The sequence below is a fragment of the Pipistrellus kuhlii genome, unplaced genomic scaffold (genome assembly GCF_014108245.1).
Source record: "Pipistrellus kuhlii isolate mPipKuh1 unplaced genomic scaffold, mPipKuh1.p scaffold_m20_p_2, whole genome shotgun sequence".
In the NCBI taxonomy this organism is placed as follows: domain Eukaryota; kingdom Metazoa; phylum Chordata; class Mammalia; order Chiroptera; family Vespertilionidae; genus Pipistrellus; species Pipistrellus kuhlii.
In genome coordinates, this window is record NW_023425515.1 from 78,685,666 (window position 1) to 78,757,754 (window position 72,089).

General features: G+C 37.1%; 2 protein-coding genes across 3 annotated transcripts in view; one reads left to right on the forward strand and one right to left on the reverse strand.

Moving 5' to 3' along the window:
• Nucleotides 1-10,446, forward strand: part of POU1F1 (POU class 1 homeobox 1) — a 15,667-nt gene extending 5,221 nt beyond the window's left edge. For both annotated transcript variants that reach the window (XM_036444954.1, XM_036444955.2), the window contains exons 3-6: nt 5,308-5,532; nt 7,957-8,121; nt 8,894-8,954; nt 9,959-10,446. In XM_036444954.1, the coding sequence (XP_036300847.1) occupies nt 5,308-5,532; nt 7,957-8,121; nt 8,894-8,954; nt 9,959-10,169 (662 nt within the window). In that variant the 3' untranslated portion in view covers nt 10,170-10,446. The remainder of the gene's footprint in view (nt 1-5,307; nt 5,533-7,956; nt 8,122-8,893; nt 8,955-9,958) is intronic.
• Nucleotides 10,447-16,882: 6,436 nt separating this feature from the next.
• CHMP2B (charged multivesicular body protein 2B) lies at nt 16,883-46,711 on the reverse strand. The gene is made up of 6 exons (XM_036444956.2): nt 46,377-46,711; nt 31,542-31,633; nt 25,280-25,474; nt 22,210-22,312; nt 17,700-17,806; nt 16,883-17,500 (listed from the first exon to the last, which is right to left on the reverse strand). The coding sequence occupies exons 1-6, from the start codon at nt 46,408-46,410 to the stop codon at nt 17,390-17,392; spliced, it is 642 nt and encodes a 213-aa protein (XP_036300849.1). The 5' UTR covers nt 46,411-46,711; the 3' UTR covers nt 16,883-17,389.
• Nucleotides 46,712-72,089: the final 25,378 nt, after the last annotated feature.

Sequence of the window (72,089 nt, forward strand, 5' to 3'; positions counted from 1 at the left end):
ATGCTATATTTCAAAGGATGTGATATTGCTTTATTTTAATGTGGTTATTTTATTACCTATACTCTGATGCTTACATTTAGTTTGAGCATTTCATTAAATGAGCAACCCACTGAAAAGGAAAAGCTATAGTCAATATTTTGTTCAAGTTGGTAGGGAGGACATTAATTATCAGATTAATTAATTGTGCATCCTGGTGCATAGACAGACTAATTGGGAACAATGAGTTAGATAAACTAATTTTGAGCCTTGTTCAAGCCATTCACATCTTTAACTTTCAGTCTCTTCATATTTCAGTTGTACGGATATCACAACTCTATTAGAGATGAGTTGGGGCTAATTTTTACCAACTCAACCTGTCTTTCTCTTGATCTTCTCTTCAGATACACTTGCAGCTGAATTCCTTCTTCTGTCTCTTTACTTCTGAGAATTTAGATAAATTCAACAGCCTTCAGTATTGAAAACAGCAACCAAAGAATTATAAATGCTATTCAAAATCTCTCCTAAATAATAATAATAATAATAATAATAATAATAATAATAATAACAACAACAGCAAACACTCTCAAAACTTTGAATCGTGGGTCTCTGGAATTGTTTCGCCTCTCTAGTTTCCTAAATTAAGTGACAGTTAGGAAACAGGCTCAGTGGACTGTCCACCCGGCCTGCCCGCCCACACCCACCTGCTTGTGAAACTGGTGCCAATCAGCTCCATGTACTGCATGTTAACCCAGCAGGGTTATGACATAATGTCCAACCAAGATCTGGTAAGAGAGTTCTTGTTTAAAAACTAATTTTAAGAGGGAAGCAAAATAGCTGAGGTTTGGGAATCAACCAAGAACACAAATGCCCATTTTGCTTTAATGAGTAGATAATGAAGAAAAGATGACTATGGCTGAAAGTGCCCACTTTAGTTGACAGAGATGCAGTGGTCGGCAAACTCATTGGTCAACAGAACCAAATATCAACAATACAATGATTGCAATTTCTTTTGAGAGCCAAAATTTTTAAACTTAAACTATATAGGTAGGTACATTGTTATTAACTTCATTAGGGTACGTGGTATTTTGTGGAAGAGCCACACTCAAGGGGCCAAAGAGCCGCATGTGGCTCATGAGCCATGGTTTGCTGACTACTGACATAGAGAAATAGCCTACTTTGGAGCTCATCTCTTCATTCTCAAATTTTCTTTCCTTCCCCCACCACCCTGCCCCCCAACTTGTTCTGGTTGTGTTGACTCTGAGGGAAGGAGTAATTCTGAGGATCTTTTGCCTCTGAATCATGAAGGGCCTCTCAGTGGCTCTAAGCTGACGTATTTTCCCTGTTTTTTAGTCTCTGTGGCAGCTACTCAACTGGTGATGGCAGCAGAAAAGCAGCTTTAGGCAATATGTAAACAAATGGGCGTGGCTGTGTTCCAAGTAAACTTAATTTAGGAAGCCTGGCGGAGGACTCCTGCTATACATGGATAGGATTTATCAGTTCCCAAAAGATCAAAGGTCACATTCAAACTTAGGATTTTCTTCAAATCATTGTAATGGGGGCGGGGGGAGAGAAAATAGAAATATTCAAATGCACATTTTTGTGTGTCTACAACCAGGCAGAGTATTCTGCTTTGTTTCCCTATTCCCTGTGTTGGTTCCTTTAAGGCTTCAAGCCCGTAACCTCAGAGACATTGTCAGCATCTGTCAGAGCCACATGCTGCAGGAGAGCAATTTGCGCGGGTACCACGGTACATTGAACCAGCGCCCTGCAAGGCGAGCCCTCCTCATCCCCACTGCCTGCCTTAGAGATTCACCTCTGTCCCCCACACAGAGACACATATGGAGCAATTCAGCAAGGCTGTAGTAGACTCATTTGCAATGTGAAAATAGAGCTGGGCTGTGGAGAATAGGCAGGCACTTCCAAGCTATTTAGATGAGTGCTTGTCTAGGCTTACAGACAACTTCATTTTATTAATGTCTGGGAAGTTGAATATGAGACTCACCACTGTACGGAGTCACAGCATCTTTTACCTTGCCTTTTAAATGATTTATTGATTTTAGCCGAAACCGGTTTGGCTCAGCGGTAGAGCGTCGGTCTGCGGACTGAAAGGTCCCAGGTTCGATTCTGGACAAGGGCATGTACATTGGTTGCGGGCACATCCCCGGTAGGGGGTGTGCAGGAGGCAGCTGGTCGATGTTTCTCTCTCATTGACGTTTCTAGCTCTCTATCTCTCTCTCTTCCTCTCTGTAAAAAGTTAATAAAATATATTTAAAAAATGATTTATTGATTTTAGAGAGGAAGGGAGAGAAAGAGAGAGATAGAAACATCAGTGATGAAAGAGAATCATTGATCGACTGCCTCCTGCACAACCTACACTGAGTATCGAGTCCCCAACCTGAGCCTGTGCCCTGACCAATAATCGAACTGTGACCTCTTGGTTCGTAGGTGGATTCTCAACCACTGAGCTCTGCCAACGGAAGCAAAGCTTTAGAAATATTTTTAAAATATCTTGCCACATATACAATACCGATCACCCCCTTCTCTCCTCCAAATACAGGATCAGATAATAGGAAATGTACTGTGTTTGGCTGTGCTTATTACTCATAAATTTCTGTTTAGGGTTAGCTCCAGAAAAACTGTCCCTGTGGATAATTGCGGATACTTTCACTTAATGAAAAGTAAAGATATATCACACGTTTCCCTTTTTGCTCTGGATGCCAAGCCTTTGAACATGGCATTTCCTGTGCACTTTCAGATTCACGATCAAATTACTTTTTAAATGTTTGTTTTCCAGATAATTTATAATGTATAAAAGTACCTTTAACATTTTCTGGAAATAGAGATGGCTGACTTCTAATATTTTAATAAATAATTATACCATTTTTGTCTGAAAGTATTTGTTTTAATGTAGACATATGTGTTTAAACTGCAGAAGTCTTTCAAAGAAAGAATTTGATCTACCTGAGTAAAGATTTTGATGGGGTTTATTGCAATGTTCATTGGACTTTAGTTCTAGTTTCAACTGGATAGTTAATTTATTATGGCATCCAGGAAAAGTTATTTAATTTACTTTTACTTAAGTTTCATATATTTTAAATTTTGGGTAAAAAAAGTTATAAATTCTTCCTACCTCATTTGCTTATATAAGAATAAGAAAATGAGAAAAGTGTAATGAACCCAGCACGCGGTCTCCCAGAGAGCTTGTAGCAGTGTGTGACTATGAATAGCAACAAAAATGGAATGGTCAAGATTGCTAACCAAGTCAGACCTTAGGGCATCTTCTGTAAAATATATGCGAAGATTACTTATGTAAAATCAACATAATTTGACATGAGTTAAATGAGTTATCTAAAGTACCTTAAAATACATTAAATGTGCAAAATCAAACAACAGTTTGATTTTCTTGTCTCTGCTTTTATTGTTTCTCAGAGTATTTCATCCTTAAGTGTGTTAAGTTTCATTTGATATTTATGAGTGTTGAAAAAAGTATAATTCTTTCACATATAAGAACCAACTCTGAAAGCATAAGCGACAGAAAAGTCTTGAGATAAATACTAAGTAGATGCTAAAATAAATGTGATGAGTTTTCTTCTTATATGTATGAATCTTTCTTTTACTTCAACTAACAAAAAATCCAAAATGAATAGAAAGCTAAAAATGAATCCTAAAATTAATAAACATTTCCAAAAATAAACTATATAATAAATTAAACATTGATACAATTGCTCTGAACATTTTTATCTTGTTTGATAAGTTTCATATCCACTAAAGCATTAATTGGATGATTAAATGACTTTTTAAAAAGTAAAACTGAATAATTTGGGTTTGTAAAGTACCATGAAAAACTTTAGATAGGAATTCTTTCTTTCAAATATTTTTCATACCTGTGAAACAGCTAAATTTATTTTATGCCTTTTTGTTTAATCTCTCACTTATATGTCTACTTTGCTTCAGAAAATTAATATAGTCTATTGGATAGGGGTCCACTTTGTAATTACATATTTTCATATAAATAATAGCTGACAATTTGCTGACTTACACTATTCTTTTACTCATTACATATTGATATACTAATGTAAGATCTTAATATTCTGGCAAAATATATTGTTACTCATATTTTTGATTTGTGAATTTATTTATGAAGAAATTATAAGTACTAAACATTCAATGTATATTTTCAGTGTTTCTAAGAATTATTATTGTATATAGTCAGTTGTAATTTATTTTTAGTTTAAATATTTATTAATACTCAGAAACATGATTCATTACTAAATATTTTATTTATATCAAAGCATCTTGGTTATACATGTGTTATTGAATATAAAATTGAAGGGAAATACCTACAATTAAAACATAATGGGTTGTTGAAGAAAACCAAAATAAAAAATCTGGGAATTTGGCTTATATTTTCTCACCCAAGCTCCCCAACTGAGGCAGACTCTTCTCTACTAATGAAGAATGAAATCTGGAATCAATTTAAAAATGTTCACATATTTTAGTCTTTGTGATTTATTATTTAACCTACTAATCAATACAATGCTTTATTATTCAGAGGTGATTTCCTGTCATATCTAGAATTGCATTCTTCCTTGTCACTTATTCTTGCTTCTTAAAAATTATCAAGAATAATTCCACTATACTGAATTTTTTTCAAAATAATTTTGTTGCTGAATTTTTAATAAAACTTTTAAAATTACCTTTTATTAATGTCTATTCACTCCTCAAATATATTTAAACATATTAATGTAGTTTATGTTCTCATAATTCTCTTTTTATCTGCTCTTGTTACATTTTTAAAAGACATAATTATTACTCTGTGATGTTAAACATTTATTGATAAAACTGTCTGGCTTCTCACTATTCTAAAATCAATTTTCTGATTCTAAAAAAACTTTTCAGCATAGCACTTAACCATGTCACTTGATTATAACAACCATCACAGATTATTTGTTCAATGGATTAAGAAAATAGAGATCAAAATACACATTCTGCTGAAGTTGAACCTCAAATTCCCAGGAATGGGTGTCTTGTTAAGAAAAGAAAATGGTGAAAAACTTACACTTCTGAAAGTATTTGCTTATTTCTCTTTTAAATATTTGCAATTCCAGGCTTATTGTCTTTGGCATTATCTTTGCTTTTGTTGCTCTGGGGAAGATGGGAAATAAATCTAGTTTATTCTAAGCTACTCTGACTTCAGCCCACTGAAAGACAGTTACGGTTTTTAGAATCCAGCCTCGCTGTAGCAAAATAATGGGCAAAACCTTTGCTTGTATAGAAATGGTGTGTAGCTACAAATGGCCTTTACTTTCTTTCTTTGTTTCCTTACAGGCAGCTTAGCCCCTTGTCTCTATAAGTTTCCTGACCACACCTTGAGTCATGGCTTTCCGCCCATGCACCAGCCTCTCCTGGCAGAGGACCCCGTGGGCCCTGATTTCAAGCAGGAACTCAGGCGGAAAAGTAAACTGGTGGAAGAGCCAATAGACATGGATTCCCCGGAAATTCGAGAACTTGAAAAGTTTGCCAATGAATTTAAAGTTAGAAGAATTAAGTTAGGTATGCACTTGGCCTGCAGATCTTTATTGTATTACTGTTCCATCGCTTCTATTCTGCTCAAAAGTCCAAGACAGTTATTCTACATCTCTACTGTGGATTTAATTAGTTCAAGTGTGAAAATCCTATAAAAATCTGTATTTCTTTGTAAATTTTTGATAGCCAAAATACATAAATTTTTAAATTAATGGCACTTATTTTCAACTTAACCACCTCAGATTATTTTAAAAGTGCTCAGTTTTCTCTACACAGTGTTTTATTTGAACTTCTGAATAGATGATGCATTCATATTATTCAAAGTCTTATAAGAATATAAATAAAGCATATCCCTTTTGCTTAACTTTCCTGTTTTTCAATGTTGCTAGTTTCTTGTGTATCCTCTTAAAGGTATTTATGCATATATAAGACAATAGATATTTTTATTTCTTCTTATGTATTTTTTATTTAACTATTTTGGGAAGATATTTATTTATTTATTTATTTGTTTATTTATTCATTTATTTTCTTGCCCAGGGATATTTTTTCCCCATTGATTTCTAGAGGGCAGGAGGGAGAAAGAGAGAAACATCAGTGTGAGAGAGACACATCACTGGTCGCCTCCTACACTCACCCCTGCCAGAGCTGCAGAACCGAGGTATGTGCCCTGGACAGGGAATTTAAGTAGAGAACCTTTGGTCTGAGGGCCAACATTCATCACTGACAACCAGCCAGGGCTTTATTGATTTTTCCCCCCTTTTTTAAGCAAGAGGGAAGGAGAGAGAGAGAGGAAAAAAAAAACACTGATGTGACAGCGAAACATTGATTAATCAGTTGTCTCCTGCACACCTCTTACCAGGGAGGGAGCCTGAGCCGGGGCCTGTGCCCTAAGCAGGAATCAAACTTGCAGCCTTCTGGTGCACGGGATGGCACCCAACCAACTAAGCCACCCCAGCCAGCTTTCTTTTAAAAAATGAATGTGTCATATTCCATTTTACAGTTTATTTAACCAGTCCTGTACTGATGGCAAATTTATGTTGTCTCTGATATTATTCTGTTAAAAACAATACTACAGTCATTAACGTCATAAATGTTATTTTGCACCTATACAAATATATGTGCAGGAAAAGTGTTAAAAACAAAATTGCTTGATCCAAGAGTACTTGTAATCTTGGTAGATGTAGTCAAACCTGTCAAACCTGTCTGTGTAGGCATTGAACCAAATTTTACTGCCATCATAGTGTCTCTTGTAAGGGTCCCTCAGGTCTCCATGAAGGCAGGGTGCTTTGTTGTTGGTTTGCTTTTGTTTTCTCCTTAATGACACATCCTCAGTACTTACAACAGTGACTGACACATAGGATAATTATAGTGGTTGAAGGAAAAAATGCAGTTAATCTTTTAGATCTTTGCAAATCAAATAGCTCAGTCTACCTCATGGAAATCTCTGTCATGTATTTGACAGTCGTTTGCAATTTTGTTTCTGTGAATTGTTTACTTTCTATTGAAAAGTGTTCTTAACAAAATAGCTGAAACAACTAAATTAACCTTGATTTAAATTCATGAAGTAGTGAATTTTTTAAAAAATGGATGGAAAATGATAGTTCAAACCTCTATAATTGTGGAATGAACAACAGGTTATTTTGTAATAATATTTATCAGTGGGTGTCATATGTAACCACTTTATGCATACAGGTATATAGCCGTAGGCCCTGAATTAATATGCAGTTACAATATGCAATAAGCACGGCAGTAGGCAATTTATAACATTCATTTGCAGTTTGATATATCTATTGCTGTAAATGGTTCAAATTCAATATTGATGGTTTATAGCAACTTGTACTCTAAAAATGTTCCAGACAGTTAATGAGAATCTTTTGCCAGGTGATAGAAGCATTACCAAATGATGTAGTAAATGTGTTTGGAGGTTTTTATAAAATGTTGGATAATTAAAGTCTCATAATAGACATGATTTTAGGGAAAGTAAGCATAATTTTAATTTTACTTGATACCCTTCAACATATAGCTGATTTTTTTTGTCGTAATGATTGAGATAAAAATACTTATGATAAAACACCATTTATTTTATGCACTATATTCAACATACAATAGACTTTTGAGCATATTCATCAGATATTTAATAACAATAACAAAGAATGCAAGAATTTTTAAGTATCTGATGACATATTTATCCAATGTGGCTAAAAATTATGAATGGAGGATATTCCTATCTGAATGATTTTGACTTCTAGAAAAAATAATTAACTAGAAATAAGAATTTTGAAGTACTGGGCAATTTTACATTGCTCCTTACAAAACAATTATAACTTGCCAGAAAGTATATGCTTAGAAGTGGTATGGAACAATTGACAAAGATTCACAGATGTATACAATCTTGTACCAAAAGGAATGATTCCTGAAAGCTGAAGCTAATGCTTCATTTTCCTTTCGTAGGGTACACCCAAACAAATGTTGGGGAAGCCCTGGCAGCTGTTCATGGCTCGGAATTCAGTCAAACAACTATCTGCCGATTTGAAAACCTGCAGCTGAGCTTCAAAAATGCATGCAAACTTAAAGCAATATTGTCCAAATGGCTGGAGGAGGCTGAGCAAGTGGGAGGTACTAAAGCTGCATCTCTGAAGGCTCTGGGACATTTAACCTAAAAACAGTGGCATCGATTGGTAGGAATAATGCTGAAGTGAGAGGTTTGAGCTTTATTTTTGTGTAGGTTTTTTTTTGTTTGTTTGTTTTGTTTTGTTTTAAATGAAGAATAACTGTCTTGATTCATCATACTAAAAGAAAGGAAGACTAATGCAAGTGTAGCAATAAGTTTACTGCTACGGTAAATAGTGTGAGGATAAGCTGCATGAGGATGGCTATCTAGACTTTGTGGCATAGATGAGAAGTGGTGAAATGAAAATTTTTAAATGCATTCAGACTTTTTTCTTACCTTCATGCTAAATGGGGGTGATTCTATGTGCAATCATTTTTATAAATGAATACTAGTGTAACCAGAGCATTTGCAAACATGAGTATTCCAAATGAATAGCACAAGCAATTGTCAGAAGAGTGATTTAATGTGAGAAAATGATCTACTTATACTAATATGTCAGGACTGGCTAAAGAGCCAAGTTTGAGAGCAAGAGTTCCAACAAAAGCAAATAGAGGTATGATTTATAGACAGTTGTCTTTTGCAAAGTTAATATTTGTTTCTGTATTGACATAGTTATCTAGGGCTTGCAATACAAAATGTCATAGGTTGCAAAAAATTAAAAATTGTATGGTGATTTTATTTTGCATAGCTTTATAATGAACATTTGAAATCCAAATCCGAGTTGTTGTTTTAAACCCTACTTGGTTTCTGTTATTATCCCTCTTTTCCCCATTACAGCTTTATACAATGAAAAAGTGGGAGTGAATGAAAGAAAAAGGAAACGAAGAACAACTATAAGGTATGCTTTTGAGATATTAAATGTCTCTAGAGGGAGGAAAGGATATTTACAAATGGAATAAGCTTTTAGCATATATATATATATATATATATATATATATATATATATATATATGTGTGTGTGTGTGTGTGTGTGTGTGTGCGCCCATGCGCAACATAACATATAAATTTAAGGTGGATATAGCCAGTTGAAAAATACAAACTACATTTTAAAAAGCAGATTTTAATAACTTAATAGTAAGAAGTGGAGAGCTATTAATTTTAAACATCTGTTGGAATACTATGTATTGTTTGATTCATAGCATTTTTGCTCTAAAAATTTTGAATAAAAGAGAAACTGAGCAATCATTTCTAAAAATAGTGACTATTTCAGCTTTCCTGTTATATATAAATCTTGCTCTGGCGATATAGCATTTGTATTATTAAAAATAATAAAACTAGAAATCAGTATTTTAGAATCTTAAAGTCCAAGATGACTTCTTACAATTTAAACCAAAAAGATTGTTGGTTTTGTTTTTTTTTAGTGTGTGTGTGTGTGTGTGTGTGTGTTTTGTAATCTCTATGAGGCTCACGGAGGAAATGCTAAAATGTAGGTTTTGTTTGGGTTGGTTAGTTGTTCACTGAACATTTCATCTATTGTAAATGACAAATGATTTCTGGGGGACATTTAAATAGAAATGCCTACAGAAGTGTTCCTTTCCTTCTCAGGAAGTCAGTGCCCTCTTGTGGTGCAAAGCGGGATAAACATAGAAAGTCTGTTCCTCTACTTATTTCTTCCTGTGACTGGTAATGAATGGTACCCTGCATAAGACAAGTATCTAAAAATACGACAAAACATACACCTATCTTTGTTGAAAGTTTTAAAATGTTTTAAGAGTCCTTAAGTTTTCTTTTCATGTTAATATTTAAAAATTCAACCCAATTTAATTTTGATCTGCCAAAAACATAATCTTACCCTGTCTTTCCACCCCTGCCGTCTGCTCCCCCACCTGGTCGGTCTCCCAGTATCGCTGCAAAAGGTGCCCTGGAGAGACACTTTGGAGAACAGAATAAACCCTCCTCTCAAGAGATCATGAGGATGGCTGAAGAACTGAATCTTGAAAAAGAAGTAGTAAGAGTATGGTTTTGCAACCGAAGGCAGAGAGAAAAACGGGTGAAAACAAGTCTGAATCAGAGTTTATTTGCTATTTCCAAGGAAAATCTTGAGTGCAGATAAGATTTCCTATTGTGTAACTGCAAATTTTTCTGTTTTTCATTCTTTTCTGTTCTCCAACACAAATAGAATGTAGTTATTTGGTTGGCTTTAAAAATCATTCTATATCTATATCAATAACTTTGCAGAAGCTTTTCTTTTTTAAATTCTAAAACTTTAATTTAAATTATTTTGACTAATTATTTTCTTTAAAATAATTATCCTCAGGGGCCATATTGTATATTTCAAGCAAAAGGTACAAGCAGAAGTAAAATGATTCCTTCTCTCCCAGTCTCTCCCTATTTATCATCTATCTGAACACACACACACACACACACACACACACACACACCATGCACACACACACACATACATACACATGCACACACACACAAGTGTACACAGAGGTCTTTTAAATGTTCTTTTTCCAAAGGCTGTATGTTAGCTTTTTAATGTTTCAGAGTAATGTCACATAGTTAAAAAATATCACCAGAGAAAATCCAATTACATGATTTCTTAGCCAATGTCCTGCTTATCATCAGCTTTAATGGTTGGCTTCAATTCAAGTTTTGCACTTAAGAGCCAGAGGTGCCTTAGAATTTTATTATTGCATTTATGAATAAATCTTAATCAAAAGTGACACCTCTGAAACTAACACGTTATGGCACAGTACCCAAAAAAGTGTTTCAATAGAGATTTGTTGAAACATTAATTTATGACCTTTATTATTTATGACCTTTGCATTATTCCTAGACACTGTTTTGATGTTTAGCTAAAGAAAATAAGTTTATTGATTCCTGATCCACAAACTGCTATTCTGTAAGCTGCATGGGGGCAGGGAAATGTCTGCTTGTTTGCTGTTATTCCTCCAGCACATGGGAAAGCATTTGCTTATAGCGGGCATGCATTCTTTAATTTCATTGATTAATGATTTGTTCATCATTAAATGAAGGAAGGGGTGTTTAAATTTGAAAGGTGATTAAATTTGATAATGTGATTTATTTTTTAAATCTTATAACCCAAAAGTCATCTGTGTCTTCATCAAAAAAGACTATCATTTTTTTGTTTAACTAATTAGAATATAATTTATTATTAATAGTTTGATATATTGAGGTTTTGAATTCAGAGAACTGTAGCTCAAGAAACATTTAATCTATAAGAATGCATGGCTTTGAAACTTTCAAGTAGAAGCAAACTGTAATCTGATATCATTATCAAATAGTGACATTTTGCATTTTGAGTGTAAATCTGTTGGCAATGTTTATCTAATTTATTGTATATAGCAAAAATTGGGACAATTAAAGCAAATTTTATTATTTAGAATGCTTACAGAATTATACTGGCTGGTCTCTTATTTTTGTGTGACATTAATAAAGACCAAGTATTATACAGGTAGTCTATTTAGGTGATATATGTTTGTGTACACATAATCACTGTCAATTGGATGATAAAATCTTTGATATATTAACAAAAAAAGTTTTCAGGGGCTTGATAACTTATGCTTAAGTACACATCTAGCACCCAGAAGGTGTTCAATACTATACATATGTGTGTGTATAGGAATATGCAAATTTGCCCAGGATGCCATCACATCACTATCCCTCAGGGTGGGACTCCAGGTCTAGTGTGACTTCATCCCACCCAGACAGACTCCTCCACGAACCCCACCCAAATCCCAATGCCGACCTGGGGTTTACTAAATTTTACTGGAGCTGCTCCCCACCCTACCCCTGCCCCAGACCACACTGCCCACAGCAGGGGCCCCAGTAATGTCCTGACAGGCGGGTGGCTGGGGAGAGCCAAGTGGGGCGGAGGCTGCAGAGAGCCACGGAGGGGCGGGGCCACGGGAGCCAGTCTCCTGGGGATCTGAGGAGAAAGCTGGAATGACAGGATCCCAGGCGGCAAAGAAGGAAGAGGAAGCTTCAGCGAAGCAGCTGGCCAGGAGCCTTGGCTCGGGGTCCGCAGGTGCGTGGACAGGCCTCTGTCTAAGGGTCAGCTCCCCGGAGAGTGCCGCAGCTTCGGGGAAGGGGCTGGCCAGGAGATTGGTGGCCGAAGGGGCGCAGAGCGGTGCAGAGGCAGGGGGTACTTATCTTTCTCTGACTGGCTTATTTCACTTAGCATAATACTCTTTACTTAGCTAGTCAAAAATTAGTTTAGTAAATGCACTGTTATTTACTATCAACTCATTTGTATTACTTTTAGAGTTATATTTTCTAACTATATTGATATATTTTAAAAAATATGATTATTAGTTATTTAGAATTCTAAACTGTAATTAAATAACAATGTAAATTATTGTGTAGTATCTTTGTGTTCCTTCTCTCAGGAGTCAACACCAAGAGCCTACTTTAGCCATACAGCCTCTCGATCCGATGTTCTTGTGAGCTCTTCCATGGAGATATTCAGGATTTAGTAGTGTAATCCAATAAAATGGAAAAATCTATTTGTCACTTGTACTGATTGGTACATTCAACTTTATGGGGTAGAAGTGGCTGAAAAACTCATTCACAAAATTGACCTTTTCATCACTAAGAGGTGGGAAGATTTAGTTAAAGAAATATGTTCAGTTGAAACCACTTTGGCTCAGTGGATAGAGCGTCAGCCTGAGGACTGAAATGCCCCAGGTTTGATTCCGGTCAAGGGCATGTACCTTGGTTGCGGGCACATTCCCAGTAGGGGATGTGCAGGAGGTAGCGGATCCATGTTTTTCTCTCATCGATGTTTCTAATCTCTCTCCCTTCCTCTCATAAAAAAATATATATATGTGTGGAGATATATATATATATATATATATATATATATATATATATATATAATTAAAAAAAAAAGAAATATGTTCAGTGTTTGGGGATGGGAGTGTGTGTTTTCAAGTTCTTGGGAGGATGGTGGAGGCTGGGGAGGAGTGTGTATCTGAAATCGGACTTCACAATCCTCAGGCTTCCTCTAAGGCAAATTTAATCCAATTGACTCTTGAAGGAATTAAGGTGAGTCCGTTGTGGGACTCCACTTCTACAGGGAGGAAATTAGAAAGCAGACTTGTTGTTTTATGGCTGCAAACAGCTATTCATGCAGAGTAATACCAGCAAAGGAGAAAGACATTATAGGTCTCTTCTTAGACGTGGACACACACCATTTTAGTTTGGGAGTGTCTGAAAAGAAACACATATTTAAATTAGGCCCAGGCGATCAGGCTAGAAGTGTGGCTTCTGGGCTAGAAAGGAATGTGCATGTGGCCAAGGTGAGAGTGCAGGCTTCCCCTAAAGGTGTTCAGGTGCAAATAATGAAATACATGTCACTGTGCATGTCACATACTAGACAGCCCATTGGCTGCCAGATTCCCCCTCCAATCTATAGGGTCAAAATACTAAGCCCCTTTCCACCAGGCCATGTCATAGCCAGGCACTCCCCTCAGGATTCTCTGATAGACAGTCATCTTAGGTTTCAAAGAGTAGGTGCTATTTTTAGTATTGACACCCTTCTACCACATTCAACTTCTGTGATACTCTGACATCGCCATCCACAAACATGACACCACACAATGTGATCCTGGGATGCATCCTCTTTAGTAATAGAAAGTGGTATGCTCTTGTGCTCTTTCCATTGGTAACCGCTTGTTTGAAAAAGTTGTTAAAGAAACACTAATGCCAAAAATGGAAGCTAGGGAAAGTTTTAAAAGAAGTAAATATAATATTTTCATCAAACTCAATGTATAAGATTCCTTTGAAAGGTAAATGTAGGGTGCACAGGCAGGCGAAACAGCCATCTCAGATGTTGGATAAAGAAAAGTTGAATTTAAGGAAAGGGGGTGGGGGACGGGATATCCAAAGGGAAGGACTGCACAGTACTGAGCCCAGGGATTGCTGGGTCGATAATGGCAGCAAAAATGTACTGAAGTCAGTGAAACAAGGAAGGGCATAGAAGAAGCAATAGGAGAGCCTAGGCTGGGCTGCTTTGATTCAGAGAAGTCAGAGAAAAGGGGGCTTTGGAAACAGGTTCAGGGGTTTAGCCCAGGATGAGCTGCCACTACCCATTGATCCCCTGGTTTCATGTCTCACGGGGTCCCTTAGAGATTGGGGATATGTGCCTGTGGGGGAATGGCACAGTGTGCTCCTTGTAGAGTGTGTGCCATGGGTCCTTTTCCTGACCATATTTCTCTCTCTCTTACAGGTGGTAATCTTAAGGGAGGTCTCACAGGAGGGAGGGTCTTAATAGAATATCCATCAGCTTTCCAGGGTCCAGGACTCCACTGATTGGTTGGTGTCAAGGCAGTGGGGGTCATTAGACAATGTGGCAGGTCCAGAGGCAGCCAGGGTGCCATTGGTCTGGTTTTGCTGCTTTTCTGGGCCAGGAGCTGAAATACAACTGAGGCCTAGATGTTATCTGTAGGGAGGAAAAGGTCAGGGGTCATAATCACCTGACCATAGATATGAAAGATTAGGGGTCCAAATTGCATGGCCAGTGATATGCTAGGGGAAAACAGGTTACCCTGGGGGCGAGATTCTTGTTTTCCAAGTTTGGCCCTTGCTAGGCATCCAGGGGTTTCTGTCCTGATGAGTTTCTGCACCTCCTCCATGCTCTGTTCATATCTAATGTTTTTGTTTCCTAATCTTTTTTTTAATTGATTTTTTACAGAAAGGAAGGGAGACAGATAGAGAGCTAGAAACGTTGATGAGAGAAACACTGACCAGCTGCCTCTTGCACACCTCCTACCGGGGATGTACCCGCAACCAAAGTACATGCCCTTGACCGGAATCGAACCTGGAACCTTTCAGTCCGCAGACCAACGCTCTACCACTGAGCCAAACCGGTTTCGGCTGTTTCCTAATCTTAAGGGACTAAAAGGAAGTTTTAGTTTTAGCAAAGCATACCATGGCATTATACATTTTTAGAGATTGTGAAAACTGCCATTGAGCATTTTATAAATGTAGCCAAAACATGACTCTACTTTCTCCTCTGGGTTCCCAGTCTCCTGTGGCAGCCATGTTTGATGGAAATAAAAGAAATCAATAAGACTGGTCTGTTTTAAAAATGTATTCTAAAATGTTTATCCTCTGGAAGTTCTGGGAAAGGAATGATCAGTTCAATTTCATGTGAAAACACCTGAGATTCTTAGGCTTACAACGTTCACAAACATCAATCCTATCCCAACAGCTAACTTGTAAAAATATAATTTTTTGTTAAAATGTAAGTAGCAGAGTTATCAAATTTTCTTTTCAGGAAAAAATAAAAATCATTATTTTGAAAAATTACCAGATAAGCATAAAATTTTTAACTTAGTAGAAGCCAAGAAGCAGTTATAGGGGTTAAGCCTCGGACTGACCTACTGGTAAAGTCACAAGCAAGTTAAGCTTGATTTTGTGACTGCTCCCTAGATCTTTCCTGGGTGGCTAATGGGCTGTGGGAGGGGAAGCAAGTGCTGCCAAAACAAGTGAAACTTACAAGAACATTGTAAATTACCTTGTTTGCCCCTGACTATAAATAAAGCATCAGCTTTGCAGTCTGGATCTGCTCTGTGGCCTCAGCAAGGCCAGAAGATCCACCTAGACCCAGCTTATTCCTTTGTCTGTCTTTTCTTTATCCTTCATCAACCATCCCTCAGGCTTGCTGAACCCTTGGCTGTGCTGGTGTGGCACAGAGTAAAAGAGATTTATAAAAGCATAATAGCAAAAAATCTTTATTGGGATTTTTTTTTAACAAAATAATTTTTAAAAACAAAAGCCTCCAGATGTAAACAAGAAAGTAAAGTTAGTTGGCATTATTATGTACATCCAAGAATCAAAACAGTTCTGGGTTAACATTCCATAACCCAGTAAAATCTTTTGACCCATTGATGCTCAGGGTAACTATATTTAACCTACTAACAATGGAACCCTTTTGTTGAACATTATAAAATGGATTTTAGATTATAAACTATATTATTTAGCTTCTCATTCTTTCCACCAATCCATATATGCCACATGTATACTAGTTCTAAAATGAATTATGTTGTCAATATTAGTCCAAAATGCCCATCATCCCAAATTAACCAGGTTACACCTACATAATTTCTTCCAGGGATTTTATGGTGGAATGTGCTAGAACCCATAATTACATCATTTTTCAAAAAACTAACCTAATTTTAAATTCTATCTCTATAATTTGATACTTAATTTCTTCTCACTTTCTATACATACTTTAAATACTAATGCAATTTTACTTTTAAAAATACTGCTAAGACATTATTAACACATATTTAGGCAGTAATTTCTGACAAAGTTGTAGTTTATTCACCAAGAAAAAAGTGCTAATGTTTATTTTAAAATTTAGCTAGAGCATTTTCGTAGTGTTACTTAATTGAGAATGATGGTTTTAATTTAGAGGGTTCAATATACATATTAATACAGTTCAAAATTAAACAGAGATTAAAGTATATGTCACATGGAAAAAATCTCCTCACTTCTTAGAAGACCAAAATACTCCATTCTATTGCTACAAAATATTATTAATTCAGTGTCTATTTTTGCTAACATATTCAATTCAATTTTATAAGCTTTACAAAAGACAGTTTTTGTAAGAGGTCTCAATTTTAGTTTTAAATGGATTCTTTTCTGTCAGTTAAAATAATTTAAAGATATGCACAATGTTTGTGCTGTTTAAGGCAGGTGCCAAGCACATTTTGAAAGATAATAAACTTATTAACTTGAATATCCTCCCGAAGAGGGAAAAAACAATAAAAGAAAAACTCAGGACAGCTTTCGTTTAAGACAGCTGTTTAAATAGCACTCTTCTTTCAGACCATTTAAAAATAATTTGGCAACTAAATTGCTTATGGTTATAACACATATCACTTATAAGACAAGCAACAGATATATAATTAATGACATACTTTAATATTTTTACAAGACTCTTTAAGTTGGTGCCTAGTGGCATTTAACAAGATTTTTTAATTTAGTGTAAAAGGATTTAGAACAAAAACTACACTAAGTAATGAATATAATTCTTCTATAACATGCAGAAAAGTCATCAACTTTTTATACATCATCACTCCTCAACAGTTCTAATTAAAATCCAAACTGTTCCCATTTTGTATCGTTGTCATTCTTTGGCAAAAGATTCAAAATAGCCATGGGTTAGGAAACAACTGTTCACTCATGGTCTTAATTTTTGCAAAATAAATGTGTTTTGTAAAAGGAATTGGCAATATGCCCGGTTTATAATTATGACTAAATAATTATAAATAAGCAAAGTATTACAGCCTATTTTGACTAGTCTACTCCTAAAGCTTTGAGTTGTCGTTCAATCTCTTCATCGGAGATGGTAGCCTTTGAAGTAGAGGCAGATGGTAAGCTTCGGGCAGCTGATGGAGCTTTGGCCATCTATATAAAGAGAGGAAAAGAAAAAAATGTGCTTCATCAAACATTTGGACTATGACATAAAGGACATGCTGCAAAGAGGTTTAATTTACTTTCCAAATGAATATAAAAACATGCATCTAATAGTAAAAGACAATGTAAAACAATTCAGTGACAAAAATAGTGGGAACTATTTCCAATTAAGAAAAGAAGACATTCATACCTTTCCAGAGATTTCAATTCCAATTTCATCCAGAACTTGATTCACAATATCTTGGCTTTCCTCTTCATCCTCAGAGCCATCAAAGATGTCATCAAGTGTATCATTGACTTGAAAGGATGGGAAGAAAAAAGCAATTACTTTTAGATTTCAGGCTACACTTACTTTTTAGAAGGCAGCCCAAATACACACACACACACACACACACACACACACACACTGTTATATTACAGGAGGACAAACTTAGGTGAACCAACAAATTACGAAAGTCACTTTCAAATGTGAAGTTCATTACTGAATACATTTGTGAGGCACTAAATCTGGAATAACGTTCTTATCAACACAAATTATCCTAAAATAAAACAAGTCTATTCTGATTTTTAAAAAATTCATCTGGTATTTCACAGGTACAGGATTAAAGTTTTTAAATAAGATTTCACAAATTTGAATCTGTTCAGCTGACCATGGAAGAATATGCAAGAATCCAATATCCTTTAAATATTTGGGATTCAATATACCTATAATTATATATTACTGTTTTAAAATTTTCATTCTAAGTGTATGCAGAATATTCTAACAAAGTGTAAGAGTTAATATTTTATTCAACTTGTCCAAAGAATGATATCCAATTTAACCCTGCAATGATTATTATTGCTTTATCCTCTTCCACCTTTCTCCCATCCCTTCCCAAAATATTTATGGAAAACCTCCTGTACAGAAGGCATTATGGGAAAGGAATTTCTGAAAGCCTGGGAATATGTCTCATTTATCTTTGAAACTAAGGGCCTGGAACGTGGTACAAATACAATTGATAGATAATGGAGAAAAATGAATGTCCTAGGTAGTATGCACTTAAGTAGAAAAGATAAAAAAAAGATAATGGTAAACAGAAAAACGAATGATTATAAAAAGGTAAGAGATTATATCCAATGGGGAGGCAGTTTCATGTGAGGTGGTCCTTGAAGGCTGCATAGGATTTGACCAAACAGAAGCAGAGGGAATACAATGAACAAAGACATGCAATAGGGATACATGCAGAACAGAGTAGGTTCTTTTGTTTGGTTACTTTAAGGTGCCTGAATGGAAAATGGTCAAGAGGGAAATAATTAAGCAGCTGGCCTATCCTCATTCTCCTGATCACTGGAGGATGTCCCCAAAGGAAAGGGGACAGAAACCTAGCCTGTTCTCCCGATAAGCATGCTGCTTCTGGTAAACAGACACCTGCTGGCAAGAGTCCTTGCTCTCTGCAGGGTGCCCTTGGTTCAGGATGGCTGTAGTAAACAAACCTATTATCCAGGGCAGTGGTGGGCAAACTCATTAGTCAGCAGAGCCAAATATCAATGATACAGCAATTGAAATTTCTTTTGAGGGCCAAATGTTTTAAACTTAAACTTCTTCTAACGCCACTTCTTCAAAATAGACTTGCCCAGGCCGTGGTATTTTGTGGAAGAGCCACACTCAAGGGGCCAAAGAGCCGCAGGTGGCTCGCGAGCCTCAGTTTGCCTACCACGGATCTAGGGGCTTATGGACCATGACTCTCTAGCAAATGTCACATACAGTAAGTGACCATGTGAGTTATAAATTCAAGATGTTTCATAACTTAAACGTTTCCTTCAACATAAGTATAGCTCATTACACACATCATCTATCATTCTGGGTCAGAATTTGTGTCTAATCAGAAAAGATATCAGGAGTTATTTGGGATGTCCCAGCCCTCTCACTGTTTTGCATGCACATTTTAATTGCTTGTATTCTTGACAGATTAATAAATCTTAATATTGTTTAAGATCTTTGATTTGTAGGAGCATGACTTGAGAATCTGACTTCTTGTGTTAGTTCAGAAGTATAAAATAAATTTGGAAAAGGCTAAAGAGTTTAAGGCATATATATTGAGTTTAATATTCAGTTTATTTGAATATTAAACTGAATAGCATTATATATATATATATATATATATATATATATAATGTTAAACTCAATTCTTCCATTTCATACCTATGTAACTCTTTACCTGTCTGGATCTCAGTATTCTCACTGGCAAAATAACAGGAATGAACTTGAAAATTGTTTTTGATTTATGATGTGGGGATTTTATTGTAATCAGCAAGAAACCACTCAGCTTATCTCTAGCTTCTATAAAAATAATTTAGCAGTTGTGATACTCAAATGATAGGGAAGTAATACAGGGTGAGGGGGGTGAGGAGTCCAGGTCAGAATTTATAAGGGCCTCAATGAAAAAGTAGCAGCAGAAAAGAAAAAAAGAAAGAAGGGGGAAGATGAGAAAGACCAGGGATTTTTAACCAGAGATTAACAGAGAAGAAGTATAACAAAATTAATCAAGGACCAAATAATTTATAATCATCTTTTTTACAAAAAAGATGTCCATTTAAATTTTAAATTTATCTTTGGATGAAAAAACTAATGTTGATATACTTTATTAGGTTATAGAAAAAAATAAATAACCACCAATAACTACTATCATTTCAGACTCACAAAGTACTAACATACAAATAAATACAACTGTAAAATATATGAATAGTAAGTATGAGTTATTAATTCCCTTCACTACAGTTGAATGGAAAAGTTAATTCCTCTAATAAGACCTGATCCCACCTGTGCCATTACTGAAACCCAAATAAGCATGTGAGATGTTGTGATCATTATATAAATGACAATTCTTACAGTCATTAAAAATTCACTAATGATGTTTCAAAAAATCATATTTTTCAAAATAAACATTCAAAGTAAGAACTAAAGAATTTTTTGAACTATCAAAAATATACACAAAGTATCATTAAAACCTAAAAGCAAAATAGATAATCTGAAATAGAATATTGGAACAACAGTGAGTTTAGTAACCTTGATAATTTATTTAGATACTATCAATATTTATACCCTAAATGTTGTAAAATTAAAATGCTAGCTAGCTAAACTGGCATATCCTTACATAGTTGTAAAATTACTAAAAAGCATCTTTGCAAAACAATGATGCCAGTGTTGACATATGTAAGTAATAACTCAGTGTTGACCAGGATGCGTAAAGGGTCACTCATTCATTACTGGTGAAATAGAGACTGGTATACTAGTAATCTTTCTGAGAAGAATTTGGTACGAACCAAAAGCCTTATAAAAGTTATTATTCTAAGGAGACTTAAGAAACTTACATAAAGATAAAACAAAGATTTATTAAAGGATTATCAAATATATTAAACATTTTAAAACATTCCTATCAGCCACTATAAGAATGATTCAATAAATTAGGGTTGACATTTAATATTGATGTTACCCAACATTAATGCCATTAAAAAAAAAAAGGCTTCAGAGAAGATTCAAGGTTATAAGCACATGTTGTTATACTATAATGTATTTAAAATGCTGGATAAGGTTCAAAATTACAAATGTAATATGATCTAATAACTATTATAAAATATGGAAAAGTATTGGAAAGAAATGTATAACATTAACAGTATTTATATCTGAGTGGTGTGAAGATAGATTTGGAGGTGATTAGAGAAAGAAGGTAAAGAGATTAGCCAAAGAACATATATGAAACCCTAGCTGAGTGGACAGAGCAACAGCCTTCGGACTGAAGGGTCCCAGGTTCGATTCAGGTCAAGGGATTCGGGTCAAGGATGTGTACCTGGGTCGCAGGCTCCTCCTTGACCTGGGTCCTGGTCAGGGCATGTGCAGGAGGCAACCAATCAATGTGTTTCTCTTACATTGATATTTCTATCTTTCCCTCTCTCTTCCATTCTCTCTAAAAATCAATGGAAAAATATCCTTGGGCAAGGATTAAAAAAAAAAAAAAAAAAAAAAAAGAAACAACAACAACATATATGCATACCCACAGACAAAGACAACAGTGAGGTGAAGTCCATGTGAAGGGGAGGCGGGGAGTGGGTGCATGTGGGCAAAGGATGGGGGAAAAGAAGGACACTTACAATAATGTTAACATTAAAAATTTTTAATTAAAAAAATATAAAGGATAGATTTTTAAAAAATGCTTTAATCCTTTGTAGTCTCTATAGTTCCACTATAATTTATAATTGGTTTATATTAAAAAAGAAGAAAATAAAATATTAAAAACTTTGGGAGGGAAAAATAAAAGAATGAAAAAGCTCCATTATCTCTACCTCTATTATATATAGTATGAAAGAATCAATGCATATCTGAAACTCCAATTTATATTAGAGTTATTTTATTTGCACTAATTTTATTTCCACTAATAAATAAAGTAAAGCAGCTGGGGCCAATATGGCATAGAAATATGGCATAACATAGTTTATATTTTTCCTTCAGTTAAACATTAATTGAACTTTGAGCCATATACATTGACATTTTAAAAAAATAATACTGTGACAATATGGTCACTTATTTAGTAGAAGGGTAATAAACCATTTCTTTTTTCAATATTTGTGCTTTCATGGATGAGAATATGAGATTGCTAGTAAACAGACTTAATTAATTCAAACATGAGAAAACTATAAGTTTCATTTCTAACTATTAAACTTACTCATTTCTTCAGTCATTTCCATTTTCATGTTTTCCTTCTGGAAATTCTGCATTGTCTGTAATGTCTTTTGTGGATCCACCTTCTTGTTTACTGCCTGCATAGTCTTTAAAATATGAAGAAGTCCAAGTCAACTACATAATCATGAAAATTTTACTGTGGATAAGTCCTAGAGAGCACATCAAGTAGACACAAGCTTTGACAAGATATACATTCTGCCATAATCAAACATAAAAATGTTAAGTATTCTAGAAAAAAATAAAATACTCAATTGGAAACCATCTGCTTAACATCTATATAATAAAGATTGGTGTGCAAAAGCTCATCTGAACAGTGGGCAAAATATTATGTAATAAAAATAATTGTCAATAAAAATTCATTACTATTCAGATAAGAGAACTACATTTGACTACTATATGGTAAGTGGGTAATATCCAAATTAAAAATAATTTTAATTTAATTTTTATAAATATTTAACTTAATATCTAAAGTAAAAAAGGATATGCTAGCACAGTGTTTTTCAACCTTTTTTGGGCAAAGGCACACTTGTTTCATGAAAAAAATCACGAGGCACACCACCATTAGAAAATGTTAAAAAATTTAACTCTGTGCCTATATTGACTATATATAAAGTAATTCTCTTGAATAGGAATCAAATAAACACAAAGAAAGTATTTTATAATTACTTTATTATGAAATATTAAGTAAACAAAATAGTGAAAAATTATAAAATTCTTGTCTTGTCTGCACCTACGGCACACCAGGCAACATCTCGTGCCGCGGAACAGCGGTTGAAAAACGCTGCGCTAGCATATGTACTTAATCCTTTAACACATTTTAAGCCATGGTTTAAAGGAAGAAACAAACCACTGAGTTTTGCGAAAATAATTCTTTTACATTTTATGTTCACAACTTATTTCAGTAAAAGAGGATAATGCCATCTAATAGATACAATATTTTATATACATATATAGTTTATAATATATATATATATATATATATATATATGTTACAATGATGCAGCCAAAGTAATCTTTAAGTATGACACTATATCCCTCCATCCATACCAACCCACATATACCTAATTTTCCAATGTCTTCCCATTGCTCTTAGCATAAAAAGCCAAATTCTGTAATTGGACTGTGAGACCAAATATTAATTGAACTCTATTTAATAAGCCAGTCTCATTTTACACTACTGCCCTCTAGTCACACTGCTCTATCACTTCCTTAAATGTGTCATGCTCTCTCCTGACACAGGACCTTTGCATATGCTCCCTCTCACCTACAATGCTTTCTCCATTTGCTTTTACTAAGAACACTCAGATTTCAGTTTAAATACCACTTTCCTAAAGAAGTAGTTCCTGACATCCCAGATTAGAATATGTACTTTGGTTACATCCTACTCAGTATACATGAAGTTTTATACTTATTTGTGTATATTAGAATACTTTACTTGCAACTTACATTATTGCTGCAAATAATACTAATAAGAATAATTATAATAATAGAGCAGTTAATGCCTATATAACCTTACTGTGTGTGAGAGACTGTTCTAAGCATTTTATATGTACTAATATTTAGAGTCAAATGACATTTAAACCTGACATATCTTTATGTGCCAGGTTCTATCATTTTCCCTATATTGCTAATGGGGAATGAAAGCACAGAAAAGGTGAAATAACTTGACCTAGTCACATAGCTATTAAGTGGAAATGAGATCTGAACCAAGTAATTTGGCTCCAGAACTTAGGTTCCTAATGACTGCAGGTTTATAGTAAAAACATCCTATATAATAAAAACCTAATATGCTAAATGTCCAGTTGTCCATTCAACCAATCAAAGCATAATATGCTAATGATATGCTAAGGCTGCTCAACCAGTTGATGTGCACTGACCACCAGGGAGCAGAGCTGTGACCAGTAGGTTAGCTTGCTGCTGGGGTCCGGCTGATCAGGACTGAGCGAGATGGGCCAGACATGCCCTGGAGCCCTCCCATTGTCCCTCCCTGGCTGGCCAACCTCCCATGTCCCTCCCAGACCTCGATCATGCATCAGCGGGATCCCTCGGCCAACTCTGCACCCTTTTACAATCTGGGACCCCTTGGGGGATGTTAGAGAGCTGGTTTTAACCTGATCCCGCTCAATGCAGGAGCTGCCCCCTAGTTGTCATTGTGCTCCCACAGGGGAGTGCAGCTCAGCCAGAAGCTGGGATCACAGCTGGCAAGCGCAGTGGTGTTGGCAAGAGCCTCTCCATGGAAAACAGGCCTAAGCCTGTAGTCCAACATCCCCTGAGGACTCCCAGACTGCAAGAGGGTGCAGGCTGAGTTGAGGGACACCACTCCCCCCTCCCCGAGTGCATGAATTTTCTGCACTGGGTCTCTAGTCTATAATAATAAAAGCATAATATGCTAATTAGACCAGACATACTTCCAGACCTAGCCAGGCTGCGAGGGAAGCCCGGGTCCCAAGTGCCTGCAAACAGATGGAGGGAAGCCCAAGTCGCAGGTGCCAGAGGGAAGCCGGTGCCAGCAGCAGGGGAAAGGAAGGCCTATTTTTGCATGAATTTCATGCATCGGGCCTCTAGTTTTTAATATTAAGACTGAAAATTAAACATAAGTTCCTATTTAAAATTAATTAATAAATCCTCCTAATAATATTCATGTGTCCTTCTGACACATACATGAAAATGCATCATGAGGAAATTACTACTCTAAAGTAATCAAAACATATAGATCAATGAAATAAAAAGCTCACAAATCTCTGACAGTTTAAGAGATAGAAGCAAACATTGTTTTTAGTCAGTTTAAAAAAGTTAGAAGTCACATGTGACTTGAAACATGAAATTAATGAAAATGTCCTAAATCAAGAAATTTTATAAAATTTATTAAATCAATAAAGAATCTAGAAGTAGTTTAATGGGTTATCAAATATCATAACTCATTTTGCTAAAAATTACAGATTCTATACTATTGTACATATGTGAGAGGAAGTGTTTTAAAATCTGATTTATATCTTGATATTTAAATATTTTTCATTAACTCCAAGCCTATGGATAAAAGGGGTGCTACTTACCTTTGCTGTAGTAGACATTGCACCAGCCATTTTCATCTGGGAGTTCATCACTTTTGTTTGTGTGGACATAGAAGTGACTTTTGAACTCACAGCAAAAGTTCTTGTTTTCTGTTTCCGTAATTGTACAAGCTGTTTGGCTAAAACTCTGCAAGCTTCTTTATTACCAATTTTGGCCATCTTCTTAATTTCTAATTCCTAAGAGAGAAAATAAAAAAAGGGGAATAAAATCTTCGAGGGGTAGGCCTCAAGAGTTATTTCAAAAGAACAGATCAAATATATATGGGTAGACAAAACTAGGTTTACAGTTGTTCATATGGAAAATACAATAATTAATAAAGAATACAACAAGCATAAATTATTTCACGTACTCACAAATGTAAACCTATTTTTGTCCACCCCTGTAAAATACACCCTTTCTCCCTGATGATGAATTGAGGCAGAAGCTGTCATAAAGTCATAGAAAGAAAAGAGTAATTTGAGAGGGCAATTTAGTCCACGTTTCCATAGGAAAGAACCAGTACCTTCATCTACAAATACAAAGCTGGTCTATAAAACAGTATGCACATAGAGCCCAGGAGAAAATTTAAAAACTAAACCCAAAAGTAGAAAGAAAAGAAGAAAATAAATAAACAAATAAATAAGTAAATAAGTAAGTAAGTAAATAAATAAATAAATAAATAAAGGGTTTGGTGGAACATAGCAAAAAAGAGCACAGTGATTTAAAGCTAATAATGTAAACATATTAAGTGAAAAGGCCCATCTAATAAATAAAAGGCAGGTTTTCAGATTGGATAAGACTCAAATATATGCTAGCTTGAGAAACAAATTTTAGTTAAAAGAGCAACCACACACAAAGCTAAGTAAAATAATAGAAAATACATATTATATATAAATACTTATTACAATCTGGAAATCTGGATTGGCTACATTAATATTACATAAAACAAACAGAACTTGAGAAAAAGGAATATTACTAAAAATAAAGAGGCATTTGAAAATGATAAAAGGAATCAATACATAAAGATGCAAAACATATAAAAGTCTATGTACCTAATAACAATGCTTAAAAATATATGAAGCACAACTGATAGAAGTGAAATGAGAAGCAACAAATACACAATTAGCTTGAGGAATATCAACAAGTATATTGCTTTAATTTTAATCACTAATAGACAAAAAATCTGTAACAATACAGAAGGGTTTATAAAAAACACTATTACTAACTTGACCTAACCAACACTTACAGAAAACTTCAAAACAACAGCAGAATACTCATTTACAAAGTGTACACTAAAAAAAAGAATCAACAAAATACAGCATATTCTACATCAGAAAGCAAGGCTCAATAAATTCAAGAGGATTGAATTGATAGGAAGTATGCTCTCTAACCACAATAAAAATTAAACTAAAGATCAGTAAGGAAAATATGAAAGAAAAGTCACAAATGAGCAGAAATTAATGATTCTAAATAAGTCATAGATTAAAACAAGTAATGGAGGAAATGAAGTAATATTTTGAACTTAATAAAATAAAAACAGCACATATCAAAATGTGTGTGTTGTAGTTAAAAAGATTCTTAGAAATTTATAGCATTAAAGTTTATATTAAAAAAGGTGAAGGGATTAAGAAGTATTAATTGGGAATTACAAAATAGTCATGGTGATATGGAGTACAGCATAAGAAATATAATTAATAATATTGTAATAACTGTGTATGGTGCCAGATGGGTACTAGAATTATCATTTTGTAAGTTACATAAATGTCTAACCACTATTTTGTGCATGTGAAACTAATATAATATTGAATGTCAACTGTAATTGAAAAATAAAAATAGGTATTAAAAATGAATTAAACAAAATAGTAAAGGCAAAACTATTATGTTCAAAATGTCTAAAGCATTAACAGAAAAAAAATATAAAGTAAACACAAAGTAAACAAAAGAAAGGAAATAATATAAACAAATCTATAAACTGGAGAAGGAAAAAAATGCAGAAAGTTAATGAAATCAAAACCAGGTATTTTTTTGGCACGTGTGTGTGTTTTGCAAAAAATTAATCAAATTGATATACTATTAGCCAGACAGCTGAGGAAAACAACTGGAGAGAGAACAGCCCTAGCCGGTTTGGCTCAGTGCAGAGTGTTGTCCTATGGACATAAGGGTCCTGGGATTGATTCTTGTCAAGGGCACGTACCTCATTTGCAGTCCTCTCCCTGGCCTGGGCCTGGTTAGGGCATGCACTGAAGGCAACCAATTGATGGGTTTCTCTCACATCCATGTTTCTTTCTGTCTTTCCCTCTCTTTTTTATTCTCTCTAAAAATTAATGGAAAATATCTTTGAGTGAGGATTAAAAAAAAAGACAGAGAGAACACCTGAGTTATAAGTAATGGGAACATAAACAGGGGCATCACTTTATATCCTAATGATGTTAAAAAACAATACGAGAATATTATGAACAATAGTATGTGATCACATTTTAAAAGTTGGTAGAAATGGACAGATGAGAGACACAAACTACCAAAGCTCAGTCAAAAAGACAGATAACCTGATCTATATCTATTTTTTAAAAGAACTTGTAGTTTAAAACCTATCCATAAGAAAATGTCACTCCCAATGGGTTTGCTGATTAATCTTATCAAATTCTTCCAATAAAAGAGAAAGTAAGGGGATACCTGCCAAATCACGCTTTACCATCAGCCTTACTCTGATGTCAAAATTAAATAAAGATACTTCTCAGAGGGAAGGCTGGGGTGGGTGGATGGGTGGGTGGAAAGATATCAACCAAAAACTTATATGCATATTAATGTCTTGGTGCATGGATTCATGCACAATGAAAGGAAATTAATTAAAAGAAATATTTTAACATCTCTATTTACCCTATTTCTATAATAAAAGTGTTAACCAATTTCATGATCGACAATGACAGATTGAAACACAAGTGTGAGATTGGTGCTGAGAGCTTTATAATATTATGCATGTGTGAGTCAACTTAGCCTTTTATATATAAAGAATAAACTTGCTTAATTAGACCTATTTTCTGATTTAGCTAAACTTTATGCAGCCCAGTGAAGCACCCCAACTTCTCTTTCAAATAACTGTCAGGAACACAGCAGTAAGTATTAACATGAAGCAAATTATTATTGTAGATCACACAGGGAGAACAAAGGGTAAAATATTTAACTGTAGCAGTGTTAGAATATATTCTGCTCAGTGAGAAAACATGAACTCATTTTCAAGGTCCACCATTTCTTACTTCTTTTCAATCAGGTCAAGTTTCTAAACTTTCTAAATTCCTGTTTTCTGGCTAATAAAAAGAAAATAGAATTCTACCAAATCTATCTATCTACTCCAGGACTTCTATAAGAATCAAATGAGATGAGGCATGTGAAAATGCTTCACAGATAATTGGTTAAACTATAAAATGTTTGCACCTGGCTATAAAGCAAGTTTAGTTCCTTGGTTGAAGGAACTCCAAGGAGGCTAGTGGTTTGGGGGAGGAAGTTGGGCACTGCTACATGATGTCATTACCTAAAGCCCATAGCAACCGTTTCCGGACTGGGCTGGGCTGTGGACCGCATGTTGTGCCATGGGGTTGTGGCAGGACTGGCTGCGGTTTGGTGGGATGTCCCACTTGGGGGTCCTGGCCTGCAAGGAAGGGCAATTAGGGTGACCAGGCTGGCAGGAGAGGGCAGTTAGGGGCAACAGGCCAGGAGGGGAGGGGAGGTAGGGGTGACTAGGCTGGCAAGGGTGGGAAGTTAGGGATGACCAGGCAGGCAGGGGAGGGGTGACCAGGGCAGCAGGGGAGGGCAGTTGTGGGGACCTGGCCTGCAGGGAAGAGCAATTAGGGGTAAACAGGCATGCAGGAGAGGGCAGGTAGGGGCAACGGGCCAAAAGAGGAGGGCAGGTAGGGGTGACCAGGCTGGCAAGGGTGGGAAGTTAGGGATGATTGGGCAAGCAGGGGAGGGAAGTTGGGGATGACCAGGATGGCAGGGGTTAGGGGCAATGGGCCAGGAAGGGAGGGCAATTAGGGGCAACCAGGATGGCAAGGAAAGGCAGTTGGGGTGACCAGGGTAGCAAGGGAGGGCAGTTAGGGGCAATCGGGCTGGCAGGGGAGCAGATAGGTGGCAATCAGGCTGGCAGGGGAGTGGTTAGGGGGTGATCAGGCTGGCAAGCAGAAGCAGTTAGGGGCAATTAGGTAGGCAGGCAGGTGAGTGGTTTGGAGCTAGCAGTCCTGGATTGTGAGAGGGATGTCCACTGGGGTCTGTCCCAAACGGAGTTAGACATCCCTCAGAGGGTCCCAGAATGGAGAGGGTTCAGGCTGAGCTGAGGGACATACCCCCCGTGCAAGAATTTTGTGCACAGCCTCTAGTTATATATATAACTTTAAATATAACTTTAAAACTTACTATAAAGATACACTAATAAAAGGTAATATTGGCTTAAGAATAGTCACAGATCAATGGAATAGCATAGAATCCAGAATGAGGCCCACATAATATTAGGACAATTGATTTTCTACAAAGATAATAAGGTATTTGAACAGAAAAAGATGTCATCCACAAATGATATTAGAACAAATGAATTTCCATAGCAAGAGTGAACCTCTGCCTTACCTGACAACATAGTCATTTAATTCTATATAGTTCACAGTTCTAAATATAAGAACTAAAACTTTAATACTTCCAGAGGAAAATATAAGATAAAGTATTAGTGACTTTGGGTTATGCAAAGTTACTAATACTACTAATAACAGAAAAATGATAAATAATACTTATAGAAATAAAATCATCAGCTTTTCAAAAAATACTATTAAGAAAATATAAGATCAGGCCAAGAACTAGGGAGAATATTTGCAAACATATAGTTAATACAGTATTTGTGAACAAAATATATAAAGAATTCTTACAACTAACTAATTAGAAAACAGCTTTAAAAAAATGGGTAGAGTATTTCAGTAGACCCTTTGGCAAAAACGTTATATAAAAAGCAGACAGGCACATGAAAAGATGCTGAACATCATTAGCGATTAGGAAAATCCAATTTAAAATGACAATCTGCTACACAACGCTAGAATGGCTACAGGGGAAAAGACTGTTAACTTCAACTCTTGGCCAGGATGTGAAACAGCTTTACTTGCATATATAGCTGGTGGGAACAGAAAACATTACAGCCATTTTGTAGAACTGTTGAGCATTCTTATACAGTTAAATATACATTTAATCTATGACCCAGCAATCCCACTTCTAGGAATATTCCCAAGAGAAATGAAAACATATGTTCACACAAAGATTTCAATTGGATGTTTATAGCAACTTTATTCAAAACAGCCAAAATCTAGAATTAACTCAAATGTCCACTGGCTGGTGAATAGATAAACAAATTGTGGAACATCCACACAATAGAATAACATTCATCAATAAAAAGGAATTAATCCTGATACATGCAACAAAATTTATTAATCTCAAAAGTTCTGAGTGAAAGAAGCCATATGAAGTAAGAAATTCATATTCTATGATTCCATTTATATAAAATTCTAGAAAATGTAAACTTATCTGCAGTGACAGATCAATGTTTACCTGACTGAGAAGAAGGTAGACAGGGAGGGATGGGTAGGAGGGATTACAAAGAGAATAAGGAAACTTTTAGGGATGAAGAATATGGTCGTTACCTAGATTGTAATTAACAGGTATGCTAAAATGTATCAATCTGTATTCTTTGAATATGTACAGTCTATTGCATGTCAATTATACTTCATGCTGTTTATTAAAATATTTTAAGCAACACATATTTAAAAACATAACAAAATAGTTAAAGATAGTCAATCTATTTTTTAAAATACAATCATTATTATAGACAAAATAATACTTAAAATATCAAATAAGTTCAAATATCAAGTAAGACACCTATGAGTTAATATTATTTTCTTGTAACCCTCTCTTTTTTTTGAAAACTATGTTATCTTTGTTATTAGCTGAGAATTTGGTCCTGTTTTGAGCAATATTTCTCCCTAGGCATTCATCACTTTTACAAACTGAAGAATACTTTGATTTTATAATAGCAGAATACACAGAATCCTGATACGTCAGCAGAATGACATAAAAACAAAAGCAAGCAGAAATTGCAGAAAAGTGCTCAATGCCATTTATTAGTAAAGCAAAAATCTTACCACCTACCATCTGTCTTTTTCCTAGTTAGCTAATTATTCCAACAATAATTTTCAAATTTGTTTGAAAAGTTAAACTGAAATTTAATGTTCTACTTACCAGCTGTTTTTCTTGTCTCTCTAAAGCTGCTCGATCTCTGCTTATAGCTCTCTGTGTACCTCGTAACTCTCGATTCTGTTCCTTTATTACGTCTGAGAGAACCACATACAAAAAAACAAAACAAAAAACACTAAATGTATGCTCTGTAAATTTTCCTTAATACCATTTAAAAAATGGGGCTCAGAGATCTCAGTGCAAAATACACATTGATTTATTTAATGTTAAAATTTTTTTTTCAGTTCAGTGCATTAAAAAAAATTTGACAAATATTCAAACTTGATTTATAAATATTGATTATATTCAGGATTATAAAAATGAGTGCAGAGTGCTTTCGTCTGAGGTTCAGCCAAAAGTACACATAAATCACAGTAAAATATTCCCGTAGAGAACTGATTAGTATACAATGTTTTATATGGCACATGTATGTTACACACACATCCATTTCATCTCTCCTTCTTCCAGTATTATATGAAATTCCAGAAAGAAATAAGGTTATGTTTACTAAAGCTTTTTTCTGCACTAAGTCACCATAACAGAGTGAAGCAGCAGATGCTCCAATGAATCCCATCTCTGCCACTTGATCATTACTTGTTGGCAAAGTTAGTTAACATTCTAAATCTCAGGTTTCTGATAAAAGAGTAAAATAACATACACAATGCCCCGAAATTTATCTTACTAGCAATTCATCTGGATCCATTAGTCTTACCCTTTGAAGAATTTATAAAAGGTAATAAAGACTAAGTACTTATCTACATCTGATGGATGATAATTAGGGTTAATTATTATCAGAGGCCCGGTGCACCACATTTGTGCATAGGGGAGGGGGGCCCTTGGCCCGGCCTGCACCATCTCACAGTCCAGGAACCCTTGGGGGATGTCGGACATCTCCCGAGGGGTCCTTAGCACTGTCATGGAGACGGAAGAAGGCCCTGCCACCGCTGCTGTGCTCACCAGCTGTGAGCCACTGGCAAGCCTGACTTTTGGCTCAGTGGCACTCCTCCTGCATTGAGCGTCTGCCTTGGTGGTCAGTGCACGTCATAGCAACCAGTCATTCTGTGTTTGGTCGATTTGCATATTAGCCTTTTATTAAATAGGATAGTTATTAGTTCAATGGATAGTAATTCTTACCAAAACTGATCTATCATTGTCAGGAATCTTTTAACTGTTTTACATATATTATACAATATCATGTTCATAGTAATGCTAGAGAGTTGATTTTCTATTATCTTGTATATAATAAGGTTGACTATTAGGAAATTTAAAAAACTTGTCTAAGGTCACAGAGAATAAGCAGTAATGCCAGATTTGGACCTAAGTGTTCTTTCTCCAGAATCAGTGATCTTAATCACTTCACTAGAGAAAATTTTTATTGAAGAGATAAGATTTTAAAACAACAGAAAGAATAGTTTTATCAGTAAACAGTGATGGGAAACTGAATGAAAAAGAATGAAACTGGACTCCTGTGACACACCACATATAGAAATTAACTAAAAAAAAAATTAATGATCCAAATTTAAGAGTTAAGATCATAAGACTCTTAGACAAATACACAGGAGTAAATCTGCATTCAGAGATCATAATAATCTGGCCAGTGTATATATGATAAGAGTATATTTTCCAGAATATATAAAGAACTCTTCCAACTCAAAAACAAACAACCCCCTTAAAACGGGGTGAAGGATTTAAATAGACATCTCTGAAAAAGGTAGTCAATACAATTAGCTATTAGGAAAATGAGATATCAGTTCACACCCATAATAATGGCTATAATTAAAAACAAAAAGGGAAAACAAGTATTGGTGAGGATATAGAGATTGGTACACTTGCACATTGCTTCTAGAAATGTAAGTTATTTCAGCCCCTGTGGATAACAGTTTGTTGGTTCCTCAAAAAGCTAAAAAACATAAAATTACCATATGACCCAACAATTCCACTCATAGGAATTCAAACAGGTTCTTAAACAAATACTTCTACACAAACGTTCATAGCAGTACTATTCACAATAGCCAAAAGGTGGAAACCACCCATATATCCCTGAACAGATGAATGAATAAACAAACTGGGATATCTATACTAATAAAAGCCCAGGTAGTCATCGCGCCCTCACTCACTATATTGTCATAGGATGGCCACCACAAAGATGGCTGCCACAAATGGCCATGTGCACAGTGGAGGCGGGGCCCGGCGGCTGCTCCATGCAGTGAGGCCTGGGGGTGCCACGGCTCCACACAGCATGGAGGAAGCTGGTTCCAGCATCCCCACCACCTCACGTGGAGGAGGCCGGTCCCAGCGGAGGAGACGGGTCGCAGCAGGGGAGGGCAGTTGGGGGTGAATGGGCTGGCAAGGGAGCAGTTAGGCATCAATCAAGCTGGCTTGGAAGTGGTTAGGGGCAATCAGGCTGGCTTGAAAGTGGTTAGGGGCAATCAGGCAGGCAGGCAGGCAGGCGAGCAGTTAGGAGCCAGTGGTCCCGGATTGTGAGAGAGATGTCCAGCTGTCGGTTTAGGCCCGATCCCACAGGAGATCCATATGTATAACGTATACATACGTATAATGGAATATTATTTATATACTAGAGGCCCGGTGCACAAAATTCATGTACTAGGGAAGAAGGGGGCTGGCCTGCGCCCTCTCACAGTCTGGGAGCCCTCGGGGGATGTCGGGGAGCCTTCGCTCCTTATTGCCCACCTGCTCGCTGCTCCTTACCACTTAGCTTGCTGTTCCTTAGTGCTGCCACAGAGGTGGGAGAGGTTCCAGCCACGCAGCTGTGCTCGCCAGCCGTGAGCCCGGCTTCTGGCTGAGCAGCGCTCCCCCTGTGGGAGCGCACTGACCAACCACCAGCGGCAGCTTCTGTGTTTGTGTTCCACACCCTATACGACAGAAACTTTGCAGAGTGCCCTCTTGCACTCCGGGACCCCTTTGGGGGATGTCAGAGAGCCTGTTTCGGCCTGATCCCCCCAGGCAAGGGGACAAGGCACCCAGGGAGCCAGGGAGGGACTGCAGGAGGTTAGTTCCAGGGTGTGTGGCCCGTCTCTCCCAGTCCTGCCCTGCCAGCCACCATCTAATTAATTTTCTTTCAATGTGCACAAATCCATGCACCTGGTCAATTATAGAGTTTTAGTTATAAAAAGAAACAAAGTACTGATAGTTCCATAACATAGATAAATCTCAAAAGTGTTATGCTAAGTGAAAGAAGATAGATATAAATGGTCACATTTTATGATTATACCCATATGGACTATCCAGAATAGAGAAATTTGTGAATACAGAAAAACAGTTTGGTATTTGCCAGGGTGGAGGAGAGTGGGAGTGATGAGTCACTGCTTAATGAGTGCAGGGCTTCATTCTAAAGTGATGAAAATGTTTTGGAACTATAGATAATGGTCATACACCACTGTGAATGTATTAAATGCCACTGACCTGTTCACTTTAAAATGGTTAACATTATGTGAATTTCACCTCAACTAACATAGCAACAAAGCCAGCAACCACTATCCTTTGTAATGATGGAGCATCACAACTTATGTTCTACACATTTCTGTGTGCAGTGTAATTTTTCTCAGAATAAAAATAATACTGAGTAATAGACAGTATAGCAAATACTCCACAATAACCCTAAAATGTAGTTAGATACTATTTCACACTTATTTCAGAGGAGGATATATCTGGTGAGATAATCTGCCCAAGGGAGAAAAAGTGCTAGGATTCATATACAAATGGTCTGTCTGATAGCATGGCCTAGGATTTAACTACTGCATTATGCTCTTGCAATGCTTTTTGAGTAAACAAGAAATAAAGTTATCAGAAACATAATCCTTATAAATATAGATCCATGTCAATAAAAATATACAGTATTTCAAACTAAATGGAAAACATTAATCATTATATAAAATTTAACTAATCAATTACAATGACTTTCTAAGTAAAAGTTAAAATAAGATGCAGAGCTCCTATACCCTACATACAAGATATTCATTTCCCCTTCTTTGCTTACTCTGCTTTTCAGCTAAGTTATATCAGCAAACACCTCTTGCTCAGGGTTTATATTAAGAACACATTCTATATGTTCCTTATAGAAATATAAAGCCATACTATATCTTTAAGAAAGATGAAGAGGCATATGTCTCTCCCCCTAGCCTCTTCCTTTTGGATGGGAAATGCACAATTCATTCAACAAAAAGAGGGACATTCTGTAGACAAATATATTTGGGAAATATTGAAGTTGAAAAAACACACACAGATTTATTTAGTTCAAGCTTCTAATTATGTTTAACATATGAATATACACTGTAAATCCTTAAGGGAAGAATGTATTATAGATTATTTTCCAAATTTATTAAACCAAGGATTCCTTTTAAGAAATCCCTATTAACATTTCCTAGATACTAATGTTCTACAGAGCATTGGCTAAAATCCTATTCTAAAACAATATGATTTATTAGTTGGCTAGTGCTGCCATTAAAAACCCCACAGTATAGGTGGCTTAAACAACAGAAATTTATTTTATCAGTTCTGGAAGCTGGAAGGCCAAAATCAAGGTGTTGGCAGATATGATTTCCATCGAGGCCTCTCGTTTAAGCTTGTACTTAAGTGACTTCTTGCTGTATCCTCACATGGCCTTTTTTCCGTGTGCCCATCCCTGGTATCTGTCTCTTGTAAGGACACCTGCTCTACTGGATTAGGGTTTAGCATCATTACCTCATGGAATCTCAATTACCTCTTTGAAAAGATCCTATCTCCAAATATAGTCACAAAGGGGTTGGGGTCTAACATATGAACTTTGGGGGGACACAATTCAGTCTACAACACATAATATTTTTCTTCTGATATCTATATACTAACTAAACAAAACAGCAAAGAAAGCTCTCATTTCTTTTTCTTTAAAAAAAATCATAAGCCTTTTTCATCCTTAATACTTAAACACTCACAGTTTTATTTGTTTTTTTCTTATTGGTATGAAAACATTTACCCTACTGTTTCAATAAAAAAATATACTCTAAATTTAAAACTGTGAAATTACAAATGATCTTTTGAAATATAACCGCTTTGTGAACTAAAAACCCCTACTTTTTAGTATAAGACAAAGTATTGAGATAGTGATGATGGTCTAAAGCAGTGATTCCAAACTTTTTTGGCCATGCCCCACCTAAGCATCTCTGAAATCCTAATGTCCCCCCCATCATGACATATAATTTTTATTATTCAAAAATGAACTCCTAATAAGCCTAAAAGGCCATTAACTCGGTCTAAACAAACTTCCAAAGAACATGGCATCAATGAAAGGGAAAAATAAAACAATAAAAGGACAATTGAAAAACTGAGGAAGAAATCACTAAGAAATTGTTAAAAAATAATATTAAGTAATATGAAAAAATAGCAATTTCAGAACACAGAGAAATTAGATGCATAAATATATCACAATATATATTTATATACTGTATATGAGCCCCCTAGAACCACAAGAAATGTAAAAAATGCAACAAAAAAAAATTAAGGGGCATTCTCAAATTGTCCCCCTTAAAAATCAAATTGCCCCCCTGTGTGGCATGTGCCCCACGTTGGGAACCACTGGTCTGTTATAAGAGTACTAAGCAATAAAAGAATCCACCATATTAATAAGTTATTAAGTTAAATTGTAGCCAGATCGTTGATACAGGTGCAAAGCAACTGCTGAAGTCTTGATTGCTCAGATCTAGAATTCTAATAATACATTCTTTTTCATTACTAGGATGTATAATGAATGAACACACACATACACACACACACAAATATACTACTATGTATCTTTGTCCTGAGTTCCTGGAACAGAGCTTATATAATCCTGGGAATTTCCTGAGTGATAGAAATGTCTTTTGACTCAGGAAGGGGGCCCATTAGACAGTGTTAGGATGGGGCTGGTTACCAGAAGATCAAATACTTGATTAGAGGGTGGGAACTTTCAACATCACCCCTTAGGAGAGAGGAGTGGCCTTGAACAAAGAGATTGGTAGAACTTCTGGGTTGGCAAACTAATGGACAGGCTGGGAAGATGGCATGCCCAGAGAGAGCATGGAAGCACTTTCTCCCATCCCCTCAATACCTTCCTCCCATTTGACCAACTGTTCTTGAGTTTTAGCCTTATAACAAACCAATAATAGTAAGTAAAGCACTTTCCTGAGTTCCAAGAGTTTTTCTAATAATTCTCAAATGTGAGGAGGGAGTTGTGGTGACACCTGAATTTATAACAAGTTGGTCAGAAGTAATGGTAGCAACCTGGGACTTGTTCCTGGAATATTAAGTAAGGACAGTCTTGTGGGACTGAACCTTTAGCCTGTAGTCTGTGCTAACTCCTGATAGACAATGTTACAATTTAACTGAATTGTTGGATACACCCAGTTAGTGTCAAAGAATCAGAGTAAAGATTATAGTTATCTTTGTTGAAAAACCAACTATTATGAAGTGGGCAAAGGGGTGGAAATGGGGAAAATCTGTAATAGTGTCAACAATAAAAACAAAAGTTTCATGAAATGAAATTTTAACAAAACATAATTCAATCAAATAGTTTTACTTCCCCTTTCTTAATTTTATGTAAATACGTGTATCATAACTGTCACTGTATATTAGAGAAGGAAAATAAAGAAAATTAACTACTGCAAAATCCACAGCCTATTGTTAATAGACCTATTAATATTTAAACAGTTCTAAGCTATAAACTGAAAGCATATTATGTTATACACTAAAACATAGCCATAATATTTTAAAACACATTATGATAAGTAGAAAAATGTAGTAAAATATTTTTCATATGAAATGATAGGTATATCCTATAAAACAAACAAATTGCTCTTTAATTTTTAAAAAATAATCTCTATACTAAACCCACACTTAATGATTTTGCCTTCTAGATAATTCAGAAGGAATAACATGAGGAAAGGTTCTAAGGCACTGTCAATGTTTTTAAGGCCAAGTTTATTTTCCATTATATTTATTTCTTAGTAGGTGTGATTTCTTTCTCAAATTACAAGCTCTTTAAGAGGAGGGAATAGATGTATTTTATTTATTTATCCATTTGTATTTCCACCTTCATGCCAATATTATCACAGTATGTTAATTAACAGTGACCTAAATGACTATAAACATATATACTGAAATGTAAAATAATTAAACATATTCCTTTAAAATGTATCATACAATATATTGACTATCAAGAAAGTTGATATTTATTTATAGTATCTATAAAACCTGAACTATGATAGATATTGTTCTACAATGGAAAAAATGGAGCATTGAAAAAAATCAATGCTTTCCCCCTTTTTCATTGAGTCCTAACAATGACAGCAACATGTACAGGGTACTGCTGACATCTAGGAGCTTGGCTCCTGTCCATCCTACTGCCCTGCTGATTCTTTGCTTCCAGCTCCAGTTAAAAGAGCATTCCCTGAATCCTTATATTAATACTCCAACACTTCACCTACATTGTGGGCTGCTGTAAAGCACTTCACTAAGTAGTAATAGAAGACTTAAACTGAAAATGTCAGGACACCTATAGTGTGTTCTGTCACCATTTCATGAGGTGAAAAGAGTCTGTGGCTGTCCCTACCACCACCCACCCTGCCCTATACTCAGCACAACACTTAGAGAAAACCACCCAGGCCACTCTTGGCAATAAAAGCCTGTCTCAAGCCTTTAAGGCTCTAAGTACTGAACCAGATAACACATGCATGCACTAGAGCAGTGGTCGGCAAACTCATTAGTCAACAGAGCCAAATATCAACAGTATAACGACTGAAATTTCTTTTGAGAGCCAAATTTTTTAAACTTAAACTTCTTCTAACACCACTTCTTTAAAACAGACTCACCCAGGCCGTGGTATTTTGTGTAAGAGCCACACTCAACAGGCCCAAGAGCCGCATGTGACTTGCGAGCCTCAGTTTGCTGACCACGTCACTAGAATAAGGTCTCAGACTTAAATTTTGGACAGAGGAAGACATAGACAGAAAAGGTCCTTCTGCTTTCTTTGACTCTAAGTCAGTAAGGTCTACCTGCTTACAGAAAAGGAAAAAAGAAAGCTGAAAATTAAAAACAAATCTAAAAGGGCCTCCCTAGTGAGGTCTGAGGCCAAGGCCCACCTTGAATTATGGCTGTCCTTTTACACCATGCTCATTTACATACAATTTGCTCATTTGAGGATTAAAGAAAAAAAGTAATTATCAACTGTAAATATGGACATTCATTAATCTGTGGGGAGTATTGTTTTAAGTGTCTATCTTTTGAGGCGGGGGAGGGGACTGTCTCAAGCTTGCAGGGCAGTTCAGGATTACTGTCTCATGAGCATGAGACACAACACAGATTGTACCACTCAGTGGGAAGTAAGCTGGTCTATTAGACAGCATCTTCTCTACAATAAACTGGGTTTTGTCCTTTAAGGTCATGATGGACTTTTTCATCAAATATGTCATATTTTCTGCTTTTAAATGTATTCTTTAGGAAAAATAATTTTGATTTATGCAACTTTATTTCTATCAATTATCTTGAATCTAACCATCACATGCACAAAATAGGAGCACAAAAATATTCCCATATCCTGCTTTACCATTTCTGTTAATTGGTTTTTGGTTCCTAGATCCCAAGAGGGGAGGGAACTCCCCTTTTAGATTGATCTACAAGCTCTGCATCAGCTGGTACCACTGGAAATAGTCAGGATAGTGGCACTGGTATAGTGCGATGATAGGAATTTGAGAAACACTGATCATGACAGTAAAAACAAGAGCCAGGAGTGTGAGTTCTGCAAAAGCAAGCATAGTGGAGCTTACCGATGAACTATAAGGTAGAAAGTAGTCCTGACTATGTGGGGATGTGCAATCTCCTCCTGTAGATGGGAACTGCAAAAATGGTACCAGCTCAAAGGTAAGGGGTAAGAAAGGTCAGAACCTAAAAAATGATAGCTCTAGGAACCAAATTTATTGAAAGCCAGAAGGAAAATGACAATAAGAGAGTAAGTGAGGAGGAATTAGAATTTAATATGCAAACTAAATTCCTTTCTCGGGCTTTGGAAATGGTATCTCAGAAATCAGGGAGAAATGGTATCAACTTAACGAACCAGTTTTGATACATGGTAAAAAAATAAAAAAATAAAACAAAAACAAAAACCACAATGGGAAACAGAAAGAACAGTGGAAGATCATGCCAACAGCTTTGCTCTACGTGTGGTTCAGGGAGCCAAGGATTCACTTAAGAACTAGGCTGACGTTGGAAAACGCAGCAGGAGTTGCTTGGAAAGAAGATGCAAAACATTAAAGAGAAAACAGGAGAATCTAGTCCTACGGTGGCATAAAAGGAAGTAAAAAGGAATATGTTGTTTTTTCCCTTACCAGTAAACTCTCAAAAGTCACTCAAGCCTTGAGAAACTGAAACAAATTTATTACTATTTTAAAAATATCGGTTTTTGGACAGCTGAAAGAAAGTACTTAATGAGCCAACTCTGAGCAGATCTTTAGGTTACATTTGGTTCTTAAAGACATAGGCTTTGGCCCTGCCTTTAAGAACAGCTTAAGTTCAGAAAATGGTCCCAGGTCATTTTTCGGCTAAAACAAGTAGGGAAATGAGAGGGAAAGATCATCTGTCGCACAGACACCTGGACTTGAAGGTAAAGTAACAGTAGCATGAAAAGAAATACTAGTCTTTGGTATCATGACAGGGATGGAGAAATACACAGGGAAACTTTTTCTAGAAATATCCACTCTAAAAGTATGGAGACCTTTGCGAAGAAAAAGTGCTAGGCAGACTGTACTGTGCTCCACATGCAATAATAATACTATCTAATAAAAGAGTAATATGCAGATTGACCATCACTCCAACACACAAGATGGCCACCACATGATGGCCAGCAGAGGCGGCCAGTTGGGAGGGGCCAGGTCTGCAAGGGAGGGCAGTTGTGGACAATCAGGCCAGCAGGGGAGGGCAGTTGGGAGGGACCAGGCCTGCAAGGGAGGGCAGTTGGGGGCGATCAAGCCTGCAGGGGAGGGAAGTTAGGGGTGTCCAGACTGGCAGAGGAGGGAAGTTGGGGGCAAAGGGGCCTGTTGGGAAGGGCAGTTGGGGGGGATCCAGGCTTACAGGGGAGAGTAGTTGGGGGGGTGATCATGCCTGCAGGGGAGGGCAGTTAGGGCAAACAGACTGACAGGGAAGCAGTTAGGCATCAATCAGGTTGGCAGGGGAGTGTTTAGGGGGTGATCAGGCTGGCAGGCAGGAGAGCAGTTGAAAGCCAGCAGTCCTGGTTTGTGAGAGGAATGTCTGACTGCCTGTTTATAGGTCCAATCCTATCGGGATCGGGCCTAAATGGGCAGTCAGACATCCCTCGAGGGGTCCCATATTGGAGAGGGTTCAGGCTGGGCTGAGGGACACACCTCCCCCCCATGCACAAATTTTGTGCACAGGGCCTCTTGTAATAATAATAATAATAGTAATAATAATAATATTTTAGTGTGCCAAGAATGTAGGAGCCAAGTAGAAAGTATAATCTGAGTTTTTAAATACTCAAAATAATAAGTCCTAAGGGAACACCCATCATCCTAAGAAAGAACTGGGTATTCTAGACAGCATCATGACAATATTTTTTATTTGGAAGAAAGCAGATATGTTTCTGGAGGGAATTCAGTTTAAGAGTCTGAATAAGATCATGCAGATAGAGAATGTACAATTAGTATAATGATAGCCCAAACTGGAACCAATAAAACACTAACATTTAAGGAGTAAGTTAGAGGAAGGAAGGAAAGGATAATGGGAGGGAGGGACAAAAAAAAGAAAACAAAAATCCGAAAGGAGAAAGGAAAAGAGGAATATGAGGAAAATTATGTCATGGGAGCCAAGAGAGTTTTAAGGAAGAAATTTTTATCAGATTGAAATATAAAACATAGGCCTAAAAGATGATTATTAACAAATGGCCATTGGATTTGGTGATCTAGTATTAATTGATGATCTTAACAAAAATCTCATGTAAGGCAAACTGCTGTAAAATGGGGAGCATCTGAGAAATAAAGAGGTGGAGATAGAAGCCATCACTACAAGAGGTTAAGATGAAGAGCAAAAAGGGGGAGAGCACTGCTGCCTAAGAAATACTGTGTCAAGAGAGAATCAGGAAAAGGAGAGCTGTTTCCAGTTCTATCATCATTAGATACTAAAGTTCTACCACTCATTCTGAGAGAACAGTCTGGCTCACAGACAAAAAGTAATATTACATGATAACTAACAAAAGTTGAGAATTCCAATTACTTAGCAAGAACAGCAAAATTAAACTGTGCCTTAGGATTATCTATTTTAAAATAATAACATTGATAATATTCAAAAAGATTAGGCCCTGGCTCGGCCACTCAGTAGTTGTGTAACTTTGGACTAATTACTTTGTCCTTTGCCTCTCAATTTCCTCATCTACAAAGTGGGAATAACAGTACTTATAGATGTGGTAAGAATTATAATAAGATGCAGCATACAAAATGCTAACTTGGTGCTAGCTTAATCCCTGTTGGTACCAGAGAATCAATTTAGTGTAGGACCTCAAATTTGTCATTCATTATCTATATATATAAAAGCCTAAGTGACTAAATGACCGAATGACCAGTTGCTATGACGCGCACTGACCACCAGAGGGCAGACGCTCAATGCAGGAGCTGCCCCTGGTGGTCAGTGCTCCCAAAGCAGGAGCGCTGCTCAGCTGATAGATGGGCGCCACTGAGCCAAGCCGGTTTAGGCAGGCTCATGGCTGGTGAGGGCTGCTGTGGCAGCGCAAGTTTCTCCTGCTTTTGAGGCAGCACTACCGAGCTGGCAGTGGTAGGTGCCGCAGGGCAAGGATGAGCAGGAGCAGCACAGCACCCAGCCTGGCTTGGGCTCCTCCCCGGCCACCTGCTGCTTCGTGAACTACTACATCCTCCGAGGGGTACCCGATTGCAAGAGGACACAGGCCTGGCTGAGGGACCCCAATAGTGCACAAATCCGCTAGTTTAGTATAGCAGACAAAAACTACATAGTGCATAAAGAACTTCACTTTTTTAAAAATATATATATTTTATTGATTTTGTACAGAGAGGAAGGGAGAGAGATAGAGTTAGAAACATCAATGAGAGTGAGTCATCGATCAGCTGCCTCCTGCACATCCCCCACCGGGGATATGCCCGCAACCAAGGTACATGCCCTTGACTAGAATCGAACCCGGGACCTTTCAGTCCCCAAGCCGACGCTCTATCCATTGAGCCAAACCGGTCCCGGCAAGAACTTCAATTTTTAAGAGGCATATTTCATTGTGCACTTATGACAAATCCTCATGGCATTCTGATTTACAGGTTCATAATTAGCTCCAATAAATAGGTCACCATTCATCCACTTAAGGAAAAAAAACAATAAGTACACTGTAAACACTTTACCCTAATATATTTGCATATATCTTATAAATCAGTAAAAGGAAAAACAAAAACTCAATTCTAATTTCAAATTCAAAAGAATCTTTCTCTTCTATGGCACTGAGGTACAGTTCTCATTAATTTCTATAACAAAGTATACAGTGCAGGGTCTTGTTCATCTCTGTGTCAAGAATGAATTAAACATAACTCTGAATAGTAATAAGTGTTGTATGTTGTCTCCCTTTTTAATTTACATGTGCAGTAATCTTTAATGATATAGCATGCAACTCTTCCAGCCAATCCAAGGAGACAAAAAGATTCAATTATTTTCCAGATCCATAAGCAGTTACATACTTCCTTATATATCAGAATTTCATTACTGCCTGGAACAGATAAAAAGACAGCATATAGTAAAATATCTTAGGATCAATAGTCAATGAGTCCAAAAATATGGGAGAAATGCATAAAAATACATTTCATAATATATAGCCTCATTACTGCTAATACCATCATCTTTAAAACAAACAAAAAAACAACTACTTAAAAAACAAGGAGTAAAATCTTCGATAAAGCTCTGTATTAAAATAATAAAAGTATAGTTCTAGAATTAAGATGCCATCAAATGATTTGAATTGACATGATAATTTTAAAGAAAAACATCAAATACGTAGTTTGGTAGTTATAGTAGATGTACATGATGGACAAATTTATATTCAGAAATTCATATACAGATCTTTAAATCAGTACAATAGTTTCTAGTAAAAATCTTTAATACTTCCTTACCCCCCCCCCTCCACATATAAGTCTAATTAGCAAAAACATTATTTCTTGGATAAATTAACCCAACTGCAAATGAGTATACACTTAAACACCCTCAGTGCACACTCTCATTGTCTTTATTTTTATTCAGCTCTATACATCAAGCACAATAGACATCAGATTGCTAAAAGCACCAGGAAGCACAGCAATGAGAATATAGAACTGACATTTGACAGATATTAAGCAATTAAAGCTAACAAGTATGGCTTTTAATGTTAAATTAAAAAATAATAATTTGTAACCCCACAGTAAGAAAGATGCAATCTTTTTTCTCTGTTTAGTAAAATTCTCATTATATAAAACTGAAACAAAGAAATAAACCTTTTTTCCTACCCTGGAGTACTATATAATACCTGAAAATCACAATATTAGTACTGGAACACTGAAAAAAAATAAAGTGCCACGTTAAAGATAAAGTAAACAACATTCTCAGGTGTAACCCACATAAAACCCACTTCACATCCTAAGGTAACCTGGCAGTTGTTCTGGTATTGTAAATGGTTAATAAAAAGTCTCAGTTAATTAAAATAGTATAACTTAAAAAAAAATCTTTTCACCCACTCAGGGTAAGTAAAAATTTATTATTAGGGGTAAGATGACATTACATGTTGAAGTGAAGGGTAGAGTGGCAGAGTAAAAAAGATGTCTTTGTTATCCTCCCCAAAATAATTCTGCTTGGGTTGGAATAGTCAGTACAGAGAATGAAGGAGTTACCCAGGTCTGGCTTGAACATCCTGCTTGTACCAATCACTGTCTAGCTACTGCTGCTCCTTTTGTGGCAGAGTTAGACCCTTACAAAGAAGTGATTCTTCGGTTGAACCAGCAGCAACCTAGACTCCATGTGCAATAAGAAACACTTGAATGAATTTGACTCCTGGTAGCAAGTCAATGAAAATATCAAGACTAACAACAATCAGTGTTACATGAAAATGCAAACATTGCTGACTACCAGTATAAACACCAATTTGCATATTCCTGAACATCCACTTTTCTTCCTCTTTGGATCACATGGAGCTAAACGTTTGAAACAATGAAAGCACCTTAAAATGTAAACTTCTACGTAGCTCACACACACCCCACCTCTCACTTTGGATAGCTAAAGTTAAACACAAGGGAGAAAACCCATTATGAAGTCCAGGCACTTCCCCTGGGTTTCTTTTATTTTTCCTATTGGTGTCAGTCAAGAACTGTTTCACTTCTCTACTGATGGGGTGCTTTTAGGACAAAACCCACCCAGAGCCAAGTTCATTTTGAAAACTGGGGCCTGTTTATCCGCACCTCGCCCCGCCCCCCCTGCAGGTACAAGTTTCTCCCCGGCAGGGGTACCAATCCAGACAGACAAACTAAGGAGAAATTCACTAAATCCCCAAGCCTAATGGCCATCAGGGCCAGCAGCATCCTTCCTCCTTGGGCTCGGGATTCCCCGAAAGGAAAGGGGGCGGAGGTTGTGTCCCCGGAGGCGGCCGCCGGACCCGGCGGAGGCCCCGGAGCCGCAGCAGGAAAGTGACGCGGCGGGCGGGCACCTGTGGGGCCACCGGCCCGGCCCCGCCCCCGGGGCTGCGGCGGGAACCGCGGCCCGAAGCCCCCACACCCGCCCGGAACCCCGCGCCGGGCCTCCCCCCCCCCCCCCCCGGGCCGGCATGGGACTCACCGTCCACGGTTTTCTTCTTGAAGAAGGACGCCATGGTCAGGGACCGCTCCCAGGCGGCCCGGTTCGGCCCGGTTCGGCCCGGTCCGGGCGAGGACGGGGAGACGACAGGCCCCGGGAGGGCTCGGGCAGGCGAGGCCGAGGGCGCGGAGGAGAGGGCAGGGTCTCCCGGCAGGACCCGCAGAGGGCGGCGTCCGCGATGCCTCCCGCAGCCGCGCTCCGGCGCTCAGGTGACTGCGAACTGAGACACTTTTTGGAGAAGTCACTTCGGGCGGCGCCTGCGCGCTGCGCGCCGCGAGCCGCGCCTGCGCACTGAGGCGCCTGAAGCCGCTGCCCTCACCGCCGCTGCCACCCGGGCCGCCCGCGTTCGGGTCCGGGCGCCGCGGCGCCGCAGGAGCTGGCGGGGGTGGCTGGTCGTGACGGCCGCGGGCTGCGCGGGGGCCTCCTTGTATGCGGGTTCCGTGCCGAGGGCTGGCAGAGATGAGCCTTGCTCAGCCCCTTCCCCTTGGCCGGGGGAAGCGGGAAGCGGGGGTCCCCGCCGTCCTAGGACCAGGGTGGGTAGCCGGGAGCTGGTGGATGGACAGTCCGTCCGCAGCTGTCAGTGTCCGTGGGCGCCAAGAGCAGGGTGCACGCCCTCCCCCGCGGGGTGGGTCCCTGGGTGCCCGCCCTTTTCCGCGGGATGGGTCCCCGGGTGCGCGCCCTCTCCCGCGGGGTGAGTCTCGGGGTGCCCGCCCTCTCTCAGGGGGTGAGTCCCGGGGTGCGCGCCCTCCCCTGCGGATTGGGTCCCGGGGTGCGCGCCCTCCCCTGCGGATTGGGTCCCGGGGTGCGCGCCCTCCCCCGCGGATTGAGTCCCGGGGTGCACGCCCTCCCCTGCGGAATGGGTCCCGGGGTGCGCGCCCTCCCTCGCGGATTGAGTCCTGGGGTGCACGCCCTCCCCCGCGGATTGAGTCCCGGGGTGCACGCCCTCCCCCGCGGATTGAGTCCCGGGGTGCACGCCCTACTGCCCCCGCCGGCTCAGCACCCCAGGCGCCCAGGCGCAGCCCCTGCGGGGCCCGGACCCCAGCGCTGGCGAGCGGCCCTGGCCCCGGGCTCGGACCCAGGTTGGCTCTGGTAATCCGGTTTCTAGGCTTGGGAAGAGCGAGGAGGAAAGAAATGAGGAGCAACTTTCTTAATGCAACACCTGAATGTTCTCAACTGGAAACATGAACAACAAAATACATCAACCTTATTTGAAAAAAAATATATATCGGTTGCTCAAGAAAAATTCATGGCTATAATGTGATCCCGTTAGAATGCTATATAAAGATATATTATTTCTACCGTGGGAGGAAAAAAAAGGCAACCTCCCACCCCCATGTCATGTAAAGAATCCTTGTGTATATAAGCATAAATATGGGAAATACAATCTTTGGATCAGGACTTTCAGTTCATTGTTTTACTTCAGAGTGTGTGTGTGTGTTTGTGTATGTGTGAACACATATTTCAGTTTAATATATTATTTTATTTCACTGTTTAGAATCTTAGTTTGCTTTTAACTTCCCCTCCGATGTAATTAGTGCTTTGAGCAACACTGCCTTCCACAGGATAAAAATAATAATGGCCCATTGTTTTTCACAGATGTGTTTTCTGATAGGGAAGACACTCCAATAATCGTGTCAATATATAGTCACCTCTAGCTATATGAATCATGTCTGGAGGATTTTTAAGTATTTGTGGTATTCAGGTTTCTCTTCCCAATCTCCCCTACTGGTGTCCCTCCCCCGGTTGCTCATAAGAACTTTCTCAGAATGACAATAATAGGCACAGTAAAACTGCTTACTCCTCAAGTTACTCCAGATACTATGGGAAGGTGAAGAATAAAGAAACGGGGAAACCGAGGGGACTTGGTCTGGGCACCCAAGACCTGGTCTTTCCGGGAATAAACTGGGGCAGAAAGGCGGTTTGCCCTGGCTGCCTGTTGTAATGGATGGCACTGAGCGGTGCTTGAATGCTTGAGCAGCAGTAAGCTGTCTGTGTGTGGTAATCAGACTCCTCCCTGCTGCAGTCACCCTTGTTTTATGGCCCCTACAGATTCCCCCCCACTGACCCAATTGTAACAGTTGGGAAAATGCCAACATACTTAACAGCAACCATATGGAAGACCCTCCAAAAGTGCACAGCAGGAGCTAAAGACGGGGCTTGTTCATTACAATAAAGATAAAATAGAAATATGTGGTGTTTAAACCCAGCACTCTAGTAGCTTGGTTCTCCCATAGTTTCAGATAGGCTGACATTTAAGCTGATACACAGGAGACTGTAGGCCAAACCTCAGTGCTGCATATTTGATATGCATATCACTTCTTATGTGAAAGGCACACACATGTTAATATAACTGAGATTTAAGACACCAAGAAGCCATAACTTACAAACAATATATTTTTCATTTGTTTAAAACCGCCACCTGCCCATACACACTCACTAAATCAACAAGATGCACATAAGCATAGTGGATAGAGAAAACATTGTAATGTCACTCTTTTTAAATCTCATTAAGAAATAATTAACTAATATACTATGATCACATCATTATGATCCAATACTTTTCTTCCAAATTGCTCAGACAGTGAAAAATATTTATTGCATACCTAATGACACATACCATGCTATTCTGGGGACATAGCAGGGAAAACACAAATGCAGTTTCTTCCCCCCTTTTCTCTTACCCACCTGCCTAACAGGTTTTCATCTTTTCTCATTCACTTGTTACAATTCTTAGACCCATTCCAATGTGCTCCCCCTCCCGCACTCTAAATAATTTCAGACACTAGTGGTGTATTGTAGAATCCAAATCAATCTGACACTATCTACCTGGAGATGGTATCAGGTTCCACAGGTTAAAGTCCCCAACCTCTCCCCCACCCCCCTTCAGAAGCCAACAGCAAGTCCAGGTTGTCACCTGGCAGATCAGCTATAAATCCGAGGTTCCCATCACCCCTTCCTTGGTTTTCATTAATTTGTTAGATCAGTTCACAGAGCTCAGGAACCCAGTTCACCCCCTAGATTACTGGTTTATTACAAAAGATATTGAAGGGTAAAAATCAAGAGCCAGAAAAAGAGATACATAGGGCAAGGTCCTGGAAGCAGAGCTTCTGTTTCCCTTGGAATTTGCGGCCCCGGCATGGTGGCACACGAAGCCGTCTGGTTCACCGACCTGGAAGCTCCGCCACCCCTGTTTTTTGGGTTTGCATTGCGTTGCACGTGTGACTGAATCATTAGCCAGTGGGGGCTAAACTGATTTCAGTTGCTCTCCCTTCTCCAGTGGTTGGGGAGATGGGACCGAGAATCCTAACCCTCTCAGCATGTGGTTGGTTCCCCTGGTGACCAGCTCCTATCCTTGGGTACTTTACGAAGTCCCTTGAGGTATTGTTGAGAGGGGTTTGTTATGAATTCAAGGCACCCTTTTAGCTCTTATAGCTTAAGAAATCCCAAGGGCTTCCGAAGCTCTTTCAGAAATGGGGACAAAGTCCAAATGTATATTTCTTATTACAAATCACAATATTACGCTTGTCCATCACAGAGAAGCAGGCTTCGTGTAAGAAAAAAGTTTTAGTTATAAAATCACAGGGATGTAATGTACAACATGGGGACTATAGGCAATAATACTATATTAACCCTGTATAGCGACAGATGATTAGACTTCTGGTGGTGACCTTTTCATAATGTATATAAATATTGGATCACTTTTGTTGTATGCCTGAAACTAATATAATATTGTATATCAATTAAAATGATATTATTAATAAAGTAATACTTTTGAAAAGAAAGAAAAAGAGCTCTTAAAACTAGAGCTGTTCTTAAATAGGATGTGTGCTGTGTGAGATAGTGAGCTCCTTGTCAAGAAAGAGTTCAAGCAGGAGCAGGTTGTTGTAGACAGGGCTCCTTTGATCTCACTCGTTTGTGGAATATAATGAACAACATAAACTGGTGAACAAAAATAGATCCAGAGACATAGAAACATCGAACAGACTGCCCAGCCTCAGAGGAAAGGTGGGAGGGGGGAAGGGTAGTGGAGGTAAGAGATCAACCAATGGACTTGTATGCATGCATATAAGCATAACCAATGAAGACACAGACAGTAGGGGGGTGAGGGCATGTGCTGGGGGGAGGGGACAGGTGGGGAAAGGTCATTGGGGGAAACATGAGGCATATATTGATATACTGTAATACCTTGAACAATAAAGAATTTTTAAAAAAGAGTCAAAGGCTTGATTGGAAGGTTCCTTTAAAGTCTAGAATTTTATTATGATTACTAGAGACCCAGTGCATGAAAATTCATGTACAGGGGGTGGGGGTGGGGGGTCTCTCAGTTCGGCCTGCCCCCTCTTACAGTGCAGGAGCCCTCAGGGGGTGTCCTACTGAAGGCTTAGACCTGCTCTCCACAGGGAACTGGCCTAAGTCACAGTCTGGCCTCCCTCTATGGGAGGCAACCAGGCTGATCAGGGGAAGGCGCCTCCCCCATCACCCCACTGCTGCTGCCACTGCCGGGACTCAGGGCTGCCTGGGCCCAAGGCTGCCTGTGCCCAAGGCCTCGCAGCCACTGTGGCTTTGTCCAGATGGATATCTGGATGGACGTCCGGAAGATGTCCACTGTAATTAGCATATTACCCTTTTATTAGTATAGATACATAGCTCAGGCCAAGTACCTTGGTGCATAGCCTTTCACCCCCTACAGATAATATTATCAAATCATGTTGGCTTCATCTTTAAAGATATGATAAAGCCAAAAATACATAGCATTTCACTATTTTGAATTGTCCTGATTTAGTAACCATCTCTCATCTGGATCATTCTTTCTCCTCTCTCATGCTGCCATTCTTTTCCCACTCCACTCTGGTGAGGAGAACAATCCTGTTAAATGTGAACCAAATCATGTTATTCTGTTTCTTAAAAAGATTTTTAAAAATATCAACATATTGTCTATACTTATGTCTGGACCACACACACCTGCGTGTGCGCGCGTGCACACACACACACACACACACACACACACACATCTGTTCTCCAGATTAAACTTCTGTTGTTCATCCATTAAATGTCCGAATTTTTACCATCCAGGTTGCTCACCTAATTATGTCCCTTCATTATGTGTCTCAGGTGAAACATAACTGTTTAGATTCTATCATAGAATTATGCCCTCGATTACCTCCTTGTTCTGTACACTGTTTCTGACAGCACTCTCTTTGATTGTATTAGCATATTTGACTATCATATTCTATCATATTCTTTGAATCATCTAAATGTTTAGTCAAGTAAAATTTTTATACATTAAAAAAATGTAAATTCCTACTCAGTCTTCCCCTTTCTGTAGTTGATAGACAGTTTTAACTCAAACATAGAATTTGTCATGCATCACTAGAGACACCCACTCATTTTTATATTGATAATTTATAAGCACATTTTTTTTTTGTTAATCCTTATCCAAGGATATTTTTTCCATTGATTTTTAGAGTCAGTGGAATAATGGTAGGGAGAGAGGGAGGGAGGGAGGGAGGGAGGGAGGGAGAGAGAGAGAGAGAGAGAGAGAGAGAGAGAGAGAGAGACATCAGTGTGAGAGAGACACACTGGTTGCCTCCTGCACATGCCCCAACCTGGGTGGGAACAAACCTGTAACCCAGATACATGCATACGTGCTCTTCACTGGGAATTGAAACCTTGACCCTTCATTGAGTGGGCCAATGCTCTAACCATTTAGCAACTCCAATTAGGGCAAGTTATAAGCACATTGTAGCTACTTATGGATTCATTCAACTGAATCATCAAGGACAGCAAAATGTGTGGACTGTCTAAGGTGCTACTTCCAACATTCACTCACAGTGGAATACAAGGTTTGACTTCAGGAAATGGTAAGCTAGAGAAAGAGCTCCTGTTGTGTCTGTCCTTCCTGGCTCCCAACCCTTCTGAATGCCCTGCATCTACTTCCTCATACCTTCACCTTCTCCAAATTCAGAGCACATAGGCAGCATTTCCTCTACCTGACGCAAGTGCAACCCTCAAACGAGATGATCTCAAACACCTGGACAATTTTTGTACATTTCAAGCTAAATCGTGTGTACAACATTTCCCCATGTTTCAGCATGCTCTCCATGCTTTAGTGTTAAAATTCAGATTTTTTTTTACTACAATTTCTGCATTCATGCTTTAGTAGCTCATTTCTCTCTTTGTCAAATCTTGCTTTTAAAAATATAGCCATAAAGCATGAATCACACTAGTCAGACATTTAGTCAATGAGAAAACTAAATGAGTACCCTAAATGTGTGTGGCTGCACACCATTGGTTTTATAGTCTAAAAGAGTTCATGTGTTATTTGGGATATGTAACAACGTGATCCTTTTTGAAAAATAAACTAAACTTTGCCCTGAATTCCTCACAGTGTTAATAGTAGTTGCACATGAGTAAATCAAGACAGAGTTTGTGCCCTCTGGCACAACAGAACATATGTATATATTTGCTTTTCATTCCAATAAGGGCTCTAGAGTACAGAACTACCATCATACAAAATAAAAATATACCTCAATATATGGATAATGGATTTGGTTCTTCAATAAAAGCAACTTTAATAGCTATCTTATTTCTATTTCAAATGAATAAGAATAGAGATATGCTCTGCCTGTTTGATTTTGGTAAATTACTAAGTATGAATAATTTACTAAAACAATGGCATTGAATTTTCTATACAGAAAAAAGTGGCCCTTTTATAATGATATCTATTTCAAGCTACATTTAATTGGCCTTTTCTTCATTGCTTTATTAAGTCATGTAGCAAATATTTAGAGAGCAATTCCTATATGAAATATGTAATCCTAATTAGTAATTTTGTGGGAGCAAAAAGTAAACTAAACAAACTTTGTAAAGTCATTAGAGGTATATAAAAAATTAAGTAACAAGGCACACTATATGGCTGTTAATCTTGAGATCACTAATAAAATTGCATAAGTCATTGACTTTATGACTATAAATTTGATGCTTTTAGATAGTTGGGATGACTCCAATATATCATATTTATAAAAAGATCCTCATTTTTAAAATGTCTCCTCTTAAACTTCTCTTAACATGCAAGGAAGCTTAAAGATGCTTCAGAAGCATAAAGATGCCTAAGAATACATGAAAAATATAAACAATCTTAAAAATAATTTTATATATTTTTGATGCAAACAATATATAAATCTCCAAAATGTATAAATATGAACTGATTGATAAACATAATAGTAATGATAAATAATATCTGAATGTATATATTATTCAGATTCTGGGAGAATATTGTATTATTTTCACAGTTTAATATTAGAATTGCTTATCTTCAATATTTTGATTTCTCCTTGATTTGTGAGAATTTTAATTTAGGCTACAAACCACAATTTCAAAACAGAGTATAAAAGATTTAAATTTTAATATTACCTTTATATTATAAATAAAGACCTGTGCGTTCAGTTTGTTGAAATTATGTTGATATAGTGGTTTTAGAGCAGTTTTGGGGGAGTAACTTTTACAAAGTTTTTATGACAATATCATCATAATCACATTTAGTGATTGCCTATTCTATTCATGGTGTGAAGAGATATAAAGGTGTATTAAGGTAGGATTTTTGGATGATGATAACTAGCTCACAAGCAAAGTAACTTCTATTACAGGCTTAAATTTATCATGCAGAATAGCAGGTTGATTTGTTATGTCAGAAGAGACTTTATAGGTTAAAACAGTTTGTTTGTTTTTTCCTGACAATAACTGCTGCCTTTGAAGATGTGGAGGGTACAATTCTGAGGCTAGTTGGCATAGAATATTGAATTATAAGGGAGCCTTTCAGAAGTTTTCTACTGATCTCTCTCTCTCTTGGATGTCTGCCCTTGCTTTTACTACCAGAAGGATGCTTTGTGAATGTCCTATCACTGCCATAACATGGGATCATAAACTTGGTGACTTAAAAAAACTCAAATGTATTCTTTTATAGCTATGGAGGCCAGAAATCCAAAATGGGTCTCCCTGGATTAAAATTTAGCTATCATCAGGGCTGTGTTCCTCCTGGAAGCTCAGAGGGCAAATGTGCTTTCTGCCTTCCCAAGTTTTAGAGGCTGCCTGAGTCTCTAGCTCCTTGCTTTTCCTCCATCTTCAAAGCCAGCAATGTAGCATCCTCAGATCTGTATTTGACTCCCACTCTTTTGCCCTTCCACATTTAAAGTCACTTCTACATTGGGCACACCTTATCTTAAAGCTGATTAGCAACCTTTATTTCATCTGCAATCTTAATTCCCCTTTGCCATGTTCCACAGGTCCCAGGCATTGGAATGTGGACATCTTAGAGATGATAGCATTCTGCTTAGCTCAGGTGAGACTTTTCAAACAAAGTATCATTGGTTCTACAAAACATTGTTTGGCTTATTCCAGTTGTGGATTGTTTTCCCAATGACACCTAATACTTCCCATACGTTACAAAAAGCACTGTTGGTCTTGCTGATATGAATATGCTACTCATTGCTACTGCTGGGCATCATGGTCACCTGTGCTCGAAATGCTAACCCATGCAGCCTTCATTTGGCCAGTGTCTTCTTGATGTTTTTTCACATCAGCACTAACAGATTTCTAGAAAAGAAAGTAAAATATATGTGGACAAATCCTGACATGGAATTTCTCATTGAAATAGACTTGGTTTAATATTATACTTTGTTTCAAATTCTGTCCTATGGACATAGTACATTAGTATTTAATAAAAAATTCGTTGATATTTAATTTTGGACTCAAGCTGCATTAAAAAAATTGACCATCTACTTATGTAAATTTTTAAATAACTGACTGCCTTTTTCTTTTATCTACTACATATATCTGCACATAAGGGCCCAATAAATATTAGTTATATTAAGTCAATAATATTCAATTAACATTTACCTTAGAATTTAAATAAATTTCTAAAATACATATTTGAAAACTATCACTCAATTTTATTGTAAGAACAAACTAGAACTATATTACAAGGCTTGATAATTTTATTGTCATTCATTTCTCCATTTGTTCATTCAGTTATGCTACAATTTAGAGGTCAAAGAATCTGAGGGGTTATCTATTATAAACTCTTCATTTTACAAACAGACATATCAGAACCCATGACAAAGTGTTCCTGAACCTCACAGTTGGTCCCTAGAAGGTCTACAGATAGGAACTCTCAAACCAATACTTGACCTGTCCTATAGATCTGCCTTAATAAAAACAAAACAAACAAAAATGCCCACAAACATACTGAATAAAGAAGTGGAGAGTAGATCTTAAAGGCATTCTGTGAGAAATATGCAGTCATGGTTGATACATTTAAACATTTGACTTATGATGAACTGACAAGAGACACCCACCACCTTCATTGGCCAGGTTATAATTATGTTTATAGTTTATAGAAGCTGGTTGTAAAACGTGAGAGTGAAAATCTTTGGATAAGCTTCTCATTCTCTTAGGTACATTTGAGCTAGGAAATTTTTCCTTTCAGCAAATTATTTCTGACATTCAATATGGAGATTCAGTAGAGAACTCATTAATATTTTTATAAAGGTATTCTGATTTTAATAAAGACAAATATATAATTTTAGGTTAGAAGCATGAAAGAGCAGAATGAAATCAGTTCCTGAAAGGAATGATGCAAAAATAGGATTGAGATTTTTTAAAGTTTTCATTACTTTTAATTGAGTTAAGGAGAGAAAAAAGAGAGGAAGGGGGAGAGAGAGAAAGAAGAGAAAGAGAGAGAGAGAAAGAGAGAGAGAGAGAGAGAGAGAGAGAGAGAGAGAGAGACTGAAAGAGAGAGAGAAGCATCAGTGTTAGAGAAAAATATCTCCACAGGCATCTTGAAAGGTAGTCAAATGCTCCAACCTACTGAGCCACACTGTAAATGTGGGATTTTTTTAAACCCCTATCTACAGTCTGCTAAGGAAATTAGGAAGCTGTGATATCTACAAAACTGACAGCAGTTCCCATGAACAAGCCATAACACACACAAGTATCCAGATCATCATTCAATTTCTAAGCCATCAGAAACAGTTCTTAAAAAATTTTTTTTAATTGCTTTTAGAGAGGAAGGGAGAGGGAAAGAGAGATAGAAACATCAATGATGAGAGATAAATAATTGATCAGCTGCCTCCTGCATGCCCCCCACTGGGGTCATCCAACCTGCAAGCTGGCATGTGCTCTGACCTCCTGGTTCATAGGTCCAAGCTCAACCACTCAGCCAATAGTGGCTGGGCTCAGAAACACTTCTTAGTTGTCACAGTGCCCTCAAGCCCAGCCTAAGGTTATCCTGGTTTGGGTCTGGTGGGGTAGGGATTGAGAGAAAGAACTAGTATTTCCATGGGATACATTCTGCATTGCAGAAGCAAAAAGCATGACAATGTAAGGGACAAATGTTCTAACTCAATTAACATTACAAAGGTGCTACATCATATAGGACATGTATTAAACTGAATAAATTATAATAGGTTTTATGACAAAAGAATGCCTAATGACAGGGAAGACTTTTAAAAATAGAATCAGAAGTGTTGGTCAGATAATTACTATGAATATACGCATGAATTGTGGTTAATCTTAGTTATTTCAGTGATATCTGACATTACAAGGGAGGGCTTTCTTTTTGTACATTAAGCCCATTACCCATTACATAGTAAAGCAAATCAAAGAGCAGGGTTGCGTTACCAAGGGAGGTTGGAGACTCTCTCCTTGGGGGTCATAAATACAGTTTTCCATCTGCTGGAAACTGTTTAGGTAAAACACGCCTGAAGTAAAGAGCTGGATCAGATGATCTCTGGGGGTCTCTTCCAGCCTTTTGAGTCTTTGAGAGAAATTTCTAATCAGCATGTTAATGAGTGCTTTAAATTTGGTTTCCTTGAAGATAATTACCAGAAACACTAAGTGGAGAAGAGCATTTCTAAATGCCTGTTTAAAAGAAGAAGAAAAAGAAGGAAGAAAAAAAAAAAAGGCAAGGATTCTGTTTAAGAAGAAAAATAGAGGCAATAAAGTTGACCCACTTGATATCAGAGAAGGCAATTACCTGAGAAGGTAGTATGGTTCGATGGTCTCCTAACGTCTGAGAAAGTCTAAGGCCACTTCCTTTTCCCTGTTCTTGCGACGTCTTGCTGTGTGACCCAGGGCAAGTCACTTGACCTGCGTTTCCTCATCTGAAAACACCAAGAGCCCAGGAGTTGTGCTTGATTACCTGGCGAATATCAAACCATGAGAATTAAATGAAGAATGGAATTTCATTTTTGGCTTCATCACTGCTGCCTGATGACAGATGGGAATCATATGAATTAGGTGAGCCGCTGCGCTTCATTGACTTACAGAAAAAAAGGCTGAATAACATGGATGGTAAACTAAACTTTTAGAAATTTTAACTTGGATATTAAAGTTAAAAGTAAATTTTAACTTTAAAAGGATAGATAGATATCAAGTATAGCAAATATTTATTTTGATTTCTGCATTATAGGAAATCAGTTTTGATTTTCCTACCTATTCAATTAATCTAGTTACTCAAAAATTACCCCAGAAGAAAAGAAATGGAAAGAATACATACTAGGTTAGGGGGATATCTTTTCTCCCTTACTTAGAGGTAGAAGGGGGAAAACCATTTTTTAATATTGATGGATAGCTGCTATATAAATAATATCAAGAGTATATCAGTTCAAATTATGTTTCTCTTCCTGTCCTTCCTTTCTTTACCAGTAGTAAAATAAGGTTAGTGTGACTTTTTATATTTCTTGACATAAGTGTGATTTTTGCTAAGCTGGCAGTTTTCCAGACTTGGTGCATAGGAATAAAAGCTTAGCTTCATGCTATTTTCAACACTTTTTTTTTTAATCAAAGACTACTACTTGCTTTAATAAACATGCCCTAAGTGAGAAATCAAATGAGGAACAAATTACAGTTATACATAACACAGAAGATAATGCTTTCCAAAATCAGCTAAAACTTATGTTTCTGATGTAGTCTTCAAAGAAGGCAAATAACAAATTAAAAAAAAAATGATATAAAAATGAATTGACATTGTGACCAAACTTGGAAAACTGAAACTTTTATACCAGGTGAGATCTCTGATTACTACTGGTAACATTACTTCTATTTTAATATACTACATTTTTGCATTAAAGTGAATAAGCCACCCACATTCTGAAAAAGCTGGCATCTTGATTAGAGATTGCGATTATATGGAGCCTTTTGTTCATAAACATTAAAGAGAGGGCAGGGATATCACAGGAAATACTGCTATACATGAGGTTTGGGGAATCATAAATTCTGGTTCCGACTCAGCTATTCAGCTTTTAGATGGCATTATACCTTAGTCCCACCATCTGTACAGTATGAATAATCATATTTCACTAATTCACAGGTGTGTTGTAAGGAAAAGACAAAAAAAGTAATTCTGAACATATAACCATTCTCAGAATCCAGACTGTAAGGAAAACAAATGATTAAGAGATACAAAGCAAATGGGTTGAACTTTCTAATAAAACCCTGTCACACTTAATCTGATTTAAAAAACAAAACAAAACCCCCCCACACACTTTCTAACATGTTTTCCTACTAAAATCTTCATATAACTTGCTTGATTTGGACTTAGAATTTTACTTCAAAGTCTATGAGTGCTAACAAAGGAGAAAACACACCTTGACCTTAGAGTGTTTTTCTACCTCTTCTTTGGAGGGTCAGCTAATGGTAGATTCTCACTGTAAATCTGCACAGTTTCTAATTTCAGATCACACCTTTAATTGAAGGATTGAAAAATAGACTATATTTGAAGAGCAGGGACTGGGAGAACTGTTAGGAGTCAAAGGAATGCCTTTTTATTCCAGGTACTGACATTTATTAACATGAAACAAGTAAATGGCCTTCTAAATTTTAAATTTCTGCCTTAGCTGATTTGCTCAGTGTATAGTGCATCAGCCTGCACACAGGGTTCCCGGGTTGGTGAAAATCAATGGAAAAATATCGTCCAGTGAGGATTTAAAAAATTAAATTTGAATTCCAAGGATATCAAATCTTTATACCCAATTTGGTCAGATATATACACCTGCATATTCAGGTACATTCAGAATAGAGAGGTTAGAGTGCACATGTGGTCACTAAACTCCCATTTTTGCTTAATTACAGACTACCACCGAATATAAGAAAAGATCACGTGAACCAAGAAAGCACACCAGGTGGAGACTTCTAAAAGCATGTTACTAAATTTTAGTAATCCTTCGATATATGAGAGAAAGATAACACTTGCTCTTTCTTCACTTCATGCTGAAGATAACATTTTCTACTATCTATTGCCCAATAAACACCTTTGTGTCTTAACTCCTTTGCTCTTCTACAATAGAAAAGAAGAAAACCCAAGTTTGGAAATGCAGAGTTGGAAGTTGTTGTTTTCAAATTTCTTTCTTTATGTGACTTTCTGGCAGTATTTTGCTTTCAACATAGCAGCTTCTTTTGCCAACTTCCCTGAGCTTCTTCCTTTTATGGAATTTGAGCTTCTTACAAGAAAAATGTAATAAACACAAATTAAATTAAGAACTCTGGTTTAATGTAAGGAAAGTCAGGAGGAAAGAGAATTTCAAGAATGGATACTAGTCGAAATTGTTAAAATCATGCACAATGGATGAATAGTATAGGGGGCAAAGACCATTTTATTTTGTCATTAGTGACCTTCAGAAATGCAGTTTCAGTAGCCTAGGAGCAGGAGGTCAAGGAGCAAATGATGGCAAGGAAGGAAGTGAAGTCAGCAAGTATAGAATATATTTTTAAATTCTGATTTAAATAAAAAGGAGCTGATCATTGTCTAGACACCTGAAATACAACTTCCAGGAAAACTCTTTAATTTCTGGACCCAAACATACTTATAGAAGAAGGTGAGAAATGTGTTTATGTTTTGTCCAGTGCTCCCTGTATTTCATGCCCTATCAGCCTTAAATGGGTTCCTGCAAGCACCTTTACCTTTTTAATCACTCATCACTTCTCTCTCTCTCTCTTTTTGTTTTAATCTTTATTCTCACCTTCAAGGGATCAAGGTCAATAGCATATCTTATAGTCAAGGCAACTAATATTTTTGTTGGGGTTTCATTCAGTCCTCAGTTTAGAATAGATTAGAGCATCTGGATTCTTTTGACGGTAGTATCTAAAAGGCAAACATTTCTCTATAATAAAGACCACCTTAAAGGAAGGACATTCTCAAAGGGAACAGAAAACATCTCCCCATGAACATACGTGTAACAACATGAGAGCTCCCAGTGGGGATGTAGAGACGAAAGACAGTGGCCCCATTATTTATCAAAATGATTTGAAGAGTACCTACATCACGATCACCTGGAGTACTTATCTCTGTCACAGACTTGTCAGGCACGGAGCAAAAGAGAGTTTATCTTTGGAAAGGAAAAGGGACGCCTGTCTCTGAGTTCAAACAAAGGAAAAGGACCTGGATGAGTTTTATGGAAAAGTGGACAAGTGCACACATAGATAGCTTACTTATCACACCTCTCATTTCTCTAAGTAATGTAGAAAGTGAAGTTATCTACTGAGCAAGAAGTAAATGATTGGAATTGTTAGTGGAGAAAACAAAGAATTTGGGAATGGTAACTGTACTGAATTCCCTGGGAATCAACCATGCTTTGTTGTTTATAAGGCACTCCGCTCCCCTTCCTCCCAACATTTTAACAGATAATGACAACTTAAAATCGATGCTAGCTCAGTCTTGGTATAACTTCTGTTTTTGGCACATATGGGAACTTGCTTATTGCTATTCATATTTTCACTTAAATTGAGTTATGTGCATTGCTGAAAATGTCATAAAAAGATTTCTCTATGATTCAGCATTGAAACAATAAGTTATTTTTTATTTTGAGAAGAATGGAAACAAGAGCAGTGGGGCATGAATTTGATATCAATGAACCCAATATTCATCAGAGGGGGTGAACACGATTCTGTAATTTTTTGCAAAACAACAACCAAAAGCTCTCCTGAGATCCAATAATATAAGCTATGCAAATATTTATTACTGAGATGTTTGTAGCATAGGATTATCTTTAAGATGTTTGGCATCCTTTGATCAGAAAATTTCAGTTAATTGAACAGTGATCTTTCACTTCCAGCAAAGAGTGATTCAGTTGAATAAAATTAAGTAAATATAGGTGTAGTCAGATAGAATAAGCTGATGAACCCTGTAGCTCTTTGAATGTCCCCAAATTATGCTGTCAATACAAAAGCACCAAAAAGATGAAAATCACGAGCATGGATGAAAAGAGGCAATGTATCACCACAAAGCTGCACATGACTACCTATGGCCAATTGTTTCCTTCATGTTGTATTCTAATCTCAAAAATATATATTTCTGAAGAATATCTCCTCAAAATGTTATTCTAGGAGCATGGGAGCACATGTGCATACATGTACATATACAGACATATATACCTACACAGATGGTGAGGAATGGCTGAACTGATAAACTGCATAAATGTATTCTAAAGGAGACACTTAGGAATTTTTCTTGACTAGTTAGTGGAAATACATTGGATGAGTTTAAAAATAAGCTTACCCCAAGCTATAATGATTTAGTTGTCTACCTACCATTTGAGGGGACAGCTGCAACCTCATAATTTTCAAGAAACCAACAATTTAAGCACCATTTAAAGAAGGGCCTGGGCCCATGTTGAAAGAAATCTCTCTATTTATATCTGCTAGAAATTTGATAAAGTGTTAGAGATCAATAACTGCCAAATCAGAGTCAAAAGTCTAGATAAAAATCTTGAAGAAAATAGTGAAGATGTACTAGTAAGAAGTAACTATTCATCAACAACATACTTAGCACAGAGGATGATAATTGATATGAAAACATGGTTATTGATAAATAAAAAGTTTCAAAATAGTGGGCTCAAAGTGAATATATTTTAGAAATTCTATGACCAACTGAAACTGAGATAGAAAAGTGATATAGTTTTCTAATATATCTATATGTATATGTAAAATTATATTTAATAACTTTTGCATGTCTAAATAACCCAAGAGAGCTTTGTAAATAAATATGAAAAACTTAAAAATATAAGTTCTAGAAAAGCATAATATCATAGTTTGGCAGATTTTTTCCTTCTCAATCACATGTACAATAACGGTGCTTCAGGGAATTAATGGCATCTTAGATTATATAAAGTACTGCAACAGGAATTTTTATATTTTTATTTCTATACACTTTTCTTTCTATGCACTCTCACTCATTCATCCATTTGTGCAATCTATTATAAGTAACAACTTTGTTCTAGGCATTGCACTAAAAACTAGGGATAAAAAGGCTAATGAGGCATAGTCTTATGATTAATGTGTTCACAGTCTAGTTGGGGATAAAAATAGAAATAAATTATAATATAAGGTGATAAGCACTATTGTAAAGGTATATACAAAATGTCAGTGGTAATGAAGCATCCTAGAATATTCAACAAATAGTATGAAGAACAGGGTGACAGAAACACTGGTAGCAGAAAAACTTAGATGGGTAAATTGGAACCAGAATTTGAGGTATCTTATTTGCAATGATGAGATTGTAGCGACGGGAATTACTAAAGAATTTTTCCCAGGATATGATGCAATTGATTTTTTAAAATTTCTTTTTATCGTGGTAAAACATAAATGAGATAAAATTAACCATTTTAACCATTTTTAAGCTACAGTTCAGTAGTAGCATTGTGAGGCCAACATTTGATTTAAAAAATATATATATATTTTATTGATTTTTTACAGAGAGATAGAGAGTTAGAAACATCAATGAGAGAGAATCATTAATCAGCTGCCTCTTGCACAGCCCCTACTGGGGATGTGCCCTCAACCAAGGTACATGCCCTTGACCGGAATCAAACCTGGGACCTTTGAGTCCACAGGCCAACGCTCTATCCACTGAGCCAAACCGGTTTCGGCAACATTTGATTTTTTAGAGGATAATTTTGTGGCAGATAAACTGGAGTGCAAAACCACTAGGAAAAAAAAAGATTAATTGAACATTTCAATTGATATAATAGGGCCATGATTAGAATTGTAGACTAGTATTTTAGGACAATTAAAATAAAGTTTCCAGGAGGATTATTTGAGAGGAATGCAAATGAGTTTGAGTGTAGATATGTTATGTATATGAGACATCTGTGGGAAGCCCTCCAGTACACAGTTAGACATATAAGTTCACAGCTCAGAGATGTGGGGTTAGAGCCATTAGCCTGGGTGAAATGAACTCTCCTGAGGAATATGCAAGGAACTGAAGAAAACAAATTAAGGATGAAACCTTGATGAGACTCAGTATTAAGAGCTCACTAGGAAAAAATCAATAAAGGATAGCATAAAACAATAGCAACAGGAACTAAGGTAAAAAAAAAAAGCCATTGTAAGCATTAAGTAAGAAAAGTTTTTCAAGGGGCAGGAATATTGAAAAGCATCAAATATGCATATACAAACAGGATAAAGCTTTTAAAATAGTTAGATTTGACAATTAGGAGGTCTTTGGTGACTCTAGCAAGGGCAATTCCATAGGATTGTTGATGTTACGGGGAGAAACTGGATTACAGTGGATTAAAGAAGAATAATAGAAAAATAGGAATCTGAAAGAATAAGAGTAATGATAAATAATATTTATGAAACTCTTACACAGTGCTAGGCATTGTGTGAGTGTTTTATAACATTATGCCATTTACTTCCCCTACCAATATTTCACAGTAGGTATTAAAATTTTGTAGACTTACAAAAGCAAATATAACTTACCCAACAATATATTGTATAAGCTTTTTAAAGCTAGGTTACACTATTTTGCATTCCACAAGTGCACAAAATTTGTGCACTCGGAGGGTCCTTCAACCTGGCCTGCACCCTCTCACAGTCTGGAAGCCCTTGGGGGATATCCAAATGCTGGCTTAGGCCCATGGGGAGTGGGCCTTCGCTGGCAGTTGGACATCCTTAGCCCTGCCACTGGGGTGGGAGAGGCTCCCGCCACTGCTGCTGCTCTCTTCAGCTGTGAGCCTGGCTTCTGACTGAGTTGGTACTTCCTCTGTGGGAGTACACTGACCACCAGGAGGCAGCTCCTGTGTTGAGCATCTCTCTCCTGGAGGTCAGTGTACATCGGCCATTTGGTCTATTTGTATATTATCCTTTTAATATATAAGACTGATGAGAAGAAAATGGAAAATTAGGATATTTATAAATGAAAGTATAAGGTATTTTTTCAAGAAGTTTGACCAAGTGGAGGAAAGGAGATAAACTGCTAAGTGGGGGAGGTAGTAATATAATATTAAAGCAATTTATTTATTTATTTATTTATTTTTTTGTGGGGGAATGGGTGTGGGAGGTAGAATTGTTTTTAGATTGAAGAAGACTTAAATTATTTTAATTAGGTAAGCAAAACAGAGTTTCAATATTGCAAAAGAGAAAGAGGATAATTAGTAGAATGAGAGCCAAAGAAGAAAAGAGAATAAAAGTTCTAGTTCATGGGTTAGAGGTTTACTCTGAGAATAAGAGAAATCTGATCTCAGAGACAAGAAGCATGTGTATCACTCTATATAGATATATAGAAGGGAAGTTATGAATTTTTTTACTGACATGTATCTTTTCTAACAGTGTAGGATATAGTTGGGTAGTTAAAGAGTATAATAAACATCTATGCCAAAATACCTGAAGGAATTGGAAAAGAGAATTTAATAGTAAACACTTAAATGGTATAGTTTAAATTAGAAGCCATAACTTACTGAGAATGCCAAATATACATTGCTACTTGATTCATCTTCACCAGTGTGTGAGGCATTGATAATAAAAGAGAACTGAAGGTTGTTCCTGTATTGCTCCATGGACAATGATTGGTTCAGAGGGGGGAATAGAAAGATGAGAAAGTGAGATAATTCAGAAAAGTGGTGAAAAATGTTATTATGGTGAAATCAGCACAGAGTTGCTGAAGGATGGGACTAATCATAACATTTCCAGTTGGGATCAAAGCAGAAATGTCGTGTAGAGAAAGAGACTGAGAAATATAATATAATATATGATTGTAGGAAGACTAGCCCATTTTCAGAGTTTTAGCTTTCAAAAGCACCCCTGAGAGTTGACCACCTCCACTATTCCATCTTGAAAGAATTTTACATAAAGGAAAAGAGAGAAACCACCAAATTAAAATCATGTTAGTAAAGTAAATAGGGGTTTTAAGTAATTTGAGTTTACCCCTAGTTAAGCAAATTTTCTAGCATTATCATTCAATGTTGACTGTCAAAAGTACAATTCTCAAAGAAAAGTGATTCTCAGAAATATGCTAGCTACAAAACCACAAAATTCCTATGCCTACATAGGATTTCATGAAAACAAAAAATTAATTATTTTTCTCACCACTCTCTGAAACAGACCCTCTACTGGGAGATGGGATTAAGTTCTCCTCTGACCCCAAGTTCTCGTTAATGTTGGTTACTTCCGCTACTCTATTTTTAGAAGCCTTCATTTCCCTCAAGGTTAAATCTTGGATCTATGAGAACAAAACCTTCCTTAAGGGTTAATTTTTGTACTCATGATCAATCACTGATGATTGGCAATTATTTTTTTTTTTTTTAGGAAATTTGACCATTTTTTGTATCTCTTTATTACTAAGATCATGCTTAAGCATTTGCAAAATATCAATTTGCAAAAGGTTCTCCATCAGCATTTATGTGACATTTTATTATTTAATTTCTTGTATTGTCTTCTTCTCCCTTTGTTTTTAATTATTACATGGTAAATAAGCAAAGTTTACTTCAAGGACAAAGACTCCCTAAAAAAGAGTATAAACAAATACCCATGCTTACTACTGTACTATTTTACTATTTGAATAATGTTCTGAGTAATAAGGCAAGAGATTTCTTTCTGAGTTGTCTGAGTTTCATCAAGTTCATCCTATATAATAAAAGCCAGTGATTGAAATGGCAGAACCAGAAAGACCTGAGATCAGAATGACTACAGCCCTTGGCCCAGCCGGCTCCACCCCCCAGCGGGTTCCCCACCACAATTGGAAATGTGACCAACCTGCAAATTGCTTGAGGCCCCTCACCCCAGCCTGCCCCACCCCCAAGCAAGGACCCCCACCCTGATCTGGGGCCCCCATCAGGACAGGCCAGCTGGCCCCCACCTGTGCACTAGGTCTCTATCCCATATAGTAGAAGAGTAACATGCAAATTGACTCTAAAGGCAGAAGGACCAGAATGACTGCTCAACCAGTCACTGTGAGGTGCACTGACAACCTCTTGGTTTCTTTCCCCAGCCAGCAGGCTTGTCCCAATGGCAAACAGAGAACAGGGGCTGAGTGGTGGCAGAAAGCAGGGCTGGCTGTGGGCAGCTGGGGAAGATGGCCCTGATTGCAGACCAGTCCTAGGGACCATACCTGCACACAAATTTTGTACACCGTATATATATGTTTCTAATCCTCACCCGAGGACATGATTAGAGAGAGAAAGAGAAGGAGAAAAGAGATGAGAGAGACAGAGAGAGCAAGAGAGAAAGAGAGAGACATGAGAGAAACCTTGACAGGCCTTCCATATGTACCCCAAATGGGGATTGAACCAACAACCCAGTCATGTGCCCTGACTGGGAATTGAACCAGCAACCTTTTGTTGCACAGGATGATGCTCAAACAACTGAGCCACTCTGACAGGCTCAAGTTCATACTTTTTTGTTTTAATCAAACATATAGAAACTATCTGAAAACTGAAATCTATGTATAATATAACCAGCTAACCTGTATTTATACATTTTTGTCAAAGCTTGCTTACTTTATGATAGTTAATATGTAGCAATATTGGCTTTTATCATTATAACTCTGTTCAAATGCTACTTATTAGAAAAACTTTCCTGATTTCCCAGTACAGGTAATTACTTCCTTGTCTGTGTTCTGAAACAACTCTTCTCATATATGTCATTTATCCCTGTTTGCAGGTCTAAATCTTTCTTTAGACTTTTCCCAATTGAAGACTGAGGCTGTCTTATTTATCTTTGAATCTACAAACACAATAAATGTGTGACTCAGATTTTATGTAATTCAAAAAACATTTTTTAATCACATAGGCTATAACAAGTTTTTAAACATTTTTGTTACAGTATAAACTATATAAAAATTGTACAATTCCTAAGTGTTCACCTTGATGAGTCATTAAGTGTTCCCAGCTTTTGTCATGAAATGGTCCACTAGAATCTTTCTGTTCCTTGTCAGAGAGACCCCTCAGGCCCATACTCAAGGCCCCTCAGAGTTACTGTTCCTTCTCCTTGTCCAAAAGTAACCACATACAGATGTTAACGTTATAGATTATTTTTTGTAGTAAATAGTATGAAACAACTTTATTTAATTTTTGTGGTTCCATGTAACTTTGGGATAAATGAATTTGTACCATCTTTATTTTATTCTCTTTATTTTATATATGTATGAATAAAACACAAATGATGACAAGTTCAAGACTCACCATAATTCAAATTAAACAATACCAATGAAAAGTGTCAAGTAGTGTTAATAATGCTTATTTAAATTGAACACACAATGAGTATATATACAAAATACTAAAAAATAACTGACAATTCTTTATCTATCAGAAACAGAAAAACAGATATTTTTACATTTCCTCTGAGCCAACAAGCAATTTCTAATTAAAAAATGGAATGATTGTAATGGACTGCATGTTCCTGTGCTCCTTTTTCTTCCTCCCCCTCACCCCCCTTCATATGTTGAAGCCCTAACCCCTGTGGTGGTATTTGGGGGTGAGGCCTCCATGAGGTAATTAGGTTTGGATGAGGTTGGGGATTAGGTCCTCATGAGGGGATTAATGCTATTATAAGAATAGACACCAGAGAAAACTGGCTCTCACTCTCTCACTCTGTACATGCAGAGGAGTCACGTGAGCCACATAGTGAGAAGGCAGCCATCCAAAACCAGGAAATGATCTCTCACCAGAACCTGACCACGCTGGCACCCGACTCGCAGACTTCCACTTCCAGAACTACAGGAAATACATATCGGTTGTTCAGACAACTCAGTCTATGGTATTTTGTTATGTTAAGTGATATATTTGTGTGGGTTTTGTTTTGCTTTGCATCTTTAATGTAAAGAAGATTAATATTGATTTAAAGAAAATTAAACTAGAAACACCTGGAGAAATTCAGTAACTAAAATTTTTCAAATATTACTTTTTGTATTTTCTGAGTTCTATGTTTCAAGAAAGGGTCTGCCTTGGTTTAAATGTGCTTTGGATAATATTTAGTTCTGGATAGATATTATTATTTACAATAATAATTATCGCTAGAACCTTTAAGATACATTATTCACGTTTTCTTAACACTACTGTAGTTATTTTGTGAGGTTCTAAACATTGTTTTTCTTAAACTTCAATTTGAATATATTTGCATCCCCTATTTGTGCAAAGTAACAATATGTGAAAACAACTTTTCTAGTGGAAAGAATACCAGGCATAGCTTACTTTCTAGACTGTTCATGAACCTTGGAATATCCCTATACTTACTTGAATGTTGTGTTTGGCTTTAAAAAAAATGGTGACCTATAAGCAAAGCATTGATTGTTTATATGACTTTGCCAAGGGTAAAACTCCAACTAATAGTGTCACTTTAGTAGAAAAATGCTGCAGCTTACTTCTTATCATGCTTCACATAGAGCATTATTAGTAAAGGAGAGGAGGAGAGAGGAATGGAGGGACAGCAGAAGAGAGATTACACTGGGCTGAATATATTATCACCCTGAAGTCAGTAGGGAAGGCTGCTAAATGCTCTTACAACTGTAATAGCCTATCTCATGCTAATTCTAGCCTGAAGCTCCCTGACACTTCCTGTTTTGAGATAATGGGGACAGAACTATTTTTTTTTTTTTTCTGGTTGAGCTGCAGGTTTTTTTTTCTTCTTTGTGTGTGTGTTTTTTATTCTCCCAAGGACATCAAATAAATTAAAGTCTTTGCAAACACCAGTGCAAAAAACCTTTTGCTCTGCAGAATTCCCATTAATAACATGCAAGAGTTATTATCCTTAATACTTAGTAGATTTTTTAAATGGCTAGCAATGATTGTTTTGATTGAATATTGGCTTATAATAGGCTTGTAAAGGAATTCAAGCACCCTTAATTGCTTTCAACGTTAGCATTAACTTCCTGTGCTTCCTGAAAATCCTTAGCACAGGAATCATTCACAAGGAAATATTTTATAAAAATGAAAGTTAATATCTATTAAACTCAAAAGTGAAGCCAATTAAAATGGATTATATTAATTTGATATGTTATTGATCCTCTTCTTTGAAAGGGCACATTATTTTATGGCAAGTTAAAATTTAATTTTCTTGGATTTTTCAACTCTCTTTTAAGTAAAGAAACTTCATAATTTCTGATATATAAATCAATCAGGATTTTATGTACTGAATGCCTCATATGATTATTTCATATTTCTTCAACTAGTTGGGAAAATGCTGGGATTTTATTAAAAGAAAATACATTATCTGAAATATTGAAAACCAAGGTTGTTATAATATTTTGTTTGATATTTATGTCCTCTCAGCAGGAATGCTTATAGGCTATACTCTGTTTTACCAGGCTTTGCGAGTAAGAGAGAACCACTCCAGGGATTAATCTGCTGAAAAATATGTGAAGTGATTCCACTCTGAGGCTGTAGAATCCACTAAAACTCAGTTTCCACAACATGAAGGATGGCCAGAGAAGCAGGGTTGAGGCTAGATTGGACTCTGAAGAATTATGAAAAATGATTTCTTACATGCTGTTTTGTCACTTCCTATCTATCAGGGCAGAATAGTATCAGTAATTGAAAAACACACTAGTTGAGACCCTGGAGTGTTTCTGCTCCAAGGGTCCACAGTATAAAACTATGGGGAAATGGTTATAAATGTAAAGGTCTGTATCTGCCACTCTTTTTCTCCTTGAAGCCATTGATAGTAAAAATGATGGCATCACTTAGCAAATGAATTTCTATTATTATTATTATTGTTATTGTTATTGTTATTTTAAAATCCTCACCAGAGGAATGAGGATATTTTTTCCCATTGATTTTTTAGAGAGAGTGGAAGGAAGGGGGAAGGGGGGAACAGAAAGAGAGAGAGGAGAGAGAAAAACCTCAGTGTGAGAGACACTTGATTGGTTGTCTCCCACATGAACCCGACTGGAGGTGGGGATCAGATCTGCAACTCCTATAAGAGCTCTTGACTGGAAAGTGAACCCCAAGACTCTTTCGTTTGCAGGCCTATACTCTAACCACTGAGCCATGCTGGCCAGGGTGGAATTTCCGTTGTTAATTAGGTTTTTTAAGCCATTAAATAAGACTTATGAACTACAGTGTTTCCCCGAAAATAAGACATTCTCCGAAAATAAGACCTACTTATAGGTTTCCTTCTGAATGAAACATAAGCCATCCTCCCGAAAATAAAGCCCCCCTAGGCTAAACATGAGAGATTTGGTCCACTGATTCTGAAAGAAATGGAGTCACAAGAAATTCACCAGGAAATTCAGGAATTGGATTGTTATGATGATGTTCCAGAAGATGATGACATGATTGTCATTGAATAAATGAGTAAATTTTGATACTGTAGGATTCACAGTTTGTCTGGTTTGTGTTGACAACTGCCGTACTACCGTACCATATACAAGTAATAAATTTCCTTTATTTTCATTTAACAATAAATGTGTACCATATTCTTCTTCATGGAAAAATAAGACATCCCCTGAAAATAAGACCTAGCGCATCTTTGGGAACAAACATTAATATAAGACACTGTCTTATTTTCGGGGAAACAAGGTACTTTAGCTATTTTCCCATGTAGGTTATAATATTTCTTTAGTTTTCATCAGTTGATGATTTTAATTCTATTCTATTTTACATGTTTACATAGAAAGAGTCCGTCACCTTCTAGAATAAACACAATATCACCATAATATGTGCGTAACTGTATAATAGGCCTCTATCTAGTGGTTCCTGAATTAGAAGAGCTGAATACATATTCTTGCACATTTAAAAGACCACTTGAGTAAAACAAAGACAAAGAAATAGATTTACTAAAAACTAAGTGGTCATAATTTTAGGGTATGCTTTCTGACTTGTATGTACAAAATTAATGATGATGACCCATAATCAAAAGAATAGATATCTTAAATGATTTCCCACTGTTGGTACTGGGCTATACCAGTTCTTTTACTATTCACCATAGAACGTTGGTGATACTGACTTCTGGGGATGATGGTAAGATGTCAACTTAGCCAAAACCAGTTTGACTCAGTGAATAGAGCGTCGGTCTGCGGACTGAATGGTCCAAGGTTCGATTCCGGTCAAGGGCATGTACCTTGGTTGCGGGCACATTCCCAGTAGGGGGTGTGCAGGAGGCAGCTGGTCGATGTTTCTCTCTCATCGATGTTTCTAGTTTTCTATCTCTCTCCCTTCCTCTCTGTAAAAACTCAATTAAAAATATATTAAAAAAAAAAAATCTTTAAAAAAAAAAAGATGTCAACTTAAAATATATCCGAGGTGCCTGGCTGGTGTTGTTCAATGGTTGGGCATCAACCTATGAATCAGGAGGTCACAGTACATGTCTGGTCAGAGTACATGTCTGGGTTGAGGGTTTGATCACCAGTGTGGGGTGCACAGGAGGTAGCCAACAATGATTCTCTCTCATCATTGATGTTTCTATCTTTCTTTCCCTCTTCTTTTCTCTTTG

Excerpts from the sequence above, each read along its gene's own strand:
- CHMP2B (XM_036444956.2), bottom strand. The coding sequence starts at position 46,410 with ATGGCGTCCTTCTTCAAGAAGAAAACCGTGGACG. Across the intron at positions 31,634-46,376 it reads CAAGAAGAAAACCGTGGACG|ACGTAATAAAGGAACAGAAT; the intron begins GTGAGTCCCATG and ends TGGTTCTCTCAG. Across the intron at positions 17,807-22,209 it reads GGAAATGACTGAAGAAATGA|TCAATGATACACTTGATGAC; the intron begins GTAAGTTTAATA and ends CATCCTTTCAAG.